We start from the raw sequence: 72,089 nt of genomic DNA, 5'->3' as shown, positions 1-72,089 counted from the left end.
TGTTTGCCTGACTGCATTTCTGTGTTCTTCTCTAAAAACAAAAACAAAAAAATACTCCTTGTTTTCCCGCCTTTGCTCGACTAGTTAAGACCAGTATACAGGCTTTGCTGTATTCTGGGCTGTGTGTAGTTCCTGTGTTGGCCATTGCCTTACTTGGATAGAAGGAAGTTTCTGAGCTCACCAGTGGGAGTGGGGAGCCTTGAGCAGCCTATCTGTCCCTGGGGGAAGTGATCTCAGCACTTGAGCTGTAATTCATTGGTTGCCTTGGACCATTTCCAGCTCTTTTCAAGTTCCCTGTATAAAAATCCACCTCAGGGCGTTTTGCGTGCTTTTGCGCGGTCGGGCACCTAGCGCAGCAGCGGTTATACAGGTGTAAACTATTCTATACAGGTTTTAACTTTTTTTGGCTCCGCCAAGTCTGCTCTTCAATTTTTCCCTTAGAAACTCTATTCAGTCTATCTAGCTGTATATATCAGCACTTGTTTTTCGGAACTTCTATCCTTAGCAAGCACTCATAAAAAAACCAAGCACTCTTACCCTAAAGTAAGCACTACAGGTATCCACTACCCCTGTGAATATCCACTTCCCTTAAAGGCACAACACTCCTTAAAATATTCTAGTATGTCGAGTGGTAGACCACTAGCATCCTCTCTTGTTCAGCTGGTTAATCTGGGAATCTTAAGACAATGTTACAATTGTCTCATGTACACAGACAACCCTCTCCTCCTTCCTACTAACACATATACTTGTGAGAGATGCAACTATATAGCCAGACTGGAGGCTGAACTCTCTCAACTCAGGACTGGCAAGACCAGTCAGGAAGAGATGGTACCCACACCCAAAGCAAAACCAGTCACACATATAACCACCACCAATGCAAACCAAACACATAAAAACACAAAGACATACTCGGAGGCTCTTGTAAAAACTTACCAAAACAACAGAGGCCTCCTAAGCAGACACCCAGAAATACACCCCACAAAACACAACACCTACAACACATACCTCAAGCAACAGGTGTGTCACACATTCACAGCCCCTAAGGCAAAATACTATGCCAGAGACATTAGTAATAGGTGACTCTATAGTCAGACACACCGATGTTCCACTTACCAGGCTGAATAAGGAGAGGGTAACGGTGAGCTGCCTATCGGGGCTAGGATCCGCCACATTACACACGCACTCAGGTCACTCCAAAGCAAGTACAAATATGATTCAGTCATTGTCCATGCGGGTGTGAATGACCTGAGACGTACCTCCCTGGACTACATGAAAAGAGACATTGAGGAGCTCTCCGATTATGTAGCCCAGACTGGTATGACCCTGACCCTGAGCAGCATCCTGCCTTCACCAAGAATGATGCCTCAGTACAAAGACAAAATGATCAGTTTTAACAATTGGCTTAATCACTGGTGTCATTCTAGGGGATCCAATGTCTGTCAGCCTGGGATGATATGCTGGACAAGCCACGTTGCTTCGCAAGGGATGGCTTGCACCTGTCACCACTGGGCTTCCGGATACTGGCCAAGGCTCTTGCCACCCCCATAGTGCCTTTTTTAGGCAATGCTCAAAGGACAAATCAACCGCCATAAAAAACAAAAATGGAAAAAAATTAAGGGTAATGCTGCTCAACGCCAGAAGTCTAAATCTCAAGATGCAGGCACTCGAAGCACTTCTCAGTATGGAGAACATCGATGTCTGTGCAGTTACTGAAACCTGGTTCAAGGCTCCTGAGAGTACTCCAGCACTACCAGGCTATACCTCATATCATGCATTTCGGCCTCAAGTTCCAGGCCGAACCACAAAGGGAGGGGGAGTGTCCATTTTCATAAAAGACACCTACACCTCTCGATTGGTGGCTGCTCATGAAGCATCAGAAATCATACAAGTTTTACTCACCATAGGTAAAACTGCCATACAACTGGTCGCATGTTATAGAACACCCTCCCAATCCCAGGAATCCCATCAAGCATTCCTGAAAACACTGGAGGATATGAATGTCACACCAAACACCATCATATTGGGTGACTTCAATTACCCCAACATAGACTGGGCCCACTATTCTAGCCCTAGCACCCTGGCCCAAAGATTCCTGGAATTCATAAACTCAAATGCTATGGAACAACTGGTCACCTCTCCTACGAGGAGAGATAATATACTTAACCTGATCATCACAAACATGGGGTCCAAATGCTCCGCACCGGATATAAACCCCTCACTAGTAAGATCTGATCATAAACTGATCACGTTGGATGTACATATCCCACACCCAACCCCAGAACAAAAGACTACAGTGAAAAACTTCTCAAAAGCTGACTTTGAGCTCCTTAAGTCGGAAATGATATCCTTTAAGCCTACTGGGTCAATGGAAACCACATCCCAAAATGCTGAATCCTTCACAAAAGCCTTCTATGGACATCTCCAGGAATGCATGGATCAGGCAATCCCAACTAAAACCAAGACCCTCTCCACCAAGGAAAACGCCCGGTTTGGTGGACCCCGGCTATAAACAAACTGTACAACAAAAGAAGGAAGCTGCTGCAGGACAGAGCCAAATCCCACAAGGGAAAGGCTTCCCTGATAAGCACAAGTAAAAAACTACGCTCTCTCATAAAAACATCTAAAGCAAACTTTGAGAAAAAGATTGCCAAGGATACCAAAGACAATCATAAAGCCTTCTTCAATTATGTCAGAACCTTGGGAGGAAATTCTCAGATATGCTCTGAGCTGGTACACAATAACAAAAAATTCACTGACCCTACTGACATTGCCAACATTCTGGCAGATAGGTTCAGTGCAAATTTCTCCCCTCCCTCACCCCCTAAAGATGAAGTAACTATCCCTGCTGAATGTAACCTACCTGTCATCACAGACACACAGGTGAAATCAGCACTCAACAAGGCAAAAAACACAGCATCTATGGGACCCGATGGTATCCCCGGTTGCGTGTTACGTGAACTCCAAGATGAACTAAACCCACCCCTAAGAACTCTATTCAATCTTAGCCTCACTACAGGATATGTACCTGAACACTGGCGCACAGCAACAGTGGTCCCACTCCATAAAGGGGGAAATTCAACTGACCCAGGTAACTACCGCCCCATAAGTTTAACCAGCCTGATCTGTAAGGCTATGGAAAGGATCATCATGGAACTCATAAATGGCGACATTGGTGATCTGCAGACCCTTGATCCCACACAGTTCGGTTTTGTAAAAGGCAGATCCTGCCTCTTAAACCTGGTTGACTTCTTTGAGACAGTCACTAGTGCCATCGATGAGGGCAAGGCTGTCCACACTGCCTATTTGGACTTGGCTAAGGCCTTTGACACAATACCACACTCTGGCATCATCGACAAGCTCAGCAGCCTAAATGTAAATCCATATGTCACAAGATGGGTAGCAAATTGGCTAAAAACAGAACCCATAAGGTTAAAATTGCTGGAGCCATGTCAGACTCAAAACCCGTCACAAGTGGTGTCCCACAGGGCTCAGTCTTGGGTCCACTCCTATTCGGCATTTATTTTTCAGATGTGAAAGCAAACATGGAAGGATTATGGCTGACAAAGTTTGCAGATGACTGCAAACTGGGCGCCATAGTGGATTCACCTGCTGACACACACATCCTACAGAAAGGTCTCACTGAAACGGACAACTGGTGCCGGAATCATGGCCTCAAACTTAACGCCAAAATGTATAGTCATCCCCTTTGGGAAAAACAAAGTACCCACAAACTATCACGTAGACAATAACCCACTGAATACAGAAGATGTAATCAGAGACCTGGGGACTCAAGTCGATAGTGACCTCTCCTTTGACAACCATGTTGCCAAAGTGGTCAGAAAGACTTTCTACCTAGCCCATCTCATCATGAAGGGATTCTCATCCAGATCAAAGGAGGTCATTGTACCTCTGTATTCCTCCCTCATCAGGCCCATGATCGAATATAATGCTCCATTTGGGATGTATCTCACCCGGCACATGCAGCAACTGGAAAGACCCCAGAAGTACCTCACCAAGAGGATCATAGGTCTAAAACATGTGCCTTATCCAGCTAGATTAAAGAAACTCCAGCTCTATTCAGTAGCATACCGCCTGCTCAGAGGTGATTTGTGCCTAACATACAGGGCCATGTCCAACCAGGAATTGATGGACATGCTCCATCTCAAAAATCCAAATCCACCAGAACCACACGAGCTAAAGATTTCAACCTCTGCACAAATATGAATAGGACATGCTGGAGGGATAGATTCATAACACAGAGGTTACCCATACTCTGGAGCAAAATCCCAGTTCACGTGAGACAGAGCCCTTCATTGGCACTGTTCAAGAAAAATCTCGATGCATGGATGGGAGATCGCAAGTTTACCCCGGGAGTGACCTCAGTGTCACTACTAGACAGAGGTATAGTTTACTAAATAATGGGGTTCCACATGTGTCACTACTAGAGAGGCGCAACTACATAGTATGGGGTGGCGTAAAGCCACATCACTGTTGGCTAGGCTTGTAAATGCCCCCGGGCAGATAGCCTAGTACACTACTATGAAACTATGAAACTAAGTATAATCCTTAGGTATTGAAATGCATATGACAGTATTTGTAATAAAAGACAGGATTACAGTATTTTCAGAAGCTCATTACATTTGTTGGAGACTTGCAGTCATCTTTGCAGGCTTTACCCGTAAACTATACAGAATGCCAATCTATCATGTGTGGTCCATAACTTGTGCAGTAATCCTTTACGCAATTTATCTTGAGCTTGTTTCTTGTTTGCTGTTCATTTTTTACTTTGATCATGTCTTCCCATTGAAACAAGTAGATAGTTGTTGTCAGGCAGCAGGTCTTTTTTGGATAAGAAACATTTTTACAAGTGAGGGTATCACAGAGATTGCTACTTTCACCATGTTACTTGGTAATTTTATAAAGCTGAATATAAATTATAATTAGAACTGCTTTTGACTGGCATTCCAGTAATGTATTTAAAAACTAATTTATTTTTTCATGCCTCACAACCTTTGTGTTTCCATCTAGATATTAAGTAAGTTGTCATGTAGCCAATGCATTGAACTCTCATAATGACAGTTTGGCACCCAGGGCAACGTATTTAATTAAAGTTCCTGTTGTTGTGGTTTTGAACATAGCCCCACCCCTTTCTAGTTGACCACACCCCTTCCAATTGGCCCCACCCACTCAGCTATCTCCTGCAGAGTCCTTTTAATTTGAAGTCACCAGCTGTCACTGGTGGGAATGCAGGGGTGTTTGTCCCCCTGCGAACACATAAAACATTTGTTTTTGCTTTTATTTGTGTTTTAAATTTTGAAGTTTCAAAACTTTGATCTTAATGTTTCACATGACTCCTTAAGAGCATACCAAGTAAAACATTGTCGGCATTCAGAAGTTAGGGCACTAAAACACTGCTTTGTCCTACTGGATGTATTTCCTTAGATGTTATGGGCTTTCACTACAGGAGGTTTAACGTATTACACAATGAATACTTTAGCTTGACCAAGTTTGTCTTGCAGTTTTTAATGAATGATTTGTCTGTGTAATCTTTTTACCTTTTGCTTGGATGTTGTCTGGTTTAAGGTACCTGGCACTATATAGTGTAAGCAACTTGCAGTCATCCTGTTATTTTCAAGTCTGGAGAGTGTGGAGTCCCCATCCCTTGTAATTTTTTTCTTCTAAATTAGTGATTATTACAGTAAGTCAATAATACCAGACATTAGAGTTTCATACTTTTTATTGGTCAGAAAAACCCATGATGATGCAAAAGTTGTTGTTCTATCAATCTTTTAAGGGAATTAAGTTAGGACAATATTTAAAAAGGAATTGCCCTTGATTTCAACCCTTTGTCCTTTCATTATTTTTTTGATTTCCCAGAATTCTTATGCAAAGACATTGAAAGATATGCTGCTCTCAGTTTGAGAGATCTAAGTGCTTTGCCAGCTTTAAAAGTTAGTAAAATACTTCACAGACTTACACTTTGTCTTATTTTTTTCTGTAACTTGTACATGAAGTAAATGAAGCTCCATGCACTGCAAATAATGATGATCATGCCCCAGTCATAACCTGCTATCATATGTTCTTTACTTGGATGCCAAGATTCACCTCTTGAGTTTCACTCTTGAGGCAAATTTCTTGGTATCCATGTTTCAAATACATATTAGGCTATTTATAATCAAAGACCTGATCATAATTATCCTTTTACTGCTTTAAATGCTGCAATTCTGGGGAAAAGATAGGCCTGTTAATCACCTCTTTGACATCAGAAATGTGAGTAGGAAGTTTTAGTACTCTTCAGGGCTGTTACGGTCTGGTCTCATGCTAGAGCACCAACAAAGGTAAGGGGTCACCACAGAACACTTGCAAGAACTAAAAGGAAAATCTGAAATGTTAAACATTTCATTCAACATTTCATTTTTGGTTGCATGAAGTGTTTATCTTGTAAATCTTTTTGTCGTTCCAGTCATCATTCTGTGATCACCACTTTCTGTACTGTAGTTGTTAGTGTATTGCAGCTTTCAAAGCTGTAAAGTAGTCCTAAACATTTTCTTTAATTATTGTAGTACATGCAAACAGTTTAAGCACCATACACTGCAACGAATTCTGGTCATATCTCTCCATTCATAATCCTTTTTGTTATGTGTTCTTGATGTGGATGTCAACATTTACCCCTTGAGCTTTGCTCTCAAAGAGAATTTCTTTATGTCCATCTCTTGAACACATAAACTGGTTATGACCAGAGACTAGATACACTGACTTGTATTTATGTGGCAGATGTTTGCTTATAGTGAAATCTCAAGGCAAACATAACTATTGAAAATTAGCTCACATATCCTGTTTCTCTGGGTTTGTTATTAATTAAGCCTCCTGATCCAGTACAGTGCTTTAACTGTGGAACAAGAAGCATCCACTTCAAATGTAAAACGTTCTTATCAGAGAAAGATGGCACTGAGCCTAACAATGTATTGGGTAACTGACCACTGAAGAATTTATCTTGCTTCATAGTTTTGATAAACTAAGGGGTCTAGTTTTCATGTTTATGTTGTTTCTGTGACAAAAGCAACTGACAAAGGGCATTGTTACGGAGTGAACAAGGGAAAGTGTCAACCTTATCACAGAGCTGGTACAGACAACCCTATAACAAAAATAGGATCATGTTGGATACAGTTTTAAGAAGAAGTAGAAGTAAAAGTGTAAATCTACTTCTTTGAATTTAGGCACATCCTTACATATCAACCACATTCAAACCATCCAACTGTACCTTAATTAAATACTAAGATTTTTATGCAGTTTTCTAAAGAAAGGCTAGATCTTTCAATAATAAACACTATCACAATGTTAATAAGAGAATAAGCGTAATTAAACTCCTGTAGGAAAATGAAGTAAAAATAACCAGTAATCCCATCCAAACATGTAAAGCCATCTTGGTATCAAAAACAATGGCCATGACCCATCTTCCTTTATTGCGTGGCCCTTTTCAATGTAGAGTTCACTCTAGGCTTGCATAGATTAGAACCAGTATCTCCTAGTTCCATGAACCTGAAAATGTCACAATATGATAAACTTTGCAATTACTTAGAAAACATTTCTTTTTAACAATTTTCAGTGCTCGCCCAAATTCAGACAACACATCCATGTTTTTAACAAACATTTTGGCCCCTTTTCTTACTTATTATTTCTCTTAGTTTTCCTGTTCTCCCTCTGCAATGAAACCTTCTGACAAACAGGCTACCTGTGGTAATGACTGAAGGAGAAGGGCATTGGAGATCACAGTGCTTTTGGCACAGAGGAGTACATCACTTGCAGCATCATGTATGTTGCTCCTGAGAGAGAATTGTTTTTCTCTTGTATGTAGCCTAAACCCACTTAATGTCCTGTGTAACTCAATATCAAGCAGCAATGGCCCCATGAGTGAGACACATTGCCTAAACTGTGATGGCTTATGCCCACCCACCATATATTTTAAGTGCTGTCTCTGTCAGTGGTTCTGGTCTCCACCAGAATCTGTAAGCTTTTAAGTGTGCTCCCAGCATATCCTCATGCTTTTCTCCTGAAATACATTATCAGGCATTGCATCACCATTTCACTCTCACTCATCATAAGCTCTTTCCTCACCTGCCACCTAACTGAAAGTAATTCATCTGCACTTCATTCAGGGCTTCATCCCTCTTTACCTTAGAACCTGCATTGCTTTTAGAAAGTTAATAATCAAATACTTTTCAAGAGGTGGGTTTATCCAGTGGATATCTCTGCTAAAACAAATGGCATAGCCACAGAGTACATACACTTTTAATGTGTTTATAGCTTCTGGAACAATAAAATAATAATAATAATCATAATAATAAAAACAGCTACTGTCAGTTCCTCTAATTTGCAATTGACTTTAAAATAATTACATGTCCACATGCAAGTGAAGATAATAGCTGCGTGATGTTCAGTCTCAATCAAAAAGCAATGGCTCCTTATTCCATACAACGATAATAACACCAACTCAGCACGGCTTCTGCATAAACAGGTTTATTGAATGCTAGCACAGTTAGTAAGCGCTTTCACCTCCCCGGCTTTATCAAACTACAAAGTGCATAGTCAGTTAAAAACATTTAAATACAATGAAATCAAACCCTATAGGTTCATATTAAAACAATTAAAAAATGACATCATTAGGGGAGGGTACACCTTACCTAATTAAGCCCTTACTCTAAAATACATACTTTTATGGTCTAAAAATCCTTTTCTTCTTAAGGGCAGGTTTCACTTGCACTTTATCATTAATGCCAGGTGTTTTATCAGCTCTAAGCCTAATAATCCATTTAAGCTCACTATCTAACAGACACGTGTCTATATCCCCACCTCTAATACTAGTCTTTATTTGTTGCAATACACTGAAAACAAAATCATGCTCTGCTCCCATTAACTTAATGTGCTTGGCTAAGGCATTGCTATCAGATCCTGTCCTAACTGCATATATATGCTCACGAATACGTTCCCTGAGCTGTCTACAGGTCTTTCCAACATAGAACGCTGTAAAGGAAACGCATCGGGCCAAATAAACTACATTAGTACTAGTACAACTTGTATCTGTACTAAAAGAGTATTCAACTCTCGTGATAGGGTGTTGAAATTCCTTGCTAACATCTATAAAGCAACATTGATTACAATTATTACAGGGTACTGTATTACTTTGTTTCCTTTCAAACACATTCCTAATCAAAGGTCTAGTACATAACTTCCTTTTCAGATTCTGTTTGTTCTTATATGTGAACCGAGGGCCTTCTCCTACCACTTTACTCAGACTGTCATCTAGGCTTAACACTTGCCAATGTTGCCTAATAATGCCTGTGATCTTTCCTACATCCCTAGTGTAATACAACGGCATCCTTACAAAATCCTGCGTTACTGGTGGACCTGAGCTAATCTCATCACTCCTTTCTGAAAAATAAGGTTTTGCTAATCCTTCTCTAATTACTTCCACTTCCCTCAGATGTTTCACTATATCCTTAGAGTCATATCCCCTCTCTATTAATCTATTCTTAAGACCTAGCATCTCAGACTTATAGCCTAAAGGGCATGGATTAAGCCTTGATGCCCTCATAGACTGGCTCCTCATAATATTAACAAAAACATGACGTGGGTGCATCGAACGTCTATGCAGGAGACTGTTCCTAAAACAAGATTTCCTGAAAATTGAAGTATTTAAAAGTCCATTAGTTAACCTAGTGATGTTCACATCCAAAAATGGAAGTTCTGTCCTAGAATAACTCAAGGTAAACTTCAGGTAACTAGTGGTTTCATTAATCTTTTCTCTAAATAATGTTAAAGACGCCTCATCACCTTTCCATATAAAGAAAAGATCGTCCATGAAATGTCTATAGTACCCTACATTCTCTACGAACAATTCCATCTTAAACAACACCTCTTCCTCCCAATCTGCCATTACTATGTTGGCATAGCTATTGGCACATGAAGTGCCCATAGCTACGCCATCTTTTTGCAAATATAGTTCTTCTCCAAAGAGGAAAACATTATTCTCCAGCACTATCTCCATAAATAGAGATAACACTTCTATAAAACTCTCTTCATATTCGCTGTTCCTTCTTAAATAGTTCTGGCACCTAGTAGTTAGCCTTTTTACGGTTATTCCTAATATTGAAGGGATAATTAGGTGCCAGAACTATTTAAGAAGGAACAGCGAATATGAAGAGAGTTTTATAGAAGTGTTATCTCTATTTATGGAGATAGTGCTGGAGAATAATGTTTTTTCTTTAAAATAATTACAGTGAACTGGGGCCAAATCTATCTACCTGATGTTTAGTTAGGAAGAAAATAGTCAATATCAGTTCAAAACTAATGAGTTCTAGACTGGAGTTTAAACAACGTACTAACTGAAACAACCTGCCTGTGCTTTATGTGATTCATATTCCCTTTAAACTTTACCCAGCAGCTTTTTAACTGATTTTCTAATAGATATGAAATGTTTATCCATGTCTTCTTTGAGTTTTTCCTTTAAGCTACAAACAGTCCCTTCTACAAGCAAATAACTGGTGATTTCAATGGGATTTCCCATCACTATGTTGTATTCTTGGCTTAGGACACATAATCTATCTTAATTCATAATCCAGAGCAGAACAAAAGCTGCTGGCTTCTTAATTTCTTATGAAGGCTGTTCACTACAACATGGCTACTGTCTACACCTAAGGATTGGGGGAATGTCCCTTAATGGATTGCTTCGTAACAGTTTATTTTATTTATTTTTTATTTATTTATCATTTGTTGACCGGGAAAGTCCGACTAGGTTCCACAGAGCCTGTTTTCAGCGGAGGCCCGGGGAGAAATGCTCCAAATGCTCCAGTTGCAAACTTGCCTGACCCACCTGTAAGATTAAATGAGCTATTACTGACATCTTATTATTTTTTTTAATAATTTTGGTGTCCTAGGATAGAAGGGCTACCACATGACGGTTTAAACCTTGGCTCTAGATGGTTGTCACTGAAGAAGTGACAGCCCGACCCCATATGCAAAAATGGGAAAAGGGGGTTGTAGATAGATGGATGAAGGTGAATCCTGGGATAAATGCAATACCTCATTAGCCATCAGACTTATCCACAAAAAGCATTTGTAGCACTTCATGCAAGTCAAAACTCTGCAGTGAATCATGCAATTTTATTAGCACAGTTCTGAATATCTAAAAGAAGAGGTGATGTGATTCCGATAAAAGCAAAGGCTATTCACATAACCATGCAAGTGATGTGATACCCTGATACAGATGCTCATTGCATTATGATATAGAAGACTCAGTTTCCTCCTTTGCTATGGCAAGAATTCTCTGAAATGCTATACAAATTAATAATCATTGGGGGTATCATTGTCAGACACAGCTTTTAACACCCTGTATGTTTTGTTGGTTACTTTAATTACAGGCAGATTCAGATTTTTAATTAAGTACTGATTGAAGTATGAGATGGCAACTTTGGCTTCCAAAGGCGCACAGCTTAAGAATGTTGTAACTTAGGTAGTTTTCATGTAGTACATCTGCAGCTGGAGCAACTTGATATCTGCTTATTGTCTTAAGTTATCACTCAGATGCCTCATAGCTGTCCAGCTTGTATAGAAGCTGTAGATTCAATAAATGTAGATTTAGCTGACATGTTTTCAATGTCTGCATTGTAAGAGTAATATTTTTAAATTCTGTTGTATCATTCAAGTCTTATGAAATTAATCCAACTGTCCAACTGTTGACATACAGAAAATGACTGCCGGAGCATTTCTGGTTTGGCAGTGCTAGCCTCATCCTTACATGATCCACTTGGCAAATCAGATATTATAATTGCTGAAAAGCTGTTTAAATAGGATATCAAGCTCAAGTATCCATATCAGATGAGTATAGAGTATGAATTTAACATTTACAAAAAGGTGCCCTGCAGGTTTAAAAATATATATATATATATTGATTAAACTACCCACTGTATGGAACCAACACCTAAATGCTGTTGCCTTGTTGGTGACCCTCTCTTCACCAACCCACCATCATACTGGTAATAAAGTGGCAACAAAACTGTTGCTCAGCCTCCATGTGAAGGTATCAAACAATATTACATACAAACAAAAAAAAGTGGTAATAAACATTTTGATGGTTCAGCTGGAGAGGATCAAATCATTTAAACCTACAATAGGATCATGTCTGCATATATTAAAAGAATGAAACACTTTTCTACATTGCAAAACACAAAACCTGTCCAATAAAACCAGCATTGCATATAGGAACCCAAAACACAAACATACAAAAAAGATGATACAAACACAAATGGAGTTGTTATTATTTCAAGTGCTATAAAACATCAAGAACTTTAATAAACACAGTAAGTGCTATTGTGTCTAATAAGTATAACTACATGGTTTTGGATCCAGTTAGTTCATCTGTGTTTTTAACCTACTTTTTTGGTTTGAATTTTCTACAGTGGATAGCAGTCATTCAATGAAGCATCTGGTGACACCCCTCATTCATTTGAATGGGTGTATTTTATTTCATATCCTGGTACAGCTGAAAAAAAAACAGAAAGAAAAAAAATGTCAAAGAAACATATTGAATCAAAACTGGCAGTAGTTATAGAAATATTCATTTTAATCAATGCATTGAGAAGCCTACCAAGAGAGTGTTGCAGTGTCCTGCTAAACTGAAACATTCTGATGTGGATTGTCATAATGTAGCCTTTACAAATAGAGTCTTAAGTGACAAAATTTGAGAGAATTTTTTTCATCAAGTTTCACATGCAATAAGGTCTGTTAGACAATGTTTGGGATGGAGACTGCAGATAATAATAATCTAGTGTTGTGGTCTCACAAAGCACAAGTTAGTGGTGTACACAAAGTCAATGTACAGTCTAATCATTAAAAAGGTATGATTTTGTTATCAATTTAACTGTAAAAAGCATGTCCCACAAGGCTTCATTTATAAAGTGGCTAAACGCTAAAGGTGTGGAATAACCGAGGAAATACACTCAGCATGCTGCAATAAGGTACAGTCACAAGAAGAGTATGAAAATAATCATTTGGAGGGTGAAAACACTAAATGCATTTTGAAAGTTTAACATGTACGTGAAAGTGACACCGTACTATGGAATCCTTTGACAAGATCCCTGGCAGTTGGCCAAGAGCAGCTGGCTGAATCCCTATTGGTCCCATGCTGATTTCGTCATATAAAGTGTTTTCGCAATCCACAATGGGGGCAGAGTGGCAACCCGTCAAGATGCATCCCCAATGAATGATGACACAATTCTGAGCAGAGTGAATGCTGGGAACCTCACAGCATTGCACAGAGTCAGCAGTTAATAAGGCCACTGCAAGGAGGGACTGCAATTGCAGGGGGGGGGGGGGACAGGCTGGCATTGGCTTACACTATCTTAACTTGACCTCATACTGTGATGGGTATTGTGCATGATGCAGCAGACAATGACATGTATTCTGTTAAGCAACTAATTTAAAGGGGCAGAATCTGAATTGCCATTACTGATGTGATCACGCAGAAATTCCCTAGTTATGGCAGCCCTAGACACTGGCATGAGAGGTGTTCTCCATAAGACACTTACCCTGTGTGCATATTTGCTGACTGTATATTGATGAGTTGTTTGGCATATCTAGTGGTCTGTGTCATTATGTGGCTAGTGTTGGCTGTATGGGTTTTAGCTATCTTTGCATAATATGAATTTCAGAATTCTGTGTACTCCAAGTGGTTTTGATTATTTAACAGAATGAACTAGAATTTTGACTACGGGCCAGATTCAGGAAGCCTCCGTGTAAGAGTTATAACTCTTACACGGAGGCTGCAGTTAAACTGTGTGATGTCAGCATGTCATGCATATGCATGAGGTGCATGAGGCATGCTGAATCACACCAGTAACTCTTACACGGTCCGTGTAAGAGAGTTGGGGGCGTGTCTGTAGGCTAAGCTCTGCAAGTGGACACGCCCCCGGAAAACTAGAATGGCTGAAAGTAAACAGCCACGAGAAAGGCCATGAAAATGTGAATAAACACACTATACAACACATGCCCCGACTGGCCATCAGTGTATAAAGTGAAGAGATGTCATAAAAGTAAATGAAAACCTTTTTTTTTTTTGTTAAACCCCGTAAATGTTTGCTACTGTGTGCGCGGGTGTGCTACTAGCGCAATCACAGTTAGCAGTCAGGGGAAAAGGATATAAGAACTAAATATGCAAAGTAAGCCAAGAAATAATAGCTTAGTGGTAGAGTACCCGCCCTATGTGTAGGCAAGCAGGGTTCGAGCCCCTACAACAACCTTTTTTTTTTTTTTGTAAATAAGCACTAAAAAGCCCCCAGACAGCATTGTACAAATGTAAATGTATTCCCTTTTGTAAAATGGAATGAAACAGAGCATATATTTTGAAGTAACATAAGAATAAAAATAGTCAGAAATGTACTGATAGCTAAGCTGCCGTGAGACAAAGTGCCCGTAGCCGAGTAGTGTTTAAAAAGCTGCAAACTGCGTGCCCGTTGCCAAGCAGCGGATAAACAGGCTGAAACTGTGTGCAATTAGCTGAACATGTGTGTCACTAGCCAATTACGATTTATCCCAGCGCACACCGCTTGCGCGCTCCCACAAGCTAACTGCCAGTGCGCATGCGTTACCTCCGCGCAAACGAGCGCAGACAGGGTTTAAAGTGCTTAAAAGTGCTTTTGGCATGTTTGATTGACAGGTCTTCAACTCATTTCTGTCAGGAAAAGCAAAAAGCAGTTGCCAGATTCGAACACAGGATACCATGCACTAGAGTCAAGGAACTAAACCACCAAGCCATGACAGCAATACCTAGAAAAGCAGAAATAGCATATATATGGGATAAAACCCAGAATGGAGCATGAGAAAGCATTTTCAGTGAAGTAGATACAATTCCAAAACGGCCAATCAGAGAAATGTGCGGGAAAAGCGGCATATATAAGCCCCATAGGCGGAATACACAGCATAACTGATTGTAGAACAGACTTGCAGTCAGCATCAGTGGTGTTGGTGAGGGACGTTGCTTTCCAGCACAGCGTTGGGCGTTGAGGAGTCCAGATACATGGTCTGGCTCCTTGTCCATAATCACGAGGCCCAACTCATGCAGGGCCAGGTCTCATGGGGAGTATATAGGGCTGAGGCGTGGGACCAGTTGGCTCGTGAGCTGACCAGTGCGACTGGCATTCCACGCACTGGTGAGCAGGTCCGTCACCACCATGCGGACCTGAAGAGACGCAAGCAGGACCAATTGAACCGTTGGATCCAGGAGGCCCGGCAAATGCCCAACGCCCCACGACTGAGTAAGTCACATTTTACACATGTATGTAAGGATTTCAACCAGCTGATACCATGGAGATGTGTAGTCCAATATTATTCCCTTTGTATTACAGCTGCAGGTGTCCGCTCTGCGAATGTCGAGATGCACGCCAGAAGGCTGGTGCGGCTGCGCCACCATGCAGGTTAGTAACCCCACCCAGTACTTGTAAATAAATATTATTATGTACCATGTATCAGAACAGTGCAGTGTATTGATTAAAAGTAATATAATGTGCAATCAGGAATTGAACGTCTGCAGGTATGGCTGCAACAAGTTCATCAGTATGCAAGTGTAACTGGAAATATAATTGATAGGATTAAACAGTGCTGTAATACAGATGTCCCATCATTAATTAAATATACTGTAACCTGCAGTATAGTCTCAAGAGTACAGCTTCAGAATCTGAGGTAGTCACATGTCAGATATATCCCTGTTGAAATGCTGAATCATGACAGAAGTGAGGCTGTTGGAAAGTGTTTGAATCACCACAGGTCTAATATGTGAACAAAGCCTAGAAGTACCAACCTGAACTGTGAAGTTGCAGAATGTGTGAGAGTGACAGAAAGGCTCATGTATGAATAAAGAAAGTAGTAATAACCCCTGAATATATAAGCCTCAGTGTGTTTTCACAGAACTAAATGCATGTGGGAAGTACAAATTAACATCCCAAACTGATTTCAGTGTGTCTGAATCTGAATGTCTAGCTCAAAATCTGTATATGGTGATAACAGTAAACAATTTGCAGATAGAATGAATGATTATCTGACAGACTAAACAGCCATAGTTGTCCCCTGTCCTGTCATCAAAGTGTAGCAGGATGATGTATCTGATCAAATTCAAAATAAGTAGGATAGTGATGTATGTGTAACAGGTGTAGCATGACAGTCAAATAAAGATTATTTTGAAACATCAGCCTCAACTTAATTGTGTATCTATGATAAATGTGAATTAATGTTTAACATATGAATGTGTCATCACTTTCTATCCCCACCCAACCCTGTAATTCCATATAACAACATCCACTAAATAATGGTATGTGAACATTTCATTAATCATGGACATTTGTCCGTTCCAAACATATATGCATGTCTGTTCGTGCATGTGCCCTGTTTATACCTGCAAATACGATGGCCTGTTGCCATTAATCAACCCTGCATGTCGTTTGACTGTGTTTTGCTGTTCAAATAATGCATGTGATATTGATATGCCCCTTGTTCAATGGTGTCCATATCTGGGTGTTTGTTTGATGGGAATACCAATGCATGCTGTTACAACTAATCTGAATGGAATAAAATGCCACTAACCCAAACTAACATAACTACTCACAAACCTAGAACGCTTGGGAAGGCAGGTCCCAGCGGACCCACCTCTCCCACCTCAGCTGGTGACTGCACCTGGCACTAGTGCCCAGGCGGACCCCCTCCGGTGGCCCTGTGCCACCTTCGGGTGGAAGCTGCAGGGGATGGGGCCCGTCCCCTCTGCAAGTGTGGCCGGAGGGGTTCGTCCACTCACCCTCCGGTGTCCGGTCTGTGGTGCGAGGGAGATCCAAGACACTGTTCTTGGACCCCTCGCCAGCTCGAGGCTCGTGTGGCACAGCTAACGGCCCCGCCGTTGCCCGCCTACACAGCCCCAGCACAGCCCGTCCTGGGCTGTGAAGGAACAGTGGCAACTGCCTATGGGTGGGGATATCAGTTCCACTGTTGCCATCTGTGGGCTCGTGCATCTCAGATATCCCAACCTCCGTCCCCGTCAATTGTGTAACCCCCCCCACGTGTGTCATACACCGTCCCTGTATGCGTCTTGTCTGTCTTGTCTGTTAACCTACCCAACCTACCTCCCCAGCTTTACCGACTTCCTTCACCTGTCATACCACTCTCACCTGTAAAAAAAAAAAAAAGGGCACTCTGTCCCACAAAAAAATTACGCCCCATACATAGCTGTCCATGTCGCAGACATGTCCGCTGGACATCTAAACTGTTAATTACAATTGGCTGTACAACAAATATTAATGTTGTCCTGACACCTCTCTCAGAGGTGGAAGGTTTCAAATGTCTCACCAAAATACATAGAAATATACAGCTGTTGCTGCAGAAGACATGGGCATCTATGGGCCTTACCTACACCCTTCCTGCAAATCCCACGCTTCTTTCCCTACTGTCTTACCCTCTTTGTGACCCCTTTTCACCACTTTCCTGTCACCCCTTTTTCTTTCTTTCAAAGAAAATAGCTGGTGTGCGCTTGTGTCGGAGCTCACCGCCAGTGCAAGCGTGAGCTCCGCAAAAACGCAGACCTGGTTTAGTGCTTAAAAGTGCCTTTATGGCACTTTGATTGACAGGTCCTGTACTCAGTTCCAAAGTTTGCTAAGAAAAATAAATTCCCACTGTCAGTCTCGAATCCAGGACCTTGGTAACATTAGTCCGTATGACCTACCACTAAGCCATGCCTGCTTTACAAGAACACACTGCTAAAATAAATATAACATGTAATAGTAGGAATCAGTATAAAGGTAATATAGGAGATGTACTATCCAAAGCATGTTTGGTAGAGTTTTAATGGCCAAATTACTGGATTCCCATACTAGTTCAGTGTGAGCAGAAACAGCACTGCTACCTGTTAGCTTGTACATAATAATGTAAGGTAATGTACATATGTGAAGGTATGTATATCTACACATACATATATATAAATATATATTAATACATATGAAATATAATCGTAGGTCTCAGTAGCCATACACACTCACTACAGGAAAAAGTTAACATAATTGCTGCAACCTGAATCTGCAACACAGCCTGACCCCTGTGTGACCTACTTACCCTTCTAACTGCTTACAGGTGGCCTCAACACTTTGATTGACAGGTCCTGTACTCAGTTTGAAAGTTTGCAAAGTAAAAATTCCCACTGTCAGTCTTGAAACCAGGACCTAGGTAACATTAGTCTGTTTGACCTACCACTAAGCCATGCCTGCTTTGGAAGAGCACACTGCTAAAATAAATATAACATGTAATAGTAGGAATCAGTATAAAGGCAATATAGGAGATGTACTATCCAAAGCATGTTTGGTAGAGTTTTAATGGCCAAATTACTGGATTCCCATACTAGTTCAGTGTGAGCAGAAACAGCCCTGCTACCTGTTAGCTTGTACATAATAATGTAAGGTAATGTACATATTTGAAGGTATGTATATCAACACATACATATATATAAATATATATTAATACATATGAAATATAATCGTAGGTCTCAGTAGCCATACACACTCACTACAGGAAACAGTGAAGATATATGCAGCAACCAGAATCTGCAACACAGCCTGGCTCCTGTGAGACCTACTAAGCCCTTTAACTGCTTAAAGGTGCCTCTAGCACTGTGATTGATAGGCCCTATACTCAACCCAAAAGCAGAATATGAGCATACTAGTAGGCCCTACCACAAGACCATTGTAACACTAGTCTGTATGACCTACCACTAAGCCATGACTCTCATACAGGAATATAGTGCTAAATAAGTGGAACATGTAATAGTAGGAATGAAGATAAAGGCAATATAGTATGTCTACTACCCAAAGCATGTCAGGCAGACTTTTATAGTCCCAATTACTGGATTCCCATACTAGAGTAGTGTTAATGGAAACAGCCCTGCTAATTGTTAGCTTGTACCCAATAATGTCAGCTAATGTACATATATGAAAGTATGTATATGTACACAGATATATATATATATATATATATATATAGCAATACATATGACATATAGTTGTAGGTGTCAGTATGCATACACACTCACTACAGGGAACAGGCAAGATAAATGCAGCAACCTGAATCTACAACACAGCATGAAGCATGGGAGATGTACTAACCTTCACACTCACAGAACACTGTCAACAGCATACCAGCATGGTCCACGCCCTACAATCTGAAAGGGCAACGCCTATCTCACATACCCTTTTATAGCAGTGTCCTAAAATCACAGTGAGACATGCAATTAGTACGCACCCAGCTGCTTGCAATTAGCAAATGCTGCCTTACAATTGGTGCAGAGGCCATCACATGGATCCATGCAGATACCTACAAAAGTATTCAGTACCCACACTCCACTCATGCAATACAGTCATTGCACTAACCGAATGAGAAAGAGAGAGAGAGAGACAGAGAGAGAAAAAAATATATACTGACAGCAAGCAGCAAAACAGCAGCAGCAGCAGCAGCAACAGCAGCAAAATACAAGCAGCAAGACTGACTCAGCCAAAGCTGCCACAAACACAGGTAATGCAAAGTAGCAGGTTAATCCTGTGTATACTGTGACACCTCCAAATGTATCATAGTTCACTATCAATAGGTATGTCCATGAGATAGGTTGTGTGTAGATAGTCATGAAATATAAACATATGTAAAATTGTTGTACATGTGGGCCATAACTAACACTTCCATAGCTTAGAACACAAGGCCAGTTGTGCATATGATGCAGTAGTTCCCAGGGTCAGTAGAGGTTCCTCCTCATTGGTGTGGGACCACTGTGTATGTATGGCACTGTTCAGGTACATATCCTGTAGTATGGCCATGGATTAATATCAGTCTGTCATGTGGTGCTATGTCCTCCAGGGGTGAATGTAGCACACATCCAGGGATACCATTCCGTAACAGTGATGATATGTGTTCTGCAATGATGAGGGTGGCTCTCACCTGGACATGTGAGAGGATAGGGAGGTTACAGTCATCTGGGATAAGTAATAACACGTGTGTAGGACAATGGGGGGGGGTACCTGCACCTAAACTGTCTGCAAAATTGTTGGCAATATCTGTGTATTTGGTGAATGTGAAGCATCTTAACACTGCAGACAACAGATGCCTTCCCGTCATGTGAATCTGCCCTGTGCTGCAGTAGCCTCCTACTATTGTTATACAATATGCCTGTATCTGTAGTCCACTGGACAGGATTAATAAGTGGTGTGCAGTTGTTCTGGGTTAGATAACTGTGTGCACAGTACATGCAGTATGTGGGATGTCTGTGGTAAGCATATGCAAATGTGCTGGCGGTGTGTGTTGTGGCTTCCACTGGCCCAGTGGGCTGCATGGATAGCATCACTGTCATAACTACTGAATAACTGTGTAATCACATGCATACATAGCAAGGTAGTGTATTGTGCTTGTGGTGTTGTTCAGATATGTATATCCAGGCTGAGTAATTTGTGTCCACATCACAGGGTTGGATGGCAGCACACATCCAGTATGTATGGATGAACACCCAGAATGTGTCACACGTGTCACCTGTGCAGACGTATCTGGCCATTACCTGTGCATCCCCCACAACACACACACATGCAACATATGGCAGAAGTACTATAGCAGTACACACATGTTCATAGGTTCATACTAGGCTATCTGCCCGAGGGCATTTACAAGACTAGCCCATAGTTTTGTGGCTTACGCCACCCCTTTAGTATGGGGAACCATACCCATTATTTTGCTGTGCCTCTGTCGAGCGGTGACACTGAGGTAATCCCTGGGGTATATCTGCGATCTCCCATCCATTGGTCAAGAGTTCTGTAGAACAAGGCCATCGAGGTGCTCTGCCTCACATATACCGTGATTTTGTTCCACAGCATAGGGAGTCTTTGGTTGATGAATCTATCCCTCCAGCATGTCCTATTAATAGCCGTGTGGAGGTTTAAGTCTCCTGGCCTTGTGGCTCTGATGGATCTAGATTTTTTTAGGTGAAGCATATTCATCAAATCTGGGTCTGACATGGCCTTGTATGTTGGGCAAAGGTCACCTCTGAGCAAGCGGTAAGCGACTGACTACAACATACATGGACATGCTGGAGGGGCAAATTCCTAACTGAGAGGCTCCCTTTACTCTGTAATGAGCTCGAACAGTTGAGAATGAACAGTTCATAGGTTCATACTAGGCTATTTGCCCTAGGGCATTGGTAAGCCTAGTAGAATGTGTTTGTCTTTTCCCACCCAATCAGAAGTTATGCTGCTATGCCCTTGTCCGACTTTAGTATACTACCCCTCTGTCTAACAGTGACATAGAAGTGATACCTGGGGTACAACTATGATCTCCATCCACTCATCCAGATTCCTATGGAAGAGAGTCAATGAGGGACTCTGCCTAACCAGTAGTGTGAGCTCATTACAGAGTGAAGGGAGCCTCTCGGTTAGGAATATGCCCCTCCAGCATGTCCATGTATGTCAGTGCTGAGGTCCAGCTCTCCTGAGCATGTGGCTGTATGGGACTCTGATTGCCTGAGGTACATCACGTTCATTACTGCTAGGTAGGACATGGCTGTATATGGCATGCACAGATTGCCCCTGAACAGGCAGTATGCCACTGAGTCCAGCTGGATTCACTTTACCTGGGCAGCATATGACATCTGTGTGAGCCATTGCATCCCCTTGATGATGTACTGTTGTCCTGTACCAGTTGCTGTAGGTGTCTGGTTAGGTACATCCCAAAAGGTGCATTGTATGCAATTATAGGCCTGATGATGGATGAGTACAGAGGCACAATGACCTCCCCTGCCATACATGTGAATCAGTCATGATTAGCTGGGCTATATAACATGTCTGTCAATCCACGTTGCCCATGTGGTAGACAAATGACAGACTGCTACCATGTTTCTTCCCAGGTCCCCAACTATGTCTACTGTACTCAATGGCCTAACACCTATGTTGTACTGTGCCACCAATGTGGAGGCGTGGGAATCTGCATTGAATACTGATACTCCCCCTCCCCTGTTCAAGTGTTGTGGCCGACAAGAATGGTAACAGCTATAACGTGGTAGTACTGGTGTGCTCCTGTGAAACCTGAAACAGGTTCATGTTACTGCACAGATATCGATGTCCATAATGCTAGGTAGGGTTTTGGGTGCGTGCATCCTTGGGTCTAGACGTCCAGTGTTGAGTAGCATCACTCTTACTTCCTCATCCTTTGTGATACAAATGGATGTGGGTTTGCCTTATGAGCCTTGCCTAATACAGGCACAATGGGTGTAGCAGGAGGCTCCGCCAAATGTCAATAGGACTGTGGTGACAGGTGCAAGCTGTCCCTAGCAAAGCATACCACCCCAAGATGGCAGGGATTGGCACACCTGTGAATGACACCAGTATGTCAGTCAATTGTTGGAAGGGATAATTGTGCCTTGATATTGTGGCATTGTTCTAGGTGAGGGTAGGATGCTACTCAAGGTCAGGGTCAAACTGTCCTGGGCTACGTGCTCAGAGAGCTCTGTAATGTCTCATGTCATGTAGTCCAGGGAGGAATGTGTCAGGCCATTCACAGCAGCATGGACATTGACTGAGTCATACCTGTACCTGCCTTGGGGTTACCTGACTGTTTGTGTTATGTGGCAGGTCATACTGCCTGACAGGCTGCACACCGTGACCCTCACCTCGTTAAGCCTGGTGAACGTGATGTGAGTGTGCCTGATCATAGAGGCACCTAGTACAGGTGTATGAGGTGTGTTGTTAACTGTTAATGGCTGTGAGTGTTCAGCACATTGGCTTTGTGTGATATGTGTTGCACATGTTAGTTCATGTGGTAGTGGTTGCCTGGATGTCTGCATAGGAGGTCTCTGCTGCATAGGCAGAGCTGTGGTCTGAGCCTACAAGTATGATCATGTGTGATCATGTGTTAGGTCCACTGTTGTGTTAGGTCTACGTGAGACTGGAAGTGTAGTGAGTGATCCCCTTTGCCACGTGACTGGTTATGGCGGTATTGAGTAGACAGAGCCTAGCCTCCAGTCTGGTATATGGTTGCATCACTCACATGAGTTTGAATTTGTTGTTAGGAGGAGGGGGTTGTCTGTGTACATGCATCTGTTCTAACATTGTCTCTGGAGTACCACACTCACCAGCTGGACTGAGGAGGGAACTGACAACTGACCTCTGGACATGCTAGAATACTATTGTGAACTCTGTAATCACTAATGATTGAAAACAAGGTGCAGTGGGGAGTGAGGGTGTACTGACATTACCTACAACTGCTGACTGACATAAAAGCGCCAGTGAGCAAATGCCAGGTAACCTAAGTGCAATGTGTCACAATGAAGTAAATGCAACAATGACAAGCAGTCACTTGCTGTCATGTGTAACATGGAAGAACGTACAGTAAGCAATGCAGATAACAGTAGTGAGTCACAGATGTGTTTTAAAGATGTGTACTATGTGGAAGTAGCATACCAGTGAAATAACAAGCTAACAGATAACAAGCATATAAACAAAGGTAGATGCAGGAGGCCTGGATGTAGTGTTTGCTACAACAAACAAGGTGTAGCAATGTCAGTAAGATACAGCTCAGATATGCATGCACTATAAACCTGATACCAGATGTCCCCAGCTATGAATGGCAGAGTACAGCCTATTGTCACACATGACTGCAGACCACAAACCTCGTTAATGTTAAATAACTGGCCTAAAGGACAACTGCCCATACCAGAAGTAATACACTTGTACACTGGGCCCACAATCAGCAGTTCCCAACTTCAATGGATGAAAGATATGTGTCCTGCCATGCCACCACAGTGCTTGCCACCAACCTCCCTAATGTAAAACAACTGGTCTGAAGGCCAAGTACTTAGTACAAATGACATAGAATGATAGCTACACTGTAATCAGGTTTTAACCAATCAGTAATAAGTAGAAGTTAACACTCCCTGTATAGAATGTGTACCATGTATTGTTGAGATACTATGCTGATAACCTGTTTGTGTACCTTTCCAGATAGACATGGCACCGAAGAGAAATCCGGCGTACTCTGCTGCAGAGGATGACGTGATCCACCAGAGCCTGGTGCGTGAGTATGCCATCCTGTTTTCACGCACCACCCAGAACCAGCAGGAGAGGTCTGCACTGTGGCAAAGCCTTGTTAGCAGGATAAATGATGTTGGCATGCATGATAGGACATATGAGCAGGTGAGACATCACTGCAGTGATTTGATTAGAAATGTCCGCCAGCGTGCTGCAGATATCCGCAGGCAACAGGCTGCCACAGGTGGGGTGCTGGCCACACATCCCCCCCTCACCAGACAGGAGGGGCTACTGCTAAGTGTTGTGGATCCAGCCCCAGAACAACATCTGCCATCATGCATCATGATGGAGGTTGGATCCACACATCAGCAAGACAGTGAGCGTGCAGGTAAGATGCCATATTCATTTATTGTTATTACTTTTACATTTGTTGACCCATATAGTCTAGCTGGATATGAGTTCATTTTCAGTAGAGGCATGTGGAGAAAAGCTCCACACATAACGTAATAAAGGCAGACAGACAAGTTGTCAATACAGACAGCCAACATAATAGAATTGTACAGCAGCCTGTTAATTAAATAAACATACATGTAAGGAAGTCAAACAGTTTATAGTCATACACAATGTACCGTTGGTTTCAAAGCAATCCTACCTAAAGCATAATGGTTATGCAATAAGGCAAAAGCCATATACAAAATAGTTAGGGCTCAGAAGGGTAGAGAAGTAGGAGTATGACAGATACAATGATATGGAAGAGGCAGGAGTCAAGAAGGGAAGTGAGGAAAGAAGGAAGACAGTCAAGAGGAGGTGGGAGGGATGGGAGAAGTAGGTCAGAGCATAGAAGGACATCAAGGTGAAAGAAACAGGGTAGAAGCTAGTTTCTATGCACAATGAGGGGTTAAAGGTGAATAGAGCATAGGGAGAGGGACATTAGCCTGGACTCCAAGAAGAACAAAGCCAGTGGTTTTGGAAGTACAATTTGAGTTGACGTTTGAAGACAGGTACGGGTGAGATTAGAGTTAACTCCTGGTATGTACATATGACTGTTCTGTACGCTGTTACTTCATGCACGCATAAGGTGTGCATGTGGTATGTATCTGTCATCATGATATATATACAGACATGATGTGCAGCTGATGTGTATAAGGGAACTAGTGTACTACTGTACTGTATCATGTGCAAAACAAATGGCACACATGTGCCCACTGACATTACTCTCTTCACACTTCCAGGTCCCTCCCATGTATCACCGAGGCAGGCCATACATGCTGGTGAGTCTTTTTAACAGTATCTGTAAAACAATTTATAAAACTAGGAAGAGTAGTGTAACTCTGTAGTAGACATGCTGCTGACTGTGTCCACAAAACTGTAATTGACAGGTAGTAAATTGAGTAGTGTAACACGGTATTGATGTGTGTGTTTACTGTGGGGTGTGCATGTGTGCAAGTGTGCCTGTGCCCAAGTGTGCATGTGTGTTAGTGTCCATGAGTGCATGTGTCCATTTCTGAATGTGTGCATTAGTATTGAAGTTCATCTCTTTCAAATATGTATTGAGACTGTAATCTGTGTTCCATGTTTTCCTCCCGTAGGTTCTGGTGCTGCTCTGGTGACCTGCAGCAGGGAACCTGAATCTTGTGCCCCAGGTACTGATGATGATGAAATGTCTGTAATGGTGCAGGAAGGTGTGTCTGGGTCCGCCATTGGTCAGCCAATTGACAGTACACAGCTTTCAACCCCGTCAATCGACACAGTCATCCTGCCGTTACATCCTTTATCACCATTGTCCCTAGGTGATGGACAGTCAGCAGTGGGCATAGATCAGGGTAATGTGGTACCTGTGGCACATGCATCCTCACACGGCAGCCATGTGCAGAGGCCTCAATGGTACCACGCAGACAGTCGCCCATGGGTTCTCGGGGCATCCGTGGCCGTACTGCCTCTGGCCGACGTGCCCAGGAGGTATGTCAACCTCCACTATGTTTAGAACTGTCATGCAGGCACAGGCACGTATGGAAAGGTACACCAGACAGGGTCTGAGGGAGATGAGAGCATGTCGCATAGCCATGACAGACAGCATCCGTGATGTTGCGAATGCTATCCGTAACTTCACAGATGTCGTTGACAGACGTTGTGGGCCGATAGTACAGCTGCTCCACAAGCAGATGTCCATGGCCCAGGGCGATGGTGTGCGTTTGCGGCGTCGGCGTGGCCGTATGCCAGCAAGAGCACCAGCTGGCAGTGGCCGGACGACAACGGGCCCACTCGTGCGCCTCAAGGGCCAGCACCAGCCCCAGCTATGCTGGGTCTGTGCTGTCATCCAGACGCCCAGGAGACCACGTGCACGTGGCTCTGGACAGTCCCAACAGGGAACTGTGTCCAGTCAACACACCCTGCTTCCGATGACAGTACCCAGTCTGGGTTAGTACCGATAATGCCGTAGCACCCCTGCCAGGCACAGGTACCGTGTCGTGCCCACAGACACTGATTTGGATGACCTGACAGGTGCAGTCTGTGGCTGTCCACAAAACCCTGTACATGGCAGCCATTATGTGGGACTGTGCGTGCTTACACACATGCAGAAACCTAACACCTAGGGCAAACACATACACACACACACTGCACCAACAACGGTCCACCCTGTACTGCTGCCCCTCACAACACACACACACACACATGTCAATTGGTGTTACCAGTGGTGCATATCAACATCACACCCTGTTATGATGACACTGTGCCACCTCCTGCATACTACAACATGTGGCAAAAGCCACATCCCACCCCATCATTGTGCACACACACTAACCCCACCAACAGTATAAAACACATACTTTCCATTTGCAAGGTTCAAACCCACACCTAACTGTGCAATGACAGTAGAAACAGACACATTAGCAGAGTGTGCTATTTGCAGTAGTTGGAGAACGTTTACTAATGCTGTACTTAGAGGGTGCTGACATCATCTGTGTGTAGGAGGAGGGATGTGCACCCTGTAGTGTTCTCCCAGTTGGCAAAAGGCAGTTAACCCTCCCAGCATAGTGCACACACATAAACCACACTCATACATTCCCTTTGCAGGATTCAAACTCCCACCTAACTACCTTATGACACTGAAGAAAGACACATTAGCAGAGCGGCGCTATGCAAATTACTGGAGGACTTTACTACAGGTGATATAGTTATACAGTCCTGACATCATCACTATTTCAAAGGGGATCTGCATCCTGTACGATACTGTCACGGTTGCTAATAGGGACATTTCCACACACACACATCGATGTGTTGGAGGTTTGCATATGTGGGGATCCAGAACACCAGTGTGATTAGTATATGGTTTGATTGCAACAATGAGGGATATACTCCCAGTGGTGATTAGTTTTTACTCATGTTTGTAAAGATCAGCTCTAGTATATCTGCCCGCCTTGTGGGAAGGTTGGTTACCTGTTCCATAGCCAAAGAATGTCTGATCAATGGGAATCTTAGAGCTTGGGTATTGTGGCCTGTGTAATGTACACAGTCTATGTTTGGGTAGCTGGCATCACCCAGTATGATGGTGTTTGCAGAGTAATCTAAACTCTCCTGTGTCAGCATGAAGGCTGTGTGGGAGACCTGAGTTTGAGAGGGTGCTGCAAGAGCTCCTCTGTGTCTCTTTCCATGTGGTCCAGGGAGGTATGTCCCAACAGGTAGCTGACTGTGACCCTCCCTTGCTCTGTCTGGAGTGCGGCACGCCTGTCAACAGCTCATGTCAAGCAAGTGCACACCCCTCATAAATGATGTGGAAGCCTTCAAAGGCCCAAGGCCTGTTGAAAATATGGACCAGACTGCAGATACCTGTATAGAGGCATTCTGTGGACACATTCAGGAATGCATGGATCATGAAGCCACATATGAAAGCATGACCCAATTCTCCAAAGACAGATGTCCTGGGCACCGGACACCAGCCATAAACACACTATACAATAGAAGGATGGCGCCACTACATGATACAACAACCTCCCAAAATGTGAAGGCACCACTGATGAGTATTGGAAGACAACTACAGGCACCCATATGATTGTCTAAGGCCATCTTTGAGAGAGGATTCCACAAGCCACTGAGGATAATCACAAGGCTGCCTGTAGTTATGTTAGTAACCTGGGTGGTACTACCCAGATATGCTCAGAGGTAATACAATATGTCACACAAAATATAAAACACACAGACATTGCCATCATCCTAGTGGACAGGTTCAATGCTGCCTTCTCCCCACCACACCAAAAGGGAACATATGTCTCGCATCACAGTGCTTCCCCCCCCTGACATCACAGATGCTCAGGTAAGAGATGCCCTTCCCAAAGCAGTAAACACTGCATCAATGGGACCAGACAGTGTCCCAGGCTGTGTCCTACATGAACCACAAGAAGAGCTACACCCAGACATAACACCACTGTTCAATCCCAGCCTTAATACATGATATGTGACCAGAGAGTGGCATACAGCAACAGTGGTCCCTCAACATGCAGGTGGTGCCCGCCCGGAACCTGGACACTACTCCCCCCATATGTCTGACTAGCTTTGTCTGCAAAGCTATGGCAAGAATCATCAAGAACCTCACATATCTAGATATTGTGGACCTACAGACATGTCACCATACACAGTTTGGCTTTGTCAATGGCAAATCCTGCCTATCAAACCTGTTTGCTTTGTTTGAAACAGTCACCAAGGCCACTGTCAAGGGGTAGGAGGTCCACACAGCCTACCTGGACCTTGCATAAGCCTTGGATACAATACCCCACTTGTGCATTCTAGGGAAGCTCACCAGTGTACATATTAACCCCTATGTCACTATGGGTATTGCACAGTGGCTCAAGGGCAGAACACACATGGTAGAATTGCTGGAGCCATGTCAGCCTCCAACCTGGTACAAGTGGTGTCCCACAAGGCAAAGCCCTAGGGGCTGTCATGTTCATTATATATTTGTCATAGGTACAGGCCAACATGGAAGTACTGTGGCTCAGCACGTCACAGGTGACTGCAGACCCAACACCATAATCAACTCAACAGCTAACACACGCATCCTCCAAAAAGGAGTCTTGCAAACACGACTTGTGCCACAGCCATGGCCTCAACATGAATGACAGAAAGAGTATAGTCATCCCTTTGTCAAACAGTAAATGACCACAATGAACCACATATGTGTTAATCCAGTAAGTGCAGACCTAGGAATTATGGACCTTGGGGTAGCGAGGTTGATAGCATCCTACCATTTGACAACAACATGGACAAAGTGGTTAGGTAAGCATGTGATATGGGCCACATCATCATGGGATCCACATGTAGGCCAGGGGAGGACATTGTGCCCCTTTACTCATCCCTCATCATGCCCATAATTGACTATGATGAACCTGTCGGCATGCACCTTACCAGACACCTGCAGCAACTGGGGCTACTACATATGTACCTCGACAAGGTGATCAAAGTGCTCAAACAGATGCCACATACTGACTGGTTAAAGTAGCAGCAGCTCTACTCAGTGACATACTGCCTCTTCATAGGCAATCTGTGCCTTACATAGAAGGCCAGGTCATACCCTCACGTAATGGCCATGCTGCATCTCAGAATATCCAGATCCCACCAGGATACACGCTGGAAATACATGAACTTCAGGAGTGATATACATAGGACATGGTGGAGGGGCACATTCACAACTCAGAGGCACCCTTCATTCCTGATTATTATCCCAATAGAGGTTAGCCGGACTGACTCAGTGACTATCCTCAAGAGCGATATTAATGACTGGATGTGACATTGTAGGGTTACCCTGGGTATCACTTATGTGTCACTGTGAGAAAGAGGCACAGTATACTAACCTTGGAAAAGGGCATAGCAAGACAGATTCACAATGCATGTTGAAAGGCACGCACATTCTGGCTAGGTGGATACATGCCCTGGGCAGATATCCCTGTACGAACCTATGGACCTATGTCTCTTTTTCACCATTGGCCCATGTGCTGTCAATCACCAATGTAATCTCAATACTCTGGTAGCATGTGCAAAGGTCAGTTGTCAGTCACCCTATGGTACAGTTGTGGAATATGTGTGTCATGTAGTAATGTCACAGCTGCACATGTACACAGTCAACCCTATCCCCTACCCATTGATGTACATCACATGTATGAGATGGAAACACATGGCCAAACTGTAACAACAACATACAAGTCAGTCAGATGCATGGACACATATGACTCAGTCATCGTCCATGCCACCACAGCTGATGTGGGATGTCGCACAGTGGGATACGTGATAGGGAACATGGAAGGGATCACTGAGCAAGTGACAGAGGCTGGTAGACCTCTGACCTTGGTTAGCATCAGACCCTCACCAGGGATTCCGACAAATTACTGAATGCTAATGAATAAGTGTATCTACAACACCCTAGCTGAATGGTTCTTAGCATGCAGTCACTGCATTGCTATGGAATACTGTCTTACCACTACCACAACAGGTGAAAACATGCAGCTCCTGTACATTAACAACATGTAGACCTTATGCCCCAGACCAGGTGTGCATCCCTCACTACTAGGCTGATAGCATCTACATCTCACACTGTATATACACATCCCACATGCAGCATCTGCACAGAAGACCACGGTCATAATGTTACCCTGTGCAAATACCATGTATTCACATGTGGCAGGCATCACACATGGTAACTATTGAAAGTCACAGGTACATATGTGTATTTGGCACACACATACATCATGTGTTCATTGCCATAACCGTGTAATCAATGTCATGCATTATTGTGAGGGACAACCCACATACATGGGCATTCTGTGTGTGCACAACACACATGGCATGTCTGTAATCAAAAGCCATACATAATTGTGATATCATTTAGAAATGGGTATGTGCATCCTGTAGTGTGTTTTCCCAGTTGCCAAAAGGGATATATCAATCATACACACTTACCCCCTACACACACACTTGTCATGTGCCGGATTCAAACCCCTACCTAACTATGTTAAGACACTAGAGACGGACGATTAGCACAGCGCTATTCGTGCATTACTGGGAAAGTCCTTTCCCTGATATACTTATAGGGTGCTGACATCATCAGAGTTTAGAAAGTGGAATGATCATCCTGTGGTGTGTTTTCCCAGTTGCCAAAGGGATGTTTCTTTCATACCCACACACTTACCCCTTCACACACACTTGTCATCTGCTGGATTCAAACCCCTACCTAACTATGTTAAGACACTAGAGACGGACGATTAGCACAGCCGCTATTTGCATTACTGGGAAAGTCCTTTCCCCTGATATACTTATAGGTGCTGACATCATCAGAGTTTAGAAAGTGGAATGATCATCCTGTGGTGTGTTTTCCCAGTTGCCAAAAGGGATGTTTCTTTCATACCCACACACTTACCCCTTCACACACACTTGTCATCTGCCGGATTCAAACCCCTACCTAACTATGTTAAGACACTAGAGACGGACGATTAGCACAGCGCTATTCGCATTACTGGGAAAGTCCTTTCCCTGATATACTTATAGGGTGCTGACATCATCAGAGTTTAGAAAGTGGAATGATCATCCTGTGGTGTGTTTTCCCAGTTGCCAAAAGGGATGTTTCTTTCATACCCACACACTTACCCCTTCACACACACTTGTCATCTGCCGGATTCAAACCCCTACCTAACTATGTTAAGACACTAGAGACGGACGATTAGCACAGCGCTATTCGCATTACTGGGGAAAGTCCTTTCCCTGATATACTTATAGGGTGCTGACATCATCAGAGTTTAGAAAGTGGAATGATCATCCTGTGGTGTGTTTTCCCAGTTGCCAAAAGGGATGTTTCTTTCATACCCACACACTTACCCCTTCACACACACTTGTCATCTGCGGATTCAAACCCCTACCTAACTATGTTAAGACACTAGAGACGGACGATTAGCACAGCGCTATTCGCATTACTGGGAAAGTCCTTTCCCTGATATACTTATAGGGTGCTGACATCATCAGAGTTTAGAAAGTGGAATGATCATCCTGTGGTGTGTTTTCCCAGTTGCCAAAAGGGATGTTTCTTTCATACCCACACACTTACCCCCTTCACACACACTTGTCATCTGCCGGATTCAAACCCCTACCTAACTATGTTAAGACACTAGAGACGGACGCATTAGCACAGCTATTCGCATTACTGGGGAAAGTCCTTTCCCTGATATACTTATAGGGTGCTGACATCATCAGAGTTTAGAAAGTGGAATGATCATCCTGTGGTGTGTTTTCCCAGTTGCCAAAAGGGATGCTCCTTTCATACACACTTACCCCCTTCACACACACTTGCCACCTGCTGGATTCAAACCCCTACCTAACTATGTTATGACACTAGAGATGGACGCATTAGCACGGCGCGCTATTCACATTACTGGGGAAAGTCCTTTCCCCTGATATACTTATAGGGTGCTGACATCATCAGAGTTTAGAAAGTGGAATGATCATCCTGTGGTGTGTTTTCCCAGTTGGCAAAAGGGATGTTTCTTTCATACACACTTACACACACACTTACCCCTTCACACACACACTTGCCACCTGCTGGATTCAAACCCCTACCTAACTATGTTATGACACTAGAGACGGACGCATTAGCACGGCGCGCTATTCGGATTACTGAGAGAATCCTTTTCTCCAATATACTTATAGGGTGCTTACATGATCAGTGTCTAGACAGGGGGACGACCATCCTCTGGTGTGTTTTCACATTTGCTAGGGGTAACATTTGGACCGTGTGTGAGCATGCCCAGTTCAGCCTTCCTGTGGCATGTTGTGTGAAAGATGTCTCATTTATCTAAGTGTGTGAGCATGCCCAGTGTGGGCTTTACATATGTTGAACTCTGCAGCCCATCACATTTGTGGATGAGTGTGACCTTCAACAAATACCTCCATTTTATGGTTGTGTGTTCTGTGCCATGTTGTGTAGTTACTGTCCGAATGCTTTTTGTGTGAACAAAACTGGGAGTATACTGTGCCTGCAGGTTTTGCATGGGATACTTTGCACACAATTGTCAACATCCGTTCATACTGACCTAACACTGTAGCACTGTCTAGTGTAGTGTTTCAGTACTTTCACTGTGGTGGTCAGTATCCTGGGCTTCAGTCCTATCACTGATTTACATTTCCATAGTGTGCACAACAGGCTGGTTAAGGTCCAGTTGTGCACATCTGCACAAAGGCAGTGCCTCTACAGACCCTGTTAATTGCTGCCCCATAAGCTTAACAAGTGTAGTCTGCAAATCTATGGAGAGGATCATAATTGAGCTCATAAACAAAGATATAGGGACATGCAGACATTGTACCCATCCCATTTTGGCTTGGTCAGGGGCAGATCATGCCTTTTGTACTGGGTTGACATCTTCAAATTGGTCACTTAGGCTATTGTTGGGAAAGGCAGTCCATACAACCTACCTTGGCCTTGCTAACACTTTCAACACAATACCCCACTCAGGTATTGTGGAAAGACCTCACAACTGAAATGTAAACCCATATGTCACAAGATGGGTTGCAAACTGGCTTAGGGACGGGACCCACAGGGTTAGAGTTGCTGGCACTATGTTAGACTCCAGGCTGGTCACAGGTGGTGTCACACAGGGCTCAGTCCTTGGCCACCATTGTTTGTCATGTACTTCCCATGAGAACAGGCCAACATGGGAGGACTTTGGATGACAATGTTAGCAGATGAGTGCACACTGGGCACCATAGTGGACAGTGCATCACACACAGATATCCTTCAGAAGGGACTCACAGTAACTGATAGCTGGTGCCAGGGCCATGGCCTGAAGTCAGAGTGCACAACATGTGTAGACATACCCTTCAGGAAAAGCAAGGTGACCCCAAGCTACCATATTGGTGGCAATCCTCTAAGCACAGAGGAGGTTATCACGGACCTGGGGACCCAGGTTGACAGTCGCCATTCTTCTGAGACTCACATTGCTAAAGTGGCTAGGAAGACCTTCTACATTGCCCACCTGATAAGGATGGGATTCACATCCAGATCTAGTGGGTCATTGTTCCCCTGTACTCTTCAGTTATCAGACCGGTGATCAAGTCAAATGCCCTATTCTGGCTGTATCTCACCCAACATCTGCAGCAATTGGAGACACCCTGACTGTCCCCCACCTAAAGGATCAAGGAACCACAACAGCTGTCATATGCTGCCAGATTGAAGACACTCACACTCTATTCACTCACATACCGTCTTCTTAGAGGTGACATGTGCCTGACATGCGAGGCCATGTCCAAACAGAGATTAATGGACATGCTCCACCTCAGACTCAGAAGATCCACCTGAACCACTAGTGCAGGTGACTGACACCTTAGCAGGGATGTATGTTGGACATGTTGTAGGGATGGAGTTATCACGCCGAGACTCCTATGCTGTGGAATACAATCCTGGTCCATTTGAGGCAGAGCACCTTGCTGGCTGTGTTCAAGAGGTATCTTGACCTAATGCTAGTCGGAGAATGTGTTTGTCCATCAACACATTGTAAGCGTAGTTTGACATGTCATATGTCTTGTTTAGTATACTGTGCCTCTGTCTACCTGTGACATAACATTGATACCCAGGGTAAACCTCCCATCTCCCATCCACTCATTAGGATTCCTGTTGAGGGACTCAACCAGTGTCTTTATGGACAACCTGTAGTGTTAGTTTACTCATGTGTGGGGTGGCTTCTGTGTTTTGGATAATGCAGTACAGCCTGTCCTATATATGTCAGTGCTGGGGTTCAGTTCCCTCATGTGCATAGCTACCTGCCATTCAGATTGTACAAGGTGCAGCATGTGCATTGATTCCAGCTTGGACATGGCTTTCTACGTCAGGCACAGCTTGCATCTGGGTGGACATCATGGCAGTGTGTGGAGCTGCACTCTGTTTAATCAGACTACACATTACATGTGTTCCAGCTCTGTCATACTCCTGGTGAGGTACTGTTGTGGACTTTACAGGTGCTGGATGTGTGCCTGAGGTACACCCCCCAGGGGCTGTTGTGGTAATTTCTACTGGTGATGAAAGATAACTGCAAAACCAGAATGACCTCCCTTAGCTAGATGTCAGACAGCATGGACCATACAATCACAACTGGAAATAGGATTCTACACCTACCACCCTAGAACACAGTAAAGGAAAGACACTACGGCTGATGCTGCTCAATGCCCAAGGTCTCTACCTCAAGCTGCACACACTCTATGCCCTTCTCAGTATGTAGCACATTGATGTCTGTTGTGTGCCTGAAACCTGGTTCACAGTTTCTGACAGCACCCCAGCACTATCGGGTGTTACCTCATCTCATGCATTCTGGCACCAGCATCCCGACAACAACAAGAAGGATGGTGGGTGTCCATATTCATCAAGGACACCCTCACCTCATGGTTGGTGGCAACACACTATGCATCGGAGACCATCCAGGTGCCAGTGACCGTAGGCAAGACTGCTCTGCAGTTTGTAGCATGTTACATGCCACCCGCTCAAACTCAGGTACCTCACACAGCTATCCTGCAAACACTGAAGGGGATAAATGTATCTCCAAACACCATCCTACTGGGTGATTCCAACTATCCACATATAGACTGGGATCACTAATCATGCCACAACACTGTAACACAAAGGTTCCAAGAGTTCATACACTGAAATGCCATGGAACAACTGGTCCCAATCCCCTCAAGTGGAGGCAACATACTAGAACACATCATCACAAACATGGGGTCACACTGTTCAACACCAGATGTATACCCATCATTGGTGAGATCAGATCATGGACTACTCTCAGTGGGGGTCCACATCCCACCCACACCCCAGATGGGAAAGGAAATGGTGAAGACCTTGTCAAATGCCGACTTCACATTTCTGAGCACTGGTGTGGTCTCTTTCAAGGCCCCCAGGCCAGCGGACACCATTACCCAAGCCACTGTATCACTTAGAAATGCCTTCTACCAGCACCTCCAGGACTGCATGGTTCAGGCAATCCAAAATAATGATGACTCTTGTACCACAGGCAAGCATCCAGTCTGGTGGACCCTAGCCATAAACAAGCTGTACAACACAAGGAAGGAGCTACTACACGATAGAGTGTAATCCGTGAGGGGAAGACACCCCTGCTCAGTGTGAGTAAAACGATGGGTTCCCCATACAATCATCCGAGCATGTTTAGAGAGTAAACCCACTCAGGACTCAGGGACAATCATGAGGCCTTTTACCTATGTTTGAAACCTGGGAGGAAACTCCCAGATATGCTCAGACTTAGTTCAGAATGATGTTGATATCACTGCACCTACAGACATTGGCAACATACTGGCTGACAGGTTCAGTGCAGATTTCTCCCCCCCCTCCCCCCAACTGGGGGGGTATGCACACCAGAGGATTTTAGCCGCCCAAACATCTCCACTGCTGGGTGGGAACTGCTCAATCCAAGGCAGAAAACACTTTATCCATGGGACCTGATGGTGTCCCCGGTTGTGTGCTCCATGAACTCAATGAGTAATTACACCCGCAGTTAGGGCAGCTGTTTAATGTTAGCCTCACCTCAGGATATGTTCCCAAGGAGTGGCATACATCAATGGTGGACCCACCTCACAAAGGTGGTGCCTCCACCAACCCCAGAAACTACCATCCCATCCCCTTGACAAGCCTGTTCTGCTAGGCTATGGAGAGGATCATAATGGGAATTCTAAATGAAGACATAGGGGACTTGCAGACATTGGGTCCAATCCAGTTTGCCTTTGTCAAGGGCAGATCATGCCTTTTAAACTTGGTTGTCTTTCTCAAAACACTCACCCAGGCCATTGACGGGCAGTCCACACAGCCTACCTTGACCTGGCAAAGGCTTTCAACACAATACCCCACTTGGGTATCATTGAAAACATCACCAGCTAAAATGTGAACCCATACATCACAGGATGGGTTGCAAACCGGCTACGTGACAGAACAGACAGGTTCAGACTTGCTGGTGCCATGTCACACTCCACAACTGTCACAAGTGGTGTCCCACAGGGCTCAGTCCTGGGCCCACTATTGCTCAGCATCTACTTTTCAGAAGTACAAGCAAACACAGCAGGATTATGGCTGACAAAGTTTGAAGATGACTGCAGACTGGGAACCATAGTTGGACACCCATCTGACACAGACATCCTTCAGAAGGGTGTCATAGTCACGGATAACTGGTGCCAGAGCCATGGCCTTACATTACACACTAAACAATGCATAGCCGTACCCTTTGGGAAGAACAAGGTTACCACTAGTTCCCATGTAGGTGGCAATCCTCTAAGCACACAGGAGGTTATCAGGGACCTGGGCACCCAGGTTGAGAGTAACCTTTTGTTTGACACTCACGTTGCCAGGGTAGTTAGGTGGAACTTCTACATTGCCCACCTCATCATGCAGCGATTCACATCTAGATCCAGGGAGGTCATTGTTCCCTGTACTCTTCACTCATTGGACCATTGATTGAGTGCAATGCCCCATTCAGCATGTATATGACCCGACACCTATGGCAATTGGATGGGCCCACAGATTCCTCGACAGGAGGAGAAAGGATCTCAAACATATTTCTTATGCTGCCCGACTGGAGGAATTCCAGCTTGATTCCGTGACTTACTGTCTGCTCAGAGGTGACCTGTGCCTGACATCCAAGGCCATGTCCAAACCTGAGTTAATGTACACGCTTCACCTCAAGACCTCTACATCCATCAGAACTACAGTGGCAGGAGATTTCAACCTCAACACAGATATTAATAGGATGTGCTGGAGGGACAGATTCTTCAACCAGAGAGTCCCTATGCTGTGGAACAACATCCTGGTACATGTGAGGCTGAGTACCTCACTGGCTTTGTTCAAGTGAGATCTTAATCAATGGATGGGAGATTGCAGGTATGCCCCAGGGATAACCTCAGTATCACTGCTTGTCAGAGGCACAGCAATATAATGGGCAAATTATCCGTCAGAGTGAAGGTGCGGCAGACTCCACGGAACTCTGGTCTAGGCTTATAAATGCCCTAGGGCAGATAGCCTAGTATGAACCTGTGAACCTGTGAACATAGGCCTGGGGCAGTTGCTGCTATTAGGACAGTGGTCTGCAGCAAGCTATATAGTAGTAGTCAGTTTTAGCCATTGGTGTTTGACCATGGCTAATGCATGTTGCTTCTTGTTGTGGTAACAACAGGGGTGTGTGGTTATCCATGCCATTTATTGGTAGTCACCCTCATTTTGTATCTTCTTCCATGTTTTTGCACATGTACATCACTGTATGAGGTGTTACCCTCGTAGTCTCAGGGTGCTGATCTCCGTTTTGACCCTGTTTTCTATTACAGCACTGATATGTGCATTCTTTATACTGTGTGCATTTACACTGCACACATCTTGCTGTTTATACCTTTGGCATTGGGTAGCATTACATCTAGGTTCCTATCCTTGTGATAGCTATGAGGTGGGTTTGTGTTTTTGTGGTTTATGATTGGTGAGGGTGGATGTTAGTCATGGTCCTCAGGTGTGCATATGATACATGGTATTACATTACTTAACACATGGCATTCATACCTCGGATGGTGCTGCAGGGCTGCCTCTGTCGGATGCACATACTACACTCCCTGTACATTTGGAAGCAGGTTGTGTCATGTTAGGCATCCCTGTTACTGTATGAGTGAGTCAGAGTGGGTATCAGTCCCAGTGTTCCCACTGACCAAGCATATGTGCTATGCCGTGCCTCTTTGCCAAGGCCAGGGCATACTGGGCACGCCTCCTTCTGCCTACTGGGACAAGGTCAGGTTGTTCCTCCTCCAAGTCACCCCCTGCCTGTGGTGGCCTTGGCAATGGTGGGATGTTTGGCCCAGCCCTGTGCTGGTCCTGCTGCAGCTGTTTCCATGGGATCATATTATGTAGCATAGCACATATCATGATCATTTGGGTACATGTAGTTGGTGTGTACTGCAAAGCTCCACCAGACGGTCCAGACACCGGAACCGTGATTTGAGCAGCCCAAACACACGCTCTATGATATTGCGTGTTTGTGCGTGTGCCTCATTATGGGGGTCCTGTTCGGGTGTGGGTGCATTTCTGATGGGTGTCATCAGCCACGACTCAAGTGCATCACCAGCATCCCCACTAGGTGTCCGTGTGGGTCCCCATTGGCAAATGATTGGTACAGCTCGCCAGATGCCAGATGTGGGAATCGTGGTAGCTACCAGGGCAGCCAGCACACATTCATTATTATGCCCTGGGCATCACACACGACCTGGCAGTTGATGGAGGTATCCCTTGCGGTTAATGTAGACTCTACCCGCTCACCAGCTGGTGCCTTGATGCGTATGTGCGTGCAGTCTATTGCACCCAGCACCTCAGGGTATCCCGCTATTTGCTGGAAGAGACGATATTGCTGGCCACAACCTCACGGTCACTAGGGACATATATATGATCACTGACATGTGGTGACATGGCATCCAGGAACTGGTGCAGTACCCTGGAGGCTGATGCCTGTGATATCCCCATCATATCGCCAGTTGGTCTCTGAAAGGTACCTGTTGCTAGTATTCTTAGGCCAGCACATACCTTGGTTTCCACTGGGATGGGTTCCCCTCTGTTGGTTCTGTGTGTGAGGCGTGGCCTGCACAGCTCAACAATCTGCTGCAGGAGCTCTCTGTCCACTCTATAGCGCTCTACTATCTCCAGCTCATGTAACCCATGGTAGGTGACCCTAGGCCTGTATACTCTTCTCCTTCTCCTCACTCTGGGTTGTCTGTCAGCATCTGCATTATCACCACCCTCGGCAATTCGCCTATGTCTGATTATAACAGCTATGGCAGCCCCTAGCATTTCTGCTCTGAGTTCAGCTTTTTCAGGTTTCAACTCTGATAGCTTAGTTTCTGGCAGTATCTCTTGTGAGAAACAGCCTGCACTGCTCTTTGTTGTGTTTTAAGTGCTGGGTTGGGCTTCTAGTCTGCCTGTGTAATTGCCTGCTTCTAATTGTTTCCACCAATTAACTTTAGTAGTATCTTCTGGCAGTTTCCTGTATTTTGGTTGTTTCCTATTTCCTCTCTGTTTCCTGAGGGAGCAATGTGCACACAGGCTTAAACACGCTCACAGTAACTTAAACGTGTACACATCCCACACGGTGTTACACACGTGCGCCCGCAAAACCGTTGTAAACAGTTTGCAACACGCTCCCACAAGTAGAACCTGCCTTACATCGCTGCATATCGCCACAAGATGCACGTATTTCAAGAAACTTAGAGTGTAGGGATGGCGTATGCCTCAATTTCTTGACATTCCCAGTGTTCTGTTGGGACACACCTCCTCCCTGATGTCTGTCTGTCATCTCTTACCTTACATTGCCCTCCAATCTGGTACATTTCTTTCTATCCTTCCCCCATGATGTCACCTACCTCTTACTCTGTTCCTCCCCTTCTCTAACTCTTACACGACTCGAAAGTGCTCATTACTTATGTGGCAGTGTGATTCAGTATTGTAAGCCTCATTTACATAGGATTGCCTAGTAATGCTTAGTTACATATCTTACACGGAGCTTCCCTCCTTGACAACCACTAACGGAGGCCATATTGTTTTTGCTTTGCAAGTCCCTCCATTGACATTTCATGTAATACATAAATCCCACAATTGTGGGCTTATAAGCTTCGGTTTTCAGTTTAGGTAGCACCCGTTTGGCGCTGGTGCGCTTCTGTTAAACACATAAATCCCGTGAAAAAAAAAAAGTTATATAACTTTTTTGCCTTTTCATGCCAATGGCCACATATTTGGCCATTGGCATGCTTAATATAACAAATGCACCCTTTATTTGGAGCTGACATAGCTCCGTTTTAATTTTGCAGAAATGTACTCAGTTGTCAGCTGAGTACATTTCTGCAACCTTCACGTCCGTTACACGGACTGGTTTGGGCTTTGGATCGCTCACATACCTCATTTGCATATCTTGGAGCTGCAAATGAGGTATTGGCTATTTCACGCCCACTCGTGTAAGCGGCGTGTTAGATGTCTCTTACACGGTGTGTTGGGCTGTTGCTGAATCAGGAGGCTTACACGGTGGCTTACACTACTCTTGAACTCCCAGTTAGCCTTCCTGTATCTGGCCCCACATTCATTTATTATAAATGATACATGAGTGGACAGCAAAGATATGCAGCTGTAGAAGTATCTGTCATAGCTGAGCCAATACTTTCACAAATTGTTTCCTAAGAAAGTCCATATAGACTACTAACATGATGCTTAAACATGCATAATTGAGACTTTGTATGAAATAATACTTACCAGTATGCCACCAAAATCAGTAACATGATGTTTATCTTTACTTTCCAAAAAATATCTGCTTTGCTTAACAAATTGGACAGAAATTGTTGTTCTAGTAGAAACCAATTCATTGTATGAGTTATAGCATGTTGCACAAGTCTGGATCAGTGCATAAATATCCTTTTGTGAAGAAAATAGATACAGAGTGCAAAATTTAAACTGTCATTTTGGTGAGGAGGATATTGTCCCAAAGATTTAAAATGAGATTTTATGAAGGACTGAGTGGGACAGGAGAATAGAAGGCTTCAGAGTGGCTGTATTATTAGTCCACTGAGATAATGTGCTGATTGTTCGGTTATAATAAAGCATCACGGCTGTATGGATTTGTGGAACTTATAAAATGACTGAATCGAGCTGCTACTGCATAAATCGAATCGGCTTCCTCAGGTGGAGGGGCAGGTGGTCATACTGAGAAGTGGTAATGTTTTTAAAACAGATCAAATGGTATTTTATCTGTTCATGACTGGGATTGGGATTGTTTCTGCTCTACATGCACAGAAGCCACCTCATATTGGAACATTTATATCGGACATAAAAAGCAATTTACTCTGATAATTTATCAAATAGGTCTAAGCAAAGAGAGGAGGTAATATGATGCATTAAGTAGTGTGCATAGTTGTGAAAAGTCATGCAAGAACTGATATGACTATAGATGTGAAGAGCAGGTCAGTCAGTGGTAGGTCTGCTCAGGCACTTATCTTCCTAGGTTCGCTATACAGTAATGTGCCTTCAAATCTATTATCTGGCTAATCCATTCATTGTGTTCTCAATGTATATGACAGTGATATATCCTCTGCTGCCGTCACACGTGTTTATTGTGTCTTCGTATTCATTGTGACATATATTTCAAGATGTAACTGTGGCAGTCAGTGGGGAATACAAGATGTACTTATGATCAGTGTGGTTTACCCTTGAATATAAACCTTGAGTGAGAGTAAATACCATTGAAGTTTATAAACCACACTTCCCTATCAGAGATGTTGACTGGTATTATTTGGTGGAGTTACTTTTAAAAATAGTTTTCATTTTGGTTTCTAAATTGCTCTGTTGTATAATTTAAACCTTTCTAATGTTTCTAGTCATCTTCTCTCTGATTGTATTGCCCAAATCATGATACACTTTCTTGTTACTTTGCTCATGCAGACCCGTGTACTTCCTGGATACATACAGGGTTATGAATCATTTTCTGTAGTTTACAGTGTGTCACTGAGAAAACTTGGGACAGTGCATTTTATTTGTAGGAGACTGATTTCATTCACACAACTGTTAGCATCCCAAGAAAAAAGAACACAATAGTGTACTGATATGAATTAATACAGTTCATTTTGAAACAGCTTTATAAGCTTGCTGTGGGTGCCATGGTTGTTTCCTATTTCCTCTCTGTTTCCTGAGGGGAGCAATGTGCACACAGGCTTACACACGCCACAGTAACTTAAACGCGGTACACATCCCTTACACACGCAGACGCCCGCGCTAAACCGTTGTAAACAGTTTGCAACACGCCCCACAAGTAGAACCTGCCTTACACGCCAAGACACGCACATGCACGATATCAAGAAACTTAGAGTGTAGGGATAGCGTATGCCCTCAATTTCTTGACATTCCCAGTGTTCTGTTGGGACACACCTCCCTCCCTGATGTCTGTCTGTCATCTCTTACCTTACATTGCCCTCCAATCTGGTACATTTCTTTCTATCCTTCCCCCCCATGATGTCACCTACCTCTTACTCTGTTCCTCCCCCTTCTCTAACTCTTACACGACTCAGAAAGTGCTCATTACTTATGTGGCAGTGTGATTCAGTATTGTAAGCCTCATTTACATAGGATTGCCTAGTAATGCTTAGTTACATATCTTACACGGAGCTTCCCCTCCTTGACAACCACTAAACGGAGGCCATATTGTTTTTGCTCTGCAAGTCCCTCCATTGACATTTCATGTAATACATAAATCCCACAATTGTGGGCTTATAAGCTTCGGTTTTCAGTTTTAGGTAGCGCACCCGCTTATGCTGGTGTGCGCTACAGTTAAACACATAAATCCCGTGAAAAAAAAAAAAAAGTTATATAACTTTTTTTGCAACACTTTTTCATGCCAATGGCCACATATTTGGCCATTGGCATTCTTAATGTAACAAATGCACCCTTTATTTGGAGCTGACATAGCTCCGTTTTTAATTTTGCAGAAATGTACTCAGTTGTCAGCTGAGTACATTTCTGCAGCTAACACGTCCGTTACACGGACTGGTTTGGCTTTGGATCGCTCACATACCTCATTTGCATATCTTGGAGCTGCAAATGAGGTATTGAGCATTTACGCCCACTCCAGTAAGAGACGTGTTAGCTGTCTCTTACACGGAGATTTGGGCTGTTGCTGAATCAGGAGGCTTACACGGAGGCTTACACTACTCTTGAACTCCGTGTAAGCCTTCCTGAATCTGGCCCTACATTTATTATAAATGATACATGAGTGGACAGCGAAAGATATGCAGCTGTAGAAGTATCTGTCATAGCTGAGCCAATACTTTCACAAATTGTTTCCTAAGAAAGTCATATAGACTACTAACATGATGCTTAAAACATGCATAATTGAGACTTTGTATGAAATAATACTTACCGTATGCCACCAAAATCAGTAACATGATGTTTATCTTTACTTTCCAAAAAAATATCTGCTTTGCGTGTAACAAATTGGACAGAAATTGTTGTTCTAGTAGAAACCAATTCATTGTATGAGTTATAGCATGTTGCACAAGTCTGGATCAGTGCATAAATATCCTTTTGTGAAGAAAATAGATACAGAGTGCAAAATTTAAACTGTCATTTTGGTGAGGGAGGATATTGTCCCAAAGATTTAAAATGAGATTTTATGAAGGACTGAGTGGGACAGGAGAATAGAAGGCTTCAGAGTGGCTGTATTATTAGTCCACTGAGATAATGTGCTGATTGTTCCGGTTATAATAAAGCATCACGGCTGTATGGATTTGTGGAACTTATAAAATGACTGAATCGAGCTGCTACTGCATAAATCGAATCGGCTTCCTCAGGTGGAGGGGCAGGTGGTCATGCTGAGAAGTGGTAATGTTTTTTAAAACAGATCAAAATGGTATTTTATCTGTTCATGACTGGGATTGGGATTGTTTCTGCTCTACATGCACAGAAGCCACCTCATATTGGAACATTTATATCGGACATAAAAAGCAATTTACTCTGATAATTTATCAAATAGGTCTAAGCAAAGATAGGAGGTAATATGATGCATTAAGTAGTGTGCATAGTTGTGAAAAGTCATGCAAGAACTGATATGACTATAGATGTGAAGAGCAGGTCAGTCAGTGGTAGGTCTGCTCAGGCACTTATCTTCCTAGGTTCACAGTAATGTGCCTTCAAATCTATTATCTGGCTAATCCATTCATTGTGTTCTCAATGTATATGACAGTGATATATCCTCTGCTGCCGTCACACGTGTTTATTGTGTCTTCGTATTCATTGTGACATATATTTCAAGATGTAACTGTGGCAGTCAGTGGGGAATACAAGATGTACTTATGATCAGTGTGGTTTACCCTTGAATATAAACCTTGAGTGAGAGTAAATACCATTGAAGTTTATAAACCACACTTCCCTATCAGAGATGTTGACTGGTATTATTTGGTGGAGTTACTTTTAAAAATAGTTTTCATTTTGGTTTCCTAAATTGCTCTGTTGTATAATTTAAACCTTTCTAATGTTTCTAGTCAGTCTTCTCTCTGATTGTGTTGCCCCAAATCATGATACACTTTCTTGTTACTTTGCTCATGCAGACCCGTGTACTTCCTGATACATACAGGGTTATGAATCATTTTCTGTAGTTTACAGTGTGTCACTGAGAAAACTTGGGACAGTGCATTTTATTTGTAGGAGACTGATTTCATTCACACAACTGTTAGCATCCCAAGAAAAAGAACACAATAGTGTACTGATATGAATTAATACAGTTCATTTTTTGAAACAGCTTTATAAGCTTGCTGTGGGTGCCATAATTTAGGAAAACTGAATGGTTCATAGGTTCATAGGTTCATAGGTTCATACTAGGCTATCTGCCCTGGGGCAATTATAAGCCTAGCCCGATTTTGTTTGGCTTACGCCACCCCTTGATCTGAGTATACTGTGCCCTTTTTAAGGTTTAGTTTGCTGTGCCTCTGTCTAATAGTGACACGGAAGTAATCCCCGGGACAAACCTACGATCCCCCATCCACTCATCAAGATTCTTCTTGAAGAGATTCAGTGAGGTGCTCTGCCTAACATGAATTGGAATTCTATTCCAGAGCGAAGGGAGCCTCTGGATTATGAATCTGTCCCTCCAGCAAGTTCTATTTATTTCAGTGCTGAGGTTCAAGCCCCTCGAGCGTGTGGCTCTAAGGGATTTAGATTTACTGAGGTGGAGCATGTCCATTAATTCTGGATTGGACATAGCTTTATATGTCAGGCATAGATCGCCAAGTAGGCGGTATGCAACTGAGTAGAGCTGGAGTTTTTTTAACCGAGCAGCATATGGCATCTGTTTGAGTCCCTTGATCCTCTTGGTGAGGTACTTTTGGGGTCTTTCTAATTGCTGCGGGTGTCGGGTAAGGTACATCCCAAAAGGGGCATTGTATTCTATGATGGGCCTAATGAGGGATGAATAAAGGGGCACGATTACCTCTCTTGATCTAGAGGTGAATCCTTTCATGATGAGGTGGGCTATGTAAAAGGTCTTTCTAACCACTTTGGCAATGTGGTTGTCAAAGGAGAGATTGCTATCAACTTGGGTCCCCAGATCCCTAATTTCTTTCTCTGTACTTAATGGGTTACCACCTATGTGGTAATTTGTGGGCACATTGTTTTTGCCAAAGGGTATGACTATATACTTTTTGGCATTTAGCTTTAGACCACGGATCTGGCACCAGTTATCTGTCTCTGTGAGACCTTTTTGAAGGATGTTTGTGTCAGCTGGAGAGTTGATTATGGAGCCTAGTTTGCAGTCATCTGCGAACTTGGTGAGCCATAGTCCTCCCACGTTGGCCTGTACCTCGGAAAAGTATATACCAAACAAGAGCAGTCCCAGGACAGAACCATGTGGGATGCCACTTGTGACCGGTTTCGAGTCTGACATGGCTCCAGCAACTCTCACTCTGTGGGTTCTGTCTTTGAGCCAGTTTGTGACCCATCTTGTGACATAGGGGTTTATATTTAAGCTGGATAGCTTATCTATGATGCCCGAGTGGGGTATTGTGTCAAATGCCTTTGCTAGGTCCAGATAGGCTGTGTGGACTACCTTCCCTTCATCTATGGCTTTGGTGACTGTTTCGAAGAAGTCAACCAGGTTCAAAATGCAGGATCTGCCCTTGACGAAGCCGAACTGGGAAGGATCTAGTGTCTGTAGGTCCCCAATCTCTTTGTTTATAAGCTCCATGATGATCCTCTCCATAGCCTTGCAGACTAAGCTAGTCAGGCTTATGGGGCGATAGTTTCCAGTTTCTGTAGAGGCTCCACCTTTGTGGAGTGGGACCACTGTTGCTGTACGCCATTCTGTGGGCACATATCTTGTAGTGAGGCTGAAATTGTACAGCTGTTTTATTTGAGGGATTAGTTCTTCTTGGAGTTCATGTAGGACGCAACCTGGGATGCCATCTGGTCCCATGGAAGCAGTGTTTTTGCTTTGGAGAGGCAGCCTTCACCTGAGCATTATAGATGTTTGGGGGGCAGCCCTCTGCCAGGATAGATATTTGCTCTTGTTTTGGGGGGGAGAGGGTGGAGAAGTTTGCACTGAACCTGTCTGCCAGGATATTGGTGATGTCTGTGAGTTCAGTGTATTTTTTGTCGTTTAGAATCAACTCAGAACAAGTCTAGGAGTTGCATCCCAGGTGCCTAACATAACTGAAAAAAGCCTTATGATTGTCTTTAGTGTCCTGAGCAATTTTTCTCTCGAAGCTGGCCTTGGAGGATTTTATGAGGGATCGTAATTTTTTGCTAGTACTGATCAGAGATGCCTTCCCTATTAGGGATTTTGCTCTATCATGTAGCATCTTCCTCCTTCTGTTGTACAGTTTATTTATGGCTGGGATCCACCAGACTGGACGCCTGCCTTTGGATGTTTGGGTTTTGGTTTTGTTTGGGATAGCATGATCCATGCATTCCTGGAGATGTCTGTAGAATGCGTTTATATAGGATTCTGCAGTTTGGGCCGTAGTTTCCACTGGCCCTGGGGCCTTGAAGGATTCCACTTTGGTTTTGAGAAGTGAGAAGTTCGCTTTTGAGAAGTTTTTCACTGTGGTTTTCTGGGCTGGGGGTGGGGTCGGGATGTGGACATCCAGTGAAATTAATTTATGGTCTGATCTTACCAATGAGGGATATACTTCAGGTGTGGAGCATAGAGTCCCCATGTTGGTAATGATCAGGTCTAGTATGTTATCCCCTCTTGTGGGAGTGGTGACTAGTTGTTCCATAGCATTTGAGTTTATAATTTCTAGGAACCTTTGAGCTAAGGTGCTGGGGCTTGAGTAGTGCTCCCAGTCTATGTTTGGGTAGTTGAAGTCGCCCAATATAATGGTGTTAGGAGAGATCTTCATGTTCTCCAATGTTTTCAGGAAAGCCGAGTGGGATTCCTGACTTTGAGAGGGTGGTCTGTAGGATGCTATAAACTGAAAAGCAGTCTTGCCCACTGTTAGTTGCACATGGATGGTCTCCAATACTTCGTGCAATGCCACTAACCTGGAGGTGTGGTTATCCTTGATAAATATGGAAACTCCCCCTCCTTTTGTGGTTTGGTCCAGGTTTTGGGGCCGAAAAGCATGATATGAGGTATAACCGGGTAGTGCTGGGGTGCTCTCTGGAGCCTTGAACCAGGTTTCTGTCACTGCACAGATATCGATGTTCTCCATACTGAGGAGAGCTTCGAGTGCATGCATCTTGAGGTTAAGACTTCTGGTGTTTAGCAGCATTACCCTTAGTTTCTTGTTTCTTGTGCTGTCTATGGAGGTGGGTTTGACTTTTGAGCCTTGCCTAAAAAGGCACTATGGGGGTGGCAAGAGCCTTTGCCAATATCCAAAAGCCCAGTGGTGACAGGTGCAAGCCGTCCCTAGCAAAGCAACGTGGCTTGTCGAGCATGTCATCCCAGGCTGACAGACACTGGATCCCCTTAGAATGACACCAAAATTTTAGCTAATTGTTAAAATCAATCATTTTGTCTTTGTACTGTGGCATCATTCTTGGTGAGGGTAAGATGCTGCTCAAGATCATGGTCATACTGGCCTGGGCTACATGATCAGAGAGCTCCTCTATGTCTCTTTTCATGTAGTCCAGGGAGGTACGTCTCAGGTCATTCACACCAGCATGTACAATGACTGAGTCATATTTGTATTTGCTTTGGAGTGACCTGAGTGCTTGCATTATGTGGAGGATCCTAGCGCCCGACAGGCAGCTCACTGTGACCTTCTCTTTATTCAGCCTGCTGAGCGGGACGTCAGTGTGTCTGACAATAGAGTCACCTATTACAAGAGTATCAGGTGTGTTATCCAGCCTTAAGGGCTGTGGCTGCTTGACACACTGACTTTGTGGGCTATGTGTTAATTTTTTATTTTTAATGTTGTAATTTCTATAATTGCCAGAGCTTTTCTCCTCGGGCCTCTATTGAAAATGGAAATATATCCAGTTAGACTAGCCCGGTTAACAAATGTAAAATAAATAAATAAAATAAATAAATGTGTTGTGTGTGTTTTGTTTTGGGGTAGCGTTTGCTTGGATGTCTGCTTTGGAGGTCTCTGTTGCTTATGTAGATTTTTATTTAGAGCCTCCGAGTATGTTTTTGTGTATTTATGTGTTTGGTTCGCTGATGTGGTGGGACTATGTGATACTGGAATTGTGTTGTGTGAGGTTACCTTCTCCTCCTGACTGGTTTCACCAGTTTTGAGATGAGAGAGCTCAGCCTCCAGTTTGGCTATATGGTTGCATCTCTCACATATATTTGAACCTGTTTGGAGGAGGAGAGGGTTGTCCGTGTACATGAGACAGTTGTAACATTGCCTCAAAATTCCCAGATTCACCAGCTGAACTGGAGAGGAAACCATTGACTGACCTTTGGACATGCTAGAGTAATATAGGGAAACTGAATTAAGACGGACCAATAGGGGACAAGGTAATCGTAGAGTATAAGAGTAAGTAGTGCTTATGGTTTAATAGTGCTAACTTGTAAGATTACTTATTTGGACCAGTGAAGGGCCTTAGAATGAGAATATGTTGTTTAAATTGAGAGATAGAGCAGTTCTAAGGGAAACAGTGAAGAGCAGACTTTGTGGAGCGAGGAATAGTTTAAACCCAATTAGGCGGCGCTGCCCGTTGTTGCGCTATGCACAAAAACGTGCAAAACCATGCAAAAGAGGGATTTAAGAGAGGAAGATCTAGGAGTTTGGAATTGGCTGCTCAATGTTTATCACTGCCACTGATGAACAGAGAGACTTCCCTTTAGCCCAAGCAAAAAATGGCCTCCAAGAAACTTACAAACAGTTCAGAACAGCAAGCCTGTAACTGAACTTTTTTAAATCTCAGAAAAGTGGGAAAAAAGCAAGATTTTGCAACTTGCCTTCACTTTTCCCACAGGGGAGTGCTGAGATTTTACCACACTGCAAAATTTAATTTTTATGCAGCTGGCTGTCTCAGCATCTGAGCCATTATATAATTACAGTTATACTCTTCCTACTTTAATGTGAGGTACTTTTGTTTTAAACTTACTTTACTAACATCCATTTTGTTTAATATAGCTCCAAACAATATATTGTTTTGTGATACCTTTCCAGAAATTATTTAGACTTGCAATGTTATTTTTTGGTGTGATTATTCACAGTAAGTCCAATCAATATGTTTTGAGATCTAACTTAGCCAGGTAGTGTACAGTGTCTAATCTCACACCTAGTAACTTAAGTTCAGTAAATAACCTGTGTATCTGAGGAACATATGAATGGAAAATACAGCTTCAGCTCTCTTTTTATCTTTAACAGTAAAAAAGTAAGTTATTCTTTATAGTATCTCCATGCAAGAGATTTGCAGAAGTAAGTTTTCTTAGGAGTATGTGCAGACATATAGCATGGTACAAAAAGCTTGCAAACAAATCAATGAGATACACCCTGCCTGTGGAATTGTTAAGGAATCATGGGAAAAGACACAGCCCCTGCGTTGCATGGTAGTCTTTGAAGTCTGCAGTTTAGGCTTCTACATCTGCTAAAGAAGTAATACACGAGAGGGCAGAAGAGAAAATATCTGAGGGCAGTGGAGGGGATAAAACTAGATGCATATTATTCTGAATGCTCATTTTACTTTTTTAGTTCGTTTGAAGTTATCTATTACAAAACATATTATAGGAATGTAGATCTATTATAGTACCATTCTGATCTTCCTTTACTTTATTACATCTGCTATTATATAAATTTGAGTTATGTAATCATTAGATTTGGTTCTGTAGGGTCAACGACTGAACTGTTAGTCCAGTATTATATGCAAACTGACATCCGCTAGACATAATTTTTTGCAACAGAAACATCAGCTGTTAGCATATCTTTCAATCATCCAGAATATCACAAACTGCCCAAATTTTTGCCACATATTTTTAGTGTGTTCTTCATAAAATGTGTTGCTTTCTGGGAAATCATTGAGTTTGAATTCAATAAATACGAACAGGCATTTGAGTTTCAGATTTTATATATTTCAGAAAATGAATGCCAGTGCACAACATTTTATACAAGTAAATGTCTATGCTTATAACAGCCATATTTAAAATCTGTCTCTGATTTTAAGACTTTACCACCTTATTATTTTTGGCATTGTCCAGAACTCGTGAACTAACAGGTTTAGCAGTAAGGCTGTTAGACAACAGATTTTCATATTTATCTGTGGTGATGAGTACTGGATGCACTTTTTAAGGCTTATTTGATGTGACTGAACTTTACATAGTTTATGTTTTCAGTGAGAGTGGGAGAAAAGTGACCATTAAATACTAGAGGTGGTTAGCTTACAAACTACAGGGTGGAAAAAGTCTACCTCATCATTATGCATGAGACATGAAATCTGCTCATTTTAATTAATACGGTAAAATTACATGATGAGATTTGATAGAATATCTCAAATAAATTTGAAAACAGAAGTAGGCAAAGAATGTTCCAGAAATATATATAATCATATTTATCCCCCGAGCTAACCTCGTCAGGAAATGAAACTGAAAACGTGTAACAGAATATGATTATAGAGAAACTTTTTACACCTTAGTGAATGCAGTTGAATTAAAAATATGATAAAAAGTGTTTCCATAGGTAGTGCTGACTGGAGTAAAAAGACTGTTAAAAAAGAGAAGCTTTCATATACAGGACATACCTTTGCTAAACTGAACAATCTGTGTAGTCTGCTAGAGACGTCCTCTGATCAGTTAGCAATGAATTCAGAAATGGGACTAAAAAAACATAAAAAAAGTCTGCTTTGAAGATATGAAGTGGTGTCAATAACATTTCTTTTAGACACTAATCTTACAAAATCAACAAAACAAACTGTACTATGCTGTCCATTTCTGCCACACTGGTGTTATTTAATGGTTTCGACATTGCTGGGACATGGAAACAAAAAAGAATGTTCAAATACTGTTAGAAATAACTTCTGTCTGTGATTTTCATAGCATAATTACTTCCTACCGAACTCTAATTTTAATTGTAACAAAAATAAACAAAAAGCAGCTTGTACTAAAAACTGTTATTCCTCAGATGGATTATCCTGAGTAAATAAACAATAAAAGTACATAACTAAAGCAATTCTACTTCAGATTACTTCAGTCGTGCTCACTCACTTGGCAGACACATTGCATTACACAGGTGGTCAGCTGTCACTGAGCTGCTGACCATACTCTGATTAACCAGGATTCACATGAGCAGTCATGCTCTAATGTTTCCCCGAACTTCCTTAAAATCTTTGTTAACAGCTGTCTTACTTCCTCACTGATGTCATTTGGCATTGTAAGTGTACCACAGTTTTCAACATACTGTACATTACTGTGAGAGAGAAAATTATTTGACAGACTTTTTCAGTTATCACTCACTGCTTCAAATGCAAAGACTTCTTTTCATACTATATTTAAAATTAGACTAAACACATTTCTCAGAATGCAACAAACCATTTTGTATGTTGCTTCAGTAATTGAAATGATTTTTCTTACATTTAAGTTAATCCATTACTTCTGAAGTTCTGCACATGTAATAAAGAGAAAAATAAAGAAAAAGGGACACCATACTTTAAGCAGACTAACAAAAATATTTTTCTTATCAATTTGAAAATATAACACCACTTTCTTCAAGTCATGCACACAGCTTTATTGTTTCCTTAATTTTCATATTTTTTTTTGTCTGTGCTAAAATGGCTGCCATGAGTTGACTATGGATAATCAGCTAAAAATTATATTTCCAAAACAAGTGATGTATTGATATTCCTACCTATTGTTTATCATAATTAAGCAGGTAAATCATATGTTGTGGCCCTCATAGGAGTAAACTTTTGCAGATAACACAAATGTGGCTGCAGTGAAACAGTGATACTTAAATTAAGGGACCAAAGGAATCCAAATCTCCACATTCTTAAAAAAAAATCACCTCCAGATTCATTAGACAAAATAAAAATCTGGAATCCAAGTTACTATTAAAAAAAGTCCCTTATCATATCATAGTTAACTATAGGACCCCTTCTACATTCCCCCAGCCCATACTTCCTACCTAGCCAGTATTTCATCCCCATGCATTAAGCCAAACGCATTTTTCCTAGGAGTCTTCAACTACCCCTCCATTGATTGGAAGACTTATATAGCCTCAAACGCGTATGCCCAGGACTTTCTAGACTACGTCAACATAAACCCTCTGGACCAGTTAGTCCACACCCTAACAAGAGGTGATAAAATCCTGGACTTTGTCCTAAACAGTATGGGGCAGCTTTATTCTCCACCAATTGTCACTTCCTTCCTGGTCATATTGGACCACAAATCAATCACATTCATCATAAGGATGATGTCAGCAACATTTTCAAATACCCCAGTATTAAGAGATTATGCAAAAGACTAATCTGCAGGGTCTATTTGAAAAGACTGAATGGACAAATTGTCCAAGTCAATATGGCTGAGATCACATGGTGTCAACAATTCAGTCCATCAACAAAAAAGATAAGCCAAAACAACAGCCACAAATAACAGAAATAATGCCATGGTTTCACTTATGTGTAGCATGGTGGCACACCAGGCATAAGTTGCAGCCTCCTTCTGTACACTGGTTTGGAAATACCAGAGTAAAGCCAGACTCAGTGTAACCAGGGGAAGGGGACGGGGACAGCCCAGACATGTGGAGGAAGATCACCTGATAGAATCACTAGCTCACAAGACAGTAATGTCAGCACTCACAATCACAACACATTCCTCACTGGCCATGTCAATGCCAATGGTCAAAGGTCATCTACACCTATGAGAACTTCATGTTCCAAGTCAAGGGCATAGCCCAATGACTGACAACAATATCACCTTCCTATTCCAGATTGCGCTATCACTCTAACTCACCTTACACTTCTCATGGTAGGCTACACTCCACATCTGCTGCACCATCACCAGGCCTATCAATAGGAAATGTGTTGTTACACCATCACCAGGCCTATCAATTGGAGATGTGTATGACTCCTTTGATCAAGAGGTACTGTGATTTAACATTCGTTAACATTTCTTTATAAGGATGTCACTAGTGGGATTCCCCAGGGATCTGTCCCGGGAACCTTACTATTTGGCAGCTACTTTTCAGAGGTCCAGGCAAAGACAAAGGGCCTGTGGCTGACCAAGTTTGTGGATGACTGTAAGTTGGGTGCTATCACTGACTCCGCAAATGATGTTAACATACTGCAAGAGGGTCTCACAGCTACAAATTACTGGTGCCAAAGTCATGGCCTTAAGTTAAAGACAAAAAAAATGTATTATCATACCATTCGGCCAAAACATGGCCCCTACTGATTACCACATCAATGGCAACTCCCTAAGCACACTACCTGTGGTAAGAGACCTGGGTACTCAGGTTGACAACAATCTCACATTCGACCATCATGTGGCAGCAGTGGTCAGAAAAGTTTTTTTCTTGGTTCATCTCATAAGTAAGGGGATTGCATCCAGTAAAAGGAGGTTATTACCTCTCTGTACTCCTCCCTCATTAGACCCATAATTGAGTAAAATGCCCCATTTGGTATGTACCTCTCCAAACACCTGCACCAACTGGAAAGACCACAGAAATACTTCACAATGAGAATCCATGGCCTCCAACACCTGTCCTATGTGGACAAGTTCAGATCACTATCACTATCACTTTACTTGGCATCATGCAGATTGCTCAGAGGTGATCTGTATCTCGCCTACAAGGCAATATCGGACCCTGCCCTACTAGAGATGCTCCATATCAGTAAGTCTAAGTCCTCGCACATTACCCACTTGATAGGCCTAAATCTAATATGTGACTTCAACAAAACCTGCTGGAGAGACAGGTTTGTCTCCCAGAGGCTGCCCCATCTTTGGAATAGACTTCCCATACATGTCAGAGTACCTCGCTGACCCTCTTCAAGCACAACATTGATGAGTGGATGGGAAACCACAAATTTATCTCAGGGGTTCCACCTTTGTCTCTCATTGACAGGGGTGACAGGTGCTGACTGAGGTTTTTTGGGGGGGATAAACTCTTGGCTAGGTTTGTAAGGGCCCCAGGACCATTAGCCTAGTAACCTCCTATGATCCTATGATGTTTGTGCAATGAAACTTAAGGATTACTTGGTGTTTGTGAGAGTGTGCTTACATGCCAAGTAATACCCTTTCCTGTTTTTACTTTCACCATATTCAGGAGTTGCAATCTTGCACATGTGTGATTAAATGCAGTTGTGTTATGGGGGGGACAGAAGTCTATGTACATATGTGAAGTACATATATACCCCATTACTACACAAATAAAGAAAGATTTTGACCTCATCACTATTTTACATGACAGTAAGAAAGACATGTGATGTATAACATAATTCATAACATATAAATTGAAAATAAAAGTTATATTTATTACTGCTGACAGTACGTGCTTATTTTGAATATTAAATAAATAATAAAAAAATATATAAATGCAGCACATGCAACTGTTGACTCATTTATTGACTTGCTGTCTTTCTGGCATCACTGCACAGGAATCAGTGAACACTCAGGCAAACAGCTAGTAATAAAAACATATATATATATATATGTTATGATGAGAGAGAATGTCAGATAAACAGTGACAGTAGACCATGCACCACACAGCATAGCTTACAGGTATCACTGCATGCATAAATTATACTCTACATGTCTTTTTTTTTAAAAAAGGAAACACTAACCTGAATGTCCTCATAGCCAGCTTTAGGCACCAGCAAACCCTGTATTCGCTGGGGGCTCACAACCACAGCAAGTTATCTTATCCTGATATTTTGTAACATGTCTGTCAAACCAACAAAAGCTAGTATAGCATTCTTCTATACTTAATAAACCACATGGATAACTCGTATTTATACCTCCTTTAAAATTCAAAGATATTTCTGGTTGTAGTAACAGTGTTTTGTTAAGTAACAGGCATCAGAATTATATTATATATTTTACCACTGACATAATGCTGGTGGGCTTAGTTAAATCCTGCTGTTGGACATTTTCTCCACTTGCTATACCCATGGCTGCAGGGGGCTCCCATTAATCATCCTTGACTGTGTGGGAGCCCCACAAAAGCTGCTGCTGGTTGGGGAAAAATGAGGAAGAAAAAATGTATTAATTTAGTAATTATGCTCTTTAACCTGAACAGGGCTGTGGTATGACACTGTTAGGAGGAAATTAATAATGGACATGAGCAAGGTATGCGCTAGAGAGATCAGCAGCCCAGAGTGACTTATCTTGGTGCAAATTTTGAATTTTAAGAAGAGCTGATACTTCTGATAATCAGGAATGGTTTTCTCTTTCAGGGAGTTTTATAAATACAAGTATAACACCAGATAGTATAACTCTCAATTCCTTTTCTTAAGAATTCAGTGTAATCCCAAAAATAATAGAATAAAGGCTCAGAATCAGGACTACATTTTAAATATTACTTTAAAGCACTTAAAAAGTTAGTAGAATAACACCTTTTGCATCAACATGTATTTTTGGACCATAAGTATAAAACTCAGATGTCTGGATTGATTGACTGTTTGTAATCCTGAATGATTTACCAGCAAATCAAACTTTTTGCGAAGGAGAAAGCAAATATATGAACAAAATCAGGGAAGGTCTGTGTAATCAGGGAAGGTCTGTGTAATCAGGGACAGTGATAGGTATGCATTACTCCTCAGTGAGGTAAATAAGTGACTTATCCCTGCTGCTATTTGACGACTGCTAAACAGCAGTCACTGATCTGGTGTGGCAGTACCAGTGTTGCACAATGTATTGCTGTTTGCTGAAATAACTACAAAACTAGGACTGCTGTGGCTTATGCTTGTGCATGTGTGTAGAAATGCCACTAATTTTTGTATGTGCATGCACCCAATAATGCCAGGACACAGGCGTTATTCTTCTGGGTACCAGTAAAAATGTACTTAACAAGTAATTATATTTCAAAAGTAAAATATAAGGTATATCACAGAAAATTCAGACACTTAGATCTTCTTCGAGTCTGGTGGCCCCCACTCCCCAGACTGTATGCATGGATACTGGTGGCTCACTTAATCATCCTTGACTCTGTGGGGACCCCACAAAAAAACTATTGCTGATTGAAGAAAAATGAGGACAAAAAATGTATCAATTTTCTGAAAAATGAGGACAAAAAATGTATCAATTTTCTGACTGAGCTTTTTAACCTGAACAATGCTGAGATATGACTCTTTTAGGATAAAGCTGCTAATAGCCTTTGGTTTCAACCAGACCCATTCCAAAATCAGCTCTGCTCAAATGTGTGTGTACAGAAAGCTGCTGTAGGTTATGGAGGTCTGGCGATCGTGTGGTTATGACAACTTTTCATCACAGTCAAACCTTACACATGAAGTCATTATAGCTTGTGATTGAGCTGAGGACAGTGTGGTCATTGTTTATTTACTTTTCTCACAGACATCAGAGGTGTAAAATGAAGGTTACTATAGCTTATGCAGGGGTGGTGTACTGCTTAGGAGCAACAAATCAGAATATATTACTGAAATCATTCTCATAATCACACATCAGGCACACATACATGGGGCTGACTTTGAGGGTTAATGGTGAGGAAGCATGGTATGTATACATATATCAGCAGTCACTTGAAATATATGGCTAAGGCAATTTAAACCTCTGCTTTCATCCTAGTCTAACACCAAAAGGATGTATAGGCAGTGATTGTCTTTTGTGGGGGGTTAGGGAAGGAGGCAGTATTCCCAGATAAGACCTATGTATTTCTACAACTGGATTGTTAGTTTATTGTGAAGTACTATTTTATCAGCTTTGAAAATTAAGCCTTGGGCACAACTTATGTCTTCCTTGAAAGAAAAAAATAAGACTGAAAATTCTTTTCTTTTTCATGATTTTTGTTTAGACCACCATTGGAGTAAAATGCTGAGAAAATGCTCTAAAATGCATCCCAGGGCACATATATAACCCCTATGGCTTTGGGGGCACCAGCTTAATTGAGTTATTTCCTAAATGGTTATTACTGTGCTGTCTTGGTCAGGAAAGGAGTGCTGAAAGAATGCAAAGAAAACTAAAGCTGAACAGCAACAGTGAATTTCTTTTCTTAATAATTATTTTTGTTCAAGCCATTATTGGATGAAAAGGTTGTGTAAAAAGAAAAAAAATAACCCTTTAAAATGCACTTCAGAGCATATAGAAAGTTATGGCTTCTTGAAAAATCTGATAGTAAGGCAAAATGTGAGAAAAGGAAGAAAAAAGTAATTTGCATGGTATGGGGAGCCCAAAAGGGGGTGGTGGATCAGAGGAAAGGACTGGAGGGTGTCTAGGTTTTTAAGTCCAGACCTATACATATAGTTGTTGTAATGTATCATTGTTGCAACTAAATGCCAGTAACTCAGTGCCAAAAAGTGCATTGTCATTCCCTTTGGGAAAAATTCGGTGCCCATGAACTACCACATAGGCGGTAGTCCACTAAACACCGATCGTGTGATAAGAGACCTGGGAACACAGGTTGACAGCAACCTCTCCTTTAATAAGCACATTGCCACTATAGTCAGAAAGCCCTTCTATGTGGCACATCTCATTACAAAAAGTTTCTCATCCAGGAAGAAAGAGGTCATAATCCCACTCTACTCGTCCCTCATTAGACCTATTATAGAATACAATGCCTCATTCATTATGTACCTCACTAGACACCTACAACAACTGAAAAGGCCACAAAAATACCTCACTAAGAGGATTTTAGGCCTTAGACACATGCCCTGTATGGACAGACTAAAAAAAACTCCAGCTATACTCTGTCTCTTATCACCTACTTAGAGGTGATATCTGCTTGACCTACAAAGCCATGTCTGACCCAGAGCTGCTAAATATGCTACACCTAAAGAAATCCCAATCCCTCCATGCCACACACTCCAGGGACTTGAACCTCATTACCACAATAAACAGAAGATTCTGGAGGGACAGGTTCCTAACCCAGAGACTTCCCATACTCTGGAACAAACTTTCCATTCACATCAAGCAGAGCACTTCGGTGGCCCTCTTTAAGAGAAATCTTGATGAGTGGATGGGAAATAGGAAGTTCACCCTGGGGATCACTTCAGTGGCCTTACTTGACAGGGGCACAGGGAACTAACTTTGGGCAGCATGATGCTGAGGAATCTTCTTGGTCTAGGCTTATATGAACCTATAAACTGTAAGTGTCCCTTTGTTAGACAGGTCAACAAAGTGTGGTATATAGGCCTGTTGTAATGCAACAGCTTGTAGCTAAGATCTGTCTGTGTGTACTACTCCTAAAATTTGAAGCACAAACTAAAAGGTTTCTTAGGAGGTGTTTCATTGACAGGATGATACTTATACTAGAAGTGCCTAGGGGGCCCCTAACTTGACATGTGCTGGGGCCCCCCAAAATGCTAACAATGGCCCTGATGTCCTGGTCTGTAGTACTGGACTAGATGCTGCCTCTTAACCTGTGCAGTCACATGTCACGCACAAGCCTGTTGCGTGGGATTCCCTACTACTGCTGCAGAGTGGTCATCATTAGTCATAGTGGGAGTAGAAATGGGTGCTGCTTTGACAGCATAGATCACTTCACCACCAGAATGGTGCATAATCATATTATGCAGAATGAAACAGGCAGTGATCCTCCTACACACAGGAGCTGGGTCATGAGGCCAAATGCCCTCTCAATTACAATATGGTTTTGGGACAGGAATGTGTTATATTTGTCTTCTACAGCTCCAGATGTATTTCTCATTGGAGCCATAAGCCTGCATTTCTGGCAACCCCTAAAGCAAAATAAAACAAAATAAAAAAAAAAGAACAGAAAATAGTCAGAACAGGGAGGGAACACAAAACAAGACATATAGATTAATATACAGTAATTACCTTTAACATTAATAACTATGTACTTACAAAAAAAAAAAGAAAAAAAAAAAAGAAATTTCCACTTACGAACATGATGACCATTGGGCATCCTACCATGCAGGAAGAGGTGATACAGTGAACTAGTGTGTCAGATATGGGAGTCATGGGCTCTGCCGGAATGAAGGGTAGAGACATTGGAGATGTACCCCCATACATTACACACTACCTGGCAAGCGATGGAACTGAAGCTCTGCCTATTGCAGTACCACTTACCCCATGCACTAGAAGGGCTCTAATTGTGACATGTATGCAATATATCACAATGAGTACCTCAGAGAAATATGCCATCCCATAAAAGGCATGCATAGCCCAAGCTTGGTCCTGAGGTGACATCAGAAAATAGATGTACTGATCCACATGCACCAAGATTACATCCAAGAACTCTGTCAGTATCCTTGAAGCAGAAGCTTGTGAGATCCCCAAGGTGCTCCAAGACTGTCTCTGAAAGGTCCCCATAGTTAGTGTAGTGAGGGCTATACATACTTAGTTGTGTCCATATGAATAGGAAGTCCACCCATTCTTCCACTATCCCTATGGGGGTCAATTTCCTGTCCACTCTAAACCTATCAAAGATTTCCTGATTATCAAAGACATAATGAGTAATCCTTTTAGTATATTTATGCCTTCTTGGTGGATAAGCACCACTGGGTGCAAGCAGTTTTGGCCCAGCCAAGACAAGTAACTTTGGCTTAGAAATAGCAGAGCTTGTTGCTTTTTCACCATTTGCAACTCTGACACTTTGGCAAGTCTTCACGTTTTATACCGCATCTGAGATATCCACTGTAAATTGGGAAAAAATCATTACAAATTGCAACTGGCATAAAATAGCCTTAATTAACATAAGAACATTAATGTTATCTGTCATTATCTGCTTAGTTCCATACTTACCTTCGGGGACACCACAAATTGGTGTAATTGTCCTCTACGAATGGTGGCTTAGCTATGCCAGTCTCGGCTCTCCCCCAAATTCCTTAATGCATTTGCATTACTGACTATGAATACTGCCCATTATTTTATCTTCAGTAATTTAGGCCATACATTAATTACAGAACTGACAATATTACTGTAATAAATGTTATAATTGCATACTCAGGTATTCAGTCTATCTTCAAAAAACATTTGATTTGACTTCATATACAATAGACCATGATCAGTGTCATAAAAAGGTTAGTTACAAGTCTCAAAATTGCATAGTATAAGGACTTCAGTTTATCCACACCAGTTTGAATAAACACAGAAGAGAATGGCAGACTATCATAAAACAAATAAATAAGCACTTACTTAACTGCTTGCCTCTGTAAACAATGCCACTAGTACTTCATCAGCTTATTCCTTTACTATTCAGCCTGTACCAACCTATTTATTTTTCAAGCTCTGAAACAAACTCAAACCTTGCTCACTTTCTGCAGATAGGAGCCTAATGGGAGGGTGGCCTAATGGTTAAGGTGTTTGCCTTATAAATACAAGGTGCAGGGTTTGAGCCTCACAAAGGATAATTGGCTAGGCTTAAAATGACTCGCAAGGGCAGTTAGCCTAGTACTAATCTATGAACCTATAAAAAGCTGTGCAAGAGCAGACTGCCAAATAAACAGCCCAATCACTGTTACAATTACCAAACATTCTTATAGGGGTTGGGAGGGTGGCCTAACGGTTAAGGTGTTTGCCTTACAAACACAAAGTGCAGGGTTTGAGTCTCACAAGTGATAATTGGCTAAGCTTAAAATGGCTCGCAAGGGCAGTTAGCTTAGTACTAATCTATGAACCTAAATGAACCTAAATAATCTTTCCCCAGAATATCAACAACTAGCAGCAAACAAAATTGCATATCCAATTAGCATTCTTATAAATCATGCTATCTATGAATCTTATGTCCCCCATTTGTGGAAGAAAATCCATTACTATGCCATTACACAAAGGTGCAATCTCCCATGACCTCTTTAACTATCAACCTTTCTCCTCTATTATCAAAAATCTTAGAAAAATGTGTTCACACACAACTGCTTAAACACCTTTCTGATAATGCTTTTCTATCCCCCACCCAACATGGGTTCCATCCAGGGTATAGCACTATTACTGCTCTGCTTTCTTTCTCTGTTACTGTTAACAAAGCCATAGATGCTGGTCACCCTACTTCAGTAATCTTAATGGATCTATCTAAGACTTCCGATACAGTATCACATACTAAGCTGTTAAGCCAACCATCAAAATTAGGATGCTCCCCTAAATCTATTAAATGGTTTACCTCTTACCTAAACAACAGGGAGCAATCAGCAAGATGGCATAATGTACAATCTGATTAACAAGCAAAAAACATAGGAGTCCCAAAAGGATCCATTTTAGGGCCACTACTGGTTAATACCTTCATCAATGATCCTCACAAAGCCCCCCAAATACAAAATATGCCGATGATTCCATGCTAATATCCACCTCCAACAATTTCTCAGACCTCCTCACAGTTAAATAAAAGGTGTTTACATCAATCAAATCTTGGCTAAGTAGTGCATGTAGTAGTAGTCATGTTAAACCCCCTAAAAAGTAAACTGTTCCTTTTCTCTACAAAATCACCAGATATAGACTTCAAAATCTTTGCTAAGGATGGTACAGAAATCGAACTAGGGAAAACAGCTAAACTGTTGGGCATAACAATAGATGACAAAGTCACTTTTGAGCCACATATTCTCAATGCAATAAAGAAAACACACTTTAAATTAGGCAAACTATATTGCTACAAACTTTACCTGAACAACCACACCAAAACAAAACTTGCCAGTACCTTACCCTTCCTCTCCCTTCTATATGGTAGTGCCATCTTTACTAACCTTCACTCAACCCTTAGTAATACATTTCAATCCTGCTATTATAAAATAGCCAAATTTGCCTCTGGAAAGCCTTACTGCTCGCAACATTGCCAAGCTGTTACAGAATTGAATTGGCTTGAGTTTTCCCACCAGCTCTACTATACCCAACTAACTTTAGCTCCCAAACTAATTTTCAGATCCAACAACTGCCCAGTACTCAGCTCAATCCTACAAATGTATGATCCTACTCAAACATGAAGATCTTCATGCAAACAGCTGCTAATCATAACAAAACCCAACAAAAGAGCTGGACAATGTCTGTACTCCCATAGCATCGATAAACTATGGAACAACTTATCCTCCCAAATAACTCAAATTGACTGCATTAAAACCTTTAAGTCAGCACTAAAAATCTACTACCTAAATAATTCATCCTGCTCCTGCCATACAAACAAACCACCTTAAAACAGCCCATTAACTCATTTTTGTATTGTGCAATGTATAATAACCAGTCCTATAACTTGATTTTTTATGCCTAGCTATGCAATATTTTCCTTTTCTCACACTACAGATGGTACTGTTTGAACATCTATATTGTTCTACACATGTAACTTTTCCTATCCATACTTAGTGATGTCTAAAGCTTAATAATGTAATCTCTGTGTTGTATTGAATTGTATAATATTGCCTTTATAAATTTAATATTTGATTATACTTAGGTTAAACTTGTTTGTTTTGTAATACTTTGTGGAGCTTTCTCCCCGGGCTTCAGCTGAAAATGGGTTTCTGACCCAGTGGACTTTTCTGGTCAACAAATGTCAATAAACAAATAAATAAATAAAATTAACATTTCTCTTGTATCTAACTTAAATCTAAGTTAATATCTTTATACTCATTATTCAATCATGCTACCTCTGAAATAATTGAAAAATCAATTTATCAATGAGATTTTTAAATGAAAAATACAAATCTATACTTTAAGCCAAGAAAACATAAAGCCATGCCCACTGAAGTAGTTTGAGATTATAATCAAATATATAACAATTAGACAATACTGCAAACTAAGTCATTTTTGTTTTAAACGTTCAGTGGCCCACAGTTATAGACCATCAAAACCCATCTGAAGATAGTTATATTTATTATTTTTATTTTGTTTTATCTGACTGTGTTTTGTCAAAAAACTCCTTTCAGTAGAGGCCTGGGGAGAAAAGCTTCAGCATATTATAAACATTTTAAACAAACATTCAGTAGTTTACTTGAGCAGATATTGATATATATCAGCAACTGCACATTCATTTACTAATTTGATTACATTTGTGTGAAATTAAGGCAGCTATAAAGGCTTAAAAGATACTTATGCATAGTAGAAGTGGAACACTGAGCATCTGAAGAAGTGTATTTGAGGGTTTTACAAACAGGTAATAGAGCATATAATTATTGCTTAGAAATTTAAATAAATAGAGATTAGGGAAGGAACTAGGTAAGGCAGAAATGTTAATATAGTAGTTAAGAAGTGTGGTATAAGCAAGCTAATAGATAATTATATATAGTTATGATAAATTTTATATTAGAAGTGCAGAGGTGGGTTGTGAGCATTGTAACAAATCTGTATATGGCTGTGAAAAACTACTAAAACTACTCCAGGATTGGTGAGGACTGCTTGTGGGTCACAGAATTCTGAATTAAGAGAGACAGGTTGATGATATGGCAAGATGAAGACACTGAAGTAATTTTTTACATATTTGTTCTGTTGATAAAAGAACTATGCCATATTTGCAGACTACAAATGAGCCCTTGTGTTCACTATCATAGGCAGCAGAGGCATACAAACATCTTATGCACTTTGTATGTACACTTTCATTCAGAACCATAATTCATACACATAGATTATAATTCTTAATAGCATTTGTGATGCTTTGAGGTATTGCAAGCTATGCCAGGAGAAGTAAAGCAGTGGATGTGTAACATATGCCATCATAGCCAGCTGGAGTTTTGTAAAGAATTATATGTGATTTGTATATCAAACAGATTTGTACAGGTGTTTGTGCAGAAAATGTATTTGTACAGCTGTTTGTGTTAAAAAATGCACCAACAGTGGGTCCTGCTGGAGAGAAAATAAATGAACCTGTATGTCACACTGTATTGCAACTGCTGAAATTAATATATTTAACAAAGGATATTGGGAAAGAAGAGGTTAATCTCAGTCCAGCTGATAGTCTGATATTAAATTACCTGGTTTAGGCTATAAAGATTATATCTTACAGTTCTGATTGCAGCTACAGACAAATTGTCTGTGAAAACCATGACTAGGAATCCTACTGTATTGTCCCTGGAGTGAATTAATTGATAGCCCGGAAGGGTGGGAGTTTCTGAAATGGTTTTGATGTTCTAACACATCTTAGCAAAGTTCTATGTGTATGTATGGTAACACATACTGGCAAGATTCTGGCTCAGTTTCTAGTAAAGAGGGTAGTGTGGAAAGTAGAAGTTAGGTAACCAGAGGTATGTGATGTCATTCTGTAATACATCACTGAAATGATGTTTTAATACTAGATGAGACCCACTTCCTATTGTCTTGCTTTAGTAAATAACCAAGGAATAGTAATTATTTAGATCATTCAAGGAAATATAGTGAGATTAGTTAAGTATTGCTTTTCTGTATCTTTCCATCAGATTTATTTTTAATATTTCCTGTGGCTGAAACTCTGGTGTTTATCGTAAATAGAGATTTAGTATTTTCATTTTCTTTTATTATGTGTTATTGAATATATTTAAACTTTTCATTGTGGCTGGTCTTTTAGGTAATATTTTAACCTATGAGATTACTTATATTTATTTGATGACACTGTGGCTGGTCCTGAAAGCCTTGCTGCATTGGTCAAACACTACCATTTGTATTAGTATTAATTTTACTCAGTATGATTGGGTACCATTGTAACAGCCTTAAAGTATCTGGCTTTAGAGTGTTCTGGTGGGGTATCTACCTTATAGTCTGGTGAGAGAGGCCATACCTGGAAAATCTATGCCAGCCTTTCCTAGGTTTCGTGTGTATATGTGTGTGTGTGTGTGTGTGTGTGTGTGTGTGTGTGTGTGTGTGTGTGTGTGTGTGTGTGTGTGTCTGTGAAAATCAAATATCAAAAGAGTGTGTGTGTCAGCTACTTTGAGTAGGGATACAGACCACTGGTTTCACAGTGAGCTTAGTGGAGGACTTGGCTTGGAACTCTCAGCTGAGGACTCAACTCTACAGTTGTGGTCAGTGTGGAGTCTTATTTAGGGCAGATGAGAGAGAGGGAAACCAAACCCCAGGATGGGAGTGTGTTTCCTATGTGCTCTTAAAGAATTGTGCTTGGTGCAGAGAGCTGCATCTGAAAATAGTGTGTGCATCTATTTTTGTTCCAAGTGAACATCCCTCACTGGTTTCAGTGGTGAGGATTGAGACTACTTGATTACTAGTCCAGAGGAGTGGCATCACAGCAGTATATACATTTCTCCAGTTTTTTATGAAATTTGCATGCAGTGCTTTATTAATTGCACTGCCTGTATGATGTGCTGGTACCCAATTTATTCCTGTCTCTCCACATTCCAGCAACTACCAGTACTGTGCGGAATTGAATGACAGTTCAGTATGGTATTGCTCTATGAGCAATATTTCATACACAGAGGTCTTTGAGGTGCTGTGCTCTGCCATCATGTCTTACTGTGATTCATATGGATATGACAGTCTTTAGGTATGATAACAAAGATAGTTTTGTTTCTATAATGAGGTAATGAGGGTCCTGGTGCTGTATGAACTCCCTTTGGCTGTAGCTGTCATCGTTACTGACTTGGGGATGGCACAAGTTTATCTGCACCACAGGGAAGTCCATTGCTAATAAGGATTTTCTAACTATGCGAGAGCTGTATAGTCTTGTTTTCTTACAGTGCTTATATGTGGTACAGTTCTATATGTTGAGCAGTATATTACCAGGGAAGGGGGCTCTTTCTTTTGCATGGGACAATGCCACGGCATTATGTGTGGCTGTTCTCAAATAGTTTACTCCACTGTGACCAGCCAATACATTGATGGAGTTGTGTTAGTAAATCACATATGACTTGGTAGGAAAGTCACTGTATATTTAATGGGTGCACTGAGTACAATCCCTGTACAAGAAGACAAGATTGCATATACAGTCTTGTATTACTCTTTATGAATTGCTATGGTTTTGGTGTGCAGGTGTACTGCATGACAGCCCTGCTCTTCTGCATGCCAACAGTTATAAATAGTGGAGAACTTTTATAACAAACCAAGAATGTCCAATAAATTCATGAATCCAAAAATGAAAGAGAGACACATTGAGAGAGAGTGAAAGACACGCCCCAGTAACAATGCCCTGTAGTCACACATATGATCATGAGAATGAAAAAAATAAGTCTATTTTTGTACTACATAATCTGTTTATTTTTTTTTTTTTTTTTGTATAATACTGGCATCATGCTAAGGAATTTCTCCCCAGCCCTAATTGTGAAAAGCAATCAATTTAGTCAGTGTGACAAACTGAGTCAATATCCTTAGATATGTCTACAAATAAACTGCAGGTATCATAGACTCTCAGTAAGTACAACACAATTGATTTGGAGATTAGAGGAGAATACGCTTAATAGCAATGGTCCCAGCATGGAAGCCCTGTGGTACTCCACTGGTTACATTTTTGCTCTCAGAGGGCACAGTGTAGGGTCTGCCCTTCATCCTATTTGCTATCCATGTAATTACACAGGGATTGATTTGCAGCACATTTATCTTGTTGATAACCATGACATGTGATACAGTATCAAATACTTTGGTAAGGTCAAGGTATGCTGTATGTACAGTAGGACCACTGTGCATCGCTTACATTAGCCTCTCAAAAATACTAGATTTTTTATATAGGATTTACCCTTAACAAGGTCAAAACTCTGGGACTCATGTCCTATAAGATTTTTTTATGTCATAGTTTGTTATGTCTTTTTAATTTTTCCAAATATTTTGGGTTTCCAATACCATTATCGGAACAGACCCCATTCCTAAGTCAGGGTATAATCAGAGACCATAATATTAGTATTGTTTCAGTCCTTGATGTTAACAAAAAGTGCTCTTCGCAACACCTGCAATGTTGCCAAAATTTAATAGTTCTGCTATCCGTACAAAGTTACATGTATTGGTAGCAAATCTAAATATGACTGCAAATTCTTTTTTTATCAGACCCATTGTTCCTATTACTATTGAAACTGTCTGGGTATCTTTATTTCATATTTATATTATTTTTGCTTGCAAATCTTGATATTTTATGATTTTTGTGTCTCTCTGTGCACAAGAGACTAATCGTTAGGTGCAGCAATTTCAATAATTATTGCTACTTTTGACTTTTTTCATGGACCACTACATCTGTTTTTTTTCACATCTATTTTTTTGAACTGTTAGTAATGGGTGTTCCCATGTGATGTACACTTCATCATTCTCTATGATGCTTTGTGGTTCATGTTTTCAGTGCTTCTCAGCTACTTCTGTATTGTAGTGTTTGCATGATCCCCACTGTAATCATCTTGCAACATTATTCTGCCTTTCAGTGTACAGGCCTTCTAATATGAGTATATGGTATGAGCCACCAAACCATTGCTTTGCAGCTCATCGTTCTGTAATTACCAGGATCCATGGTGAGGCCACCCTTGTGAAGGCATTTTATAATTGCTGTGCTACAAACTGGAAGAATAAAGACAGGATAAGCCTAGTTGAATTGTATTTGGAGTGGGTCCATCAGCACATGTTTGCTGCTGTTCAGCAAGCAGCCTGGTATGTTTGGTATGCCCATAGAGAAGGCATATTTTTATTTTCTAAAGTACTTTTAACAACTGATATTTTTTAATCATGTGGGCATCGAGGTACCTAGGTATACGTGGGTTTGGCACAGATGTCCCTAGGGTGAAGTTATCTCTGAATTTGTTTGCTAGTATATTACTGGATCAGAGTAGTAGTGTCATTTTAAATGAGTTCAGAGGAATAATGTCATAGTGTTATTTTATAACTGCCTCATGTAAAGGTAAAGAAGGATTTGTAATTATCCTTTGCTTCTAATGCTAGTCTAAGTTCTTAGGAAGTTTCTGTTTTCCTGATGGTGTTTTTCAGTACCTTGGATAACCTTTTGATATTAACTTTGATTTGTTGGTGTTTAGTCTTGCTACATATTTTAATTAGCTGTTTTCCCTCTTATTGTATTGTTTATTTATGCATATGGACTACCAGGCTGTGTTCCTCTTTCCTTTTTCTTTTTTTTTTCTTTTTTTTTAGTTTTGGTGGAAAATGAAAGGTTGATACAGTTTTTTAGGTGAGTGTAGAACTTATCTGCATAACTACAAGCTAGTTGTATAGTAGTCCAGACTAAGTAGTCATAAGGTAACTCCTAAAATCTTAAATTCTGTTTTCCAGAAAACCAATTACTATGGTACAACTTGATTTCATTGATCAGTAAGCCTGTTCATATAGGAGTAGTGTAAAAAAAAGAAAAAAAAAACTTTAGGGGAATAGCCACCAAGAGCCAGATGTTGATAAAATAATCTCACCTCCCTACACTCTTTAAATTGGATTGAACTCCCTAATCAACTTGACTTCCTCCAAATCATCACAGCCCACAAATTATTATTCCAACCTGCTAGCTGCCCTGCATTATCTAATATCCTACAACCATATACCCCCCTTAGACCCCTTAGATCTACTCACCAAAACCTTATAATCATCCAAAAACCCAAGCGCCCAGCTGGTCAGTTTCTACTCTCCTTTTCCCTAGCCAAAAAATGGAATGCCCTGCCCTCTACTCTGAGGACCTGTGACAATCCACACACCTTCAAAACACAACTTCATTCTTACCAGTTTCTACACAGGAAATGTAACTGCACTCTTCACCTCATACCTCCCAAGCTCTGCTCCTCCTTCTCTCCTGGCTAACCTTCATACCGTCTTAATTTATCTCATATACATAGATTATAAATGTAACTAAACAGCAACATCCAGCCATTATGCTGTATGCCTGCCTTTCTCTTGAAACATTTTTAATAGTTTTGCTGTCTTTACTGAATGATACCTGTTTTGACTGTAATACTACCTGTTGGTTGTTATACTACCTGTTGATTGTTATACTACCTGTTGTTTGTTATACTACCTGTTGTTTGTTATACTACCTGTTTTGACTGTAATACTACCTGTTGGTTGTTATACTACCTGTTGATTGCTATACTACCTGTTGGTTGTTATACTACCTGTTGATTGTTCTACTACCTGTTTTGACTGTAATACTACCTGTTGGTTGTTATACTACCTGTTTATTGTTATACTACCTGTTGTTTGTTATACTACCTGTTGATTGTTTTACTACCTGTTTTGACTGTAATACTACCTGTTGATTGTTATACTCCCTGTTGATTGTTATACTACCTGTTGATTGTTATACTACCTGTTGATTGCAATGCAAATATTTTTCTTGTAATTCTCTATGTAATGTAACTGTATTGTGGAGCTTTTCTCACTGGGCCTCCACTGAAAATGGGCTCTCGAGCCCAGTGGAACTCCCTGGTCACCAAACTGGAATAAATAAATAAATAAATAATACACATCTGGCTGTTGTGGCCATTGCTGTGATTCCAGTTTAAGATCCAACAAGATCTGAAAATGTATCTGTAGAGATGTGCAGGCTTATGATAACAGAGCTACTTATTTTATTCCTTATAACAAGATGGGTGATTGTCCTTCTCCACAACCTTCAATAACTGAAGCAGAAATAGGAAGGGGTCAGTGATGTGCAAGCACAATTTATAGAAACAGAGATGCCTGCTCTGCAGATGAGATGGTTCAATCAATTAGTAGAGAAAGTGAACAGCAGCTCTCAAGCAGGTCCGTGGAGTGCCAACCACTGACCTTAACAGCATCAGCCTTTTGTTCAGCAGGACATTGCACTTTACTTTCACATGGAAAACTTGCAGAGAGATTTAGTGGATGGGCAGATTTTGGGACAGGGACCACACAAAACAGAAACATTTTTTTTAAAGTATGATATCCCTGAAAAAGAAGAAAACGAGGGAAATTGTTTAGGAAAAAGGACTTCTAAAGTTGCATGAGATTTCATCAAATCTGAAGTACACACTAATTAATCTGAGCACTCTGTTCCCTTTCTGAATTTCAGCTGTGGGCTCTATTATCTTGTATTCTAACATGTATAGTGAATCTAATTAATACAGTTGTAGTCTTTTAGGCAATATGTACAGAATTTAAACAGTTTATTAAGTGACTCTGGCATGCGTAGGTCTGTCTTAAGCAGACCTAGTACTTTTAATTCCCCTTCTAACAACAATAGCAGCATTTGAGACTGTGAATCCCTCATCATATTATTGTTATGTAAATTACGTAAAAAGAAGAATTGTAATTTGAATTCCTTTGAACTTACAACTTTGAGCTTTTTGCAGGAAAACCAAGCCATCCACTATATGAAGGACAATATAAGCAGCAGTCTCATTACCAACGTTTTCAAACAACTATTTGGAGTTCACAAGCAGTCACCCCCTTTTTGTGAAAAGAAATATTGTAAAGGGTCAGATGGTCTGAGCTGTTAGAATGTGTTCTAACCTTGGCCTGGCAAAATCGGAAATTGAACATTTGGTCAACATGTTTGGAGCTAGGGGATAGCCATTGGAATTTCTAAACAATATCAGTGACCAAGTTATTAGTGAATGGGGTTTAAGATTCAAACCACTACTTGGTGTTACTGAGGTCAATGCTGATCAAGTCCAAGGTTATGGTAGGAACTTTTCACATTCAATGGTGTTAACACATGGGGAAACTTCGTTTGGAGTTAAAAATATCATTAAAAATAATTGGGCCATGTTCAAAGGGAACCAGGAACTCTTGATTGTTATAGGTAGGGAACCTTATTTCACATACAGGATCAACAGAAACTTAAAAAGTTTATTGGAAAACCATGTTTCAGTTAAAAAAGGAAACATAAAAAGGACAACCAAATGTGGGGCTTGTGATTACTGCAAATATATAGTAGGTTCCCCTACGGTCCATTTGGGATCCCACAATATTGAAGTTAAATTTGGGGCAGGTACTTGTATAACAACTGGTTTGGTGTACCTTGCTATATGCCAAGCTTGTGGTTATTTTTATGTAAGGAAGACAGAAAGGAAGTTGAATAGGAGAATTTATGAGCACTTATACAGTATCACAAAGAAAGATGAAAACAATGCATTATTTAAACATGTCAGTA

The sequence above is a fragment of the Protopterus annectens genome, chromosome 1.part0, assembly GCF_019279795.1.
Source record: "Protopterus annectens isolate FY-2018-M chromosome 1.part0, PAN1.0, whole genome shotgun sequence".
NCBI lineage: Eukaryota > Metazoa > Chordata > Ceratodontiformes > Protopteridae > Protopterus > Protopterus annectens.
The sequence above is the reverse complement of the archived record's forward strand: the minus strand, read 5'-3'. Positions refer to the sequence as shown.